At 57.1% G+C, this 60,948-nt stretch overlaps 1 protein-coding gene and 1 long non-coding RNA gene across 2 annotated transcripts in view; one reads left to right on the top strand and one right to left on the bottom strand.

Annotated features, from left to right (window-relative positions):
• The first annotated feature begins 15,136 nt into the window (after positions 1-15,136).
• Positions 15,137-36,304, top strand: COL6A1 (collagen type VI alpha 1 chain). The gene is made up of 35 exons (XM_074375396.1): positions 15,137-15,485; positions 16,064-16,193; positions 17,632-17,832; positions 18,411-18,570; positions 18,702-18,830; positions 18,935-18,955; positions 19,318-19,338; positions 19,413-19,457; positions 20,299-20,352; positions 20,888-20,932; positions 21,032-21,058; positions 21,240-21,266; positions 21,353-21,397; positions 21,685-21,738; positions 21,935-21,997; positions 22,724-22,786; positions 22,884-22,937; positions 23,032-23,067; positions 23,253-23,315; positions 24,677-24,739; positions 29,545-29,607; positions 30,272-30,334; positions 30,440-30,490; positions 30,622-30,657; positions 31,261-31,323; positions 31,561-31,626; positions 32,154-32,189; positions 32,589-32,625; positions 32,819-32,827; positions 33,092-33,225; positions 33,501-33,610; positions 33,790-33,973; positions 34,051-34,231; positions 34,782-34,811; positions 34,947-36,304. Exons 1-35 carry the CDS (start codon positions 15,389-15,391, stop codon positions 35,567-35,569), a joined length of 3,084 nt encoding a protein of 1,027 aa, XP_074231497.1. The 5' UTR covers positions 15,137-15,388; the 3' UTR covers positions 35,570-36,304.
• Positions 36,305-55,020: 18,716 nt separating this feature from the next.
• The window catches only part of LOC123611734 (uncharacterized), an 8,004-nt gene continuing 2,076 nt past the window's right edge, over positions 55,021-60,948 (bottom strand). Inside the window, exon 3 of the long non-coding RNA XR_006718814.2 lies at positions 55,021-56,105. This is a non-coding gene — a long non-coding RNA (uncharacterized LOC123611734). The remainder of the gene's footprint in view (positions 56,106-60,948) is intronic.

Here is a 60,948-nt window from a genome sequence, read left to right as displayed (position 1 = left end):
GTCTCGCTGCCTCCGGGAAAGGCCACGGTGCTCAGCCGCACTGCCCACGGCTCACCCCCCACCCCGCTCCCGTGCCCACACCCATGGGGCCCCAAGTTGCAGACACTGGGCCCCGAGCGGCCCCCAGACAGGCAGCCCCTCCCTGCTTCCCTGTGTCCTGGAGTGTCTGCTCCTTATTACATGTGGGGCTCCTCCTGCTACGTGAGGTGGGTGGGCGCTGTGTGGCATCCAGTGCTGACAGTGGCGCCTGCAGCTCCTGTCCTGGGCTCAGACCTGACCCGGGGGCCACCACGTTGGGTCAGGCTCGTGTCCCGTCTCCAAGATTTCCGCAGAGCGGGCACTCTGTCTGCTTCCTGGGGGAAGATGAGGACCCCAGACCCACGATCTCGGGGACAGGCAGGGCCAGGGAGCCCGGCTCGCGGGAGGGAAGCTGAGCGGGTGGCGGCGGTTCCCTGGCCTTCTCCTGAGGCTGGCGGGCAGTGCACCACGCGGGAGGAAACGTTTTCTGCCTCCGGTCTCCCCGAGGAAACCTGCCCTTGGCCGCAGGGCAGAGCCAGCTCCGAGCACAGAGGATGGCAGAGACCCGCAGGGCCCGCCGGGGTGCAGCCTGGCTCTGGTTCCCCGTTTGGGTGCCGGGCACCCCAGCCATGCCGTCCGGCTCAGTGCGTTTCTAGTCAGTTCACAGAGCTGAGACAAGGATTCAACCAGTCCTGCAGTCCCAGGCCCGTCTGTGTTCCTTTCTCACCAGCTTTCCCGGCTCCATTAGTTCCTATTTACACCCTAAGGACCCCTCGGGAGGAGGTCCAGCCAGATGTGAAATTGGGCCTGACTGTCTGAAAGTTTGGCAAAAACCCAGCCACCCCGTCTCAGCTGCACAAGCTCACAGTGGGGCGGGAGCCGACGGCAGGAGGGAGGCCCCTGCCCTTGGTCTCCTGGGTGTGCATCTGACCTTCAGTAAACACGCAGTGAGGACCCGGAGGGAAAGCGTCACAGAACAGATAACCCGGGGAGAGGGCGGCCTGGAGGCAGGGCAGGGCCGGGGGGCAGGACGGGCTTCAGAGTCCGCCTGAGCAGGTCTTCTGCCCTGCAGCCCTCTCCGGGCCAGCCGGGGCCAAGTCCTGTTTCCAAGCAGCCCGTTAACTGAGAACCCGGAGCTGCCTTTGCTTTCTGGTGGGAAAGCAGGGGAGTCTGCTGGGAGAACGCCTGGGTCGCGGTCAGAGCGACTGATGCTCCAGCCTGAGAGCCCTGCCCGCCGGGGAGGAGGGGCTGCCGGGGCCTCGGTGAAGGCACCAGCAGCGCAGCTGAAAAAACGCTTACAGCCGTGGCCTGGAGCTGTAAAGAGGTCAGCCCCGCCTGGGGTCCACCGGGAAGGCGGAGCACAGCGAGACACCTGCTTCCGACACAAAGACCCCAGGGAAGCACAGGAGCCTAAGGACAAAACTGCACGGGGAGGCGGGACTGGAGTGGGGCCGGCGTCGGGTTAGGGTCCTCTGCCGGCAAGTTGCTCACAGGGGACCACGGGCAGGCCTGGCTGTTAAGCACCATGTGTTCTCATGTTTGTAAGTGAGATTTCATTGTTTCTTTTCTATTGTCTAAACGTGTGTTTATTTTAGAAATCAGAAAACAGAGATGAGCACAAAGGAGAGAGGCTGAACTTCGCCCTCATGCAGAGACGCCCCGGGCTTTGCCTTCTTTCCTTTTAAAAATATGTGAACTGGGAGGGGGGCTCCCGGAATTGCAGTGGGAGGAGCTCAGAGGAAGCCTGCCCTCGAAGAGGCACCCGGGGCCTGTCAGGATGAGCAGGGGCGGCCTTTCACTTAAGATGCATTTATTCCACAAAACCTACAGGGGCTTAGCAAGACCGCAGCTGCAGCGTTTGGGGGGGGGGTGCACCCGCCCCGCTCTGGGTCGTGTAGAAGCCTTCCGGGGAGCTCGGCAGATCTGTGGCAATGCCCGTCTCCCGGGTCCTTGGGCGGAGGAGCCAGCATGGCCTCCAGGGCAGGGGCTGCCCGTCCCCCTACCCCATAGGTCCCACTGTACAGGGAGAATCCTGCCGGAGCAGCTGATGAAGTGAGGCCCTCCCCCAGCTTCCATTCCAAAGCCCAGAGGGTCTGCTACTCTGGACTTTATTTGGTCAGACTGGGAAGGGCCTGGGGGGCACAGCCAAAACCGAAGCGCACCCAGCTGGGGACAGCAGCTGGACACGGGGCCAAGCCAGGCGGGAGGCCCTGGTGAGTCATTGCCACTCCTGGTGGCCGTCGGGCTGTGCGCGAGCTTGGGGCTGTGCGCTTCCAGGGGCGAGCAGAGAGGTGGCTTCTGAGCGACGAGTCCCTGGCTGAACACGGGCCAACTGTGAACAGGGCCCCAAGTGTGACAGCAGCCTCCCAGCCACACGGACCCAGCAACCAAAGGCGGAGCTCTGCTGGCTGCTGGCTCGAGGGCTCGAAGCCAGGCTTAAAGAGGACAGCGGGGGGCGCAGACAGTGCCGCAGAGGGACAGGCTTCACTGACTCAGTCCGACCACGTCACTGAACAGACAAGGCGCTGGGCGGGGGGTGGAGTCAGTGTCCATGACCAAATGTCCAGTTTTCAACAAAAAATTATGATACGTGCACAGAAACAGAAAAATGTGGCCCACGGGGGACAGGAGGGCAGGCAGCAGAAACCCCCTGCCGGAGCCCCGGTGTGAACTTGGCGAAGTTTGACTGCAGTTGTTACAAAGCGGTTGAAAAGCAGGGTATTATATACATACGTTCAAAGAGCTGAAGGAAACCGTGTTGAAGCTTTGAACAGTGAATATGAAGAGAGACGTGATCAGAAAGAGCCAAACGGGGGAGGGTGCAGCCCAGCGGTTCAGCACGCGCTGAGCGCCTCCATTAAAAATAAATAAATGAACCGAATTACCCCCAAAATAAAAATTAATTAACTAATTAAACATCAATAAAAGAACCAAGGATGTTAGGCTCGGTGTGGTGATCACTGCAATACACACAAATATCAGACCACCACACGGCACACCTGAAGCCAACACAGCGCCGCATCAGTGAGGCCTCAGAGACCAAGAACCGCCAGGTGGAGAATCTGGGGCTGAAAGGCGTCATAACTGAACTGAAAGGCTGACCGGAGGGTGCCCCGCAGGTCTGCGCCGACAGAGGGAAGAGCAGTGCGCCTGAGGCCTGATCAGATGAGATCATTTACCTCGAAGAACTGAAAGAACGGAGGCGGGTGGACAGAGACTCAGGGAGACGTGGGCACAGGTCCACGCACCGCCCTGTGCGTGACGGGAGCACCAGAAGGACGGGGGAGAAGTGGGAGAAACAGTCAAGGAAAATGGCTGGAAACTTAACAAGTTTGATGGAAAACACTGCTCTGCGTGTCCAAGAAGCCTCACAGATCCAAACAGGATAAACACAGACAGACCCACACGCAGACACATCGTGGTCAAGGCGTCGAGGCCTGACAGTTCGGACTTCAGTATTTTTAAACAAGAAAATACTTTCATTGTAAAACTAACCTGAGGCAGTGGAGGGCGGGGCTGCGTGGAGGGTCAGGAGCCTGATCCTTCAGGCAGTGGTCTGTCCTCGGTGCCACCCTGGGGGACAGGGCCCGTCTGTCCCCAGACGGGGGCTAGAGTGCCGTAATGACAATGTAGGTAGACTTCAGAAACGAGGAGGCTGTCTGGGCGCAGCAGCCATGTTCTGCAGAGGCCGGGACGGGGCGGGAGCCCCGGGAGAGAGAGAGAATTTAGAAAACAGTAGGAGAAAAATGACTGTCACTTGCAAGGGACCCCCAGCAGTACTGACAGTTGACTTCCCATCAGAAACAGAGGCAGACAAATGACATGTTCAACGTACAGAGAGTAAAACCTGTCAACCAAGAATCATACCCAGAAAAACTATCATTCAGAAATGAAGGTGAAAAGGATACTTGCAGGTAAACAAAAACTGAGAAAGTCTGTTGCTGGCAGACCTGCTGCACAAGCGATGCTAAAGGGATGTCTCTGAGCTAAAGGCGCCTGACCCCACACAGTAACTCAGGTCCACACACACACAGCCCAAGAGCACCCGTGAGCTAACTGCTTAGGTAGTTGTCCAGACAGCATCGCTGCACATTTACTCTCCTTTTCCCCGACGGACTTGAAAAGCGCTTGCAGAAAACAAAGCCTATAACACTGTGTTCGTGAGCCTGTAGCACCTGTGACCATGTGACCCTCGACACTAAGGTCCCCAGGGAGAGCGGAGGGACTGACACTGTGCTGGAGATGGCGACCCCTCAGATCACAGGAAGAAAGGAAGAGAATTAAAAGTGATCAACAGATGGGTTAGCACAAAAGCTCAGTGAACATCTATCTGCTCCCCTCACGGTCCTCCGGAGGCCGCGGGCACCCCACCCCCCGCTCACCTGCTCTGCCCTGGAAACCGCACCCGGGCTTTGCGTCCATCCTGTTGTCGCGCACTCTGTTGCGTTTTACCCTCCCCACCACACACACACGTACTGCGGAATTTTGCACGTTTTAAACGCAGGTAAGTGGAGTCCTTCTGAATGCATTTTCTAGCATTTTCCAGTGACTGTGTGTGCGGCGGCTGACACTGTGGCCCAGGTGTTTTCATCACCAGACGGTGTTCCAGTCACTCGCCTGCTCTGCAGCTAGGAATCGGGGTTGTGTCCGATTCTTCTCGGTTTTTGCTGTTACGAAGTTCACTGATAGAAACGTCCCGGGGTCTCCACGCACAAGGTTTGTATTTCGTAGGAAACACTGGTATTTGGACAGCCTCCCCACAGCTAACGAAGACGGTCACGGCGGAGGCCACGCGGCCCTGCCTGGCTGCCCAGGGGAGGCCCTGCGGGGCGCACCTGCCGCAGGGAGCACCTGCCGTCGGGCGCTGCGTCTTGGCTGGGAGACTCCCGGGTGTGTGCCGGTGCAGTTGACTGGATCCTGGCAAGTCTCTTCCCAAAACCTCTGCCCCCATCAGCGGAGGGTAAGGGCTCTCTGGGATTAGGCGGTTCCTACGTGTCCTTCCCCTGTGGGTACAAATTCCTACTGTGGTTTTAGCTTGCAGTCCCCCGATTCCTGAATGGCTGGGCCTCCTCCCCAGGACGCCCGCTCCCGACTCCTGCTGGCTTCCCGCCGGCCCGTCTGCCGCTCTCATTACTGGCCGGGGTGGGGGGGGGTCTTCAGCTGCTTGGAGGCCGACCATTTGTGGGTGAGTGTGCTGTGATCACATCCCCAGTTTGTGGTTTGCTCTGGAAATTTTCAGTGTCTTTTGATGTTTAACGTCAACGAGTCAAATTTATCAATCTCTCCTTGACGGCTTGTGAACTCTGAGTCTTGCTGGAGAAATTCCTCTCTCACCCGGAGTTCGGGTCTGTGTTGTCGGTATTTCCTCCCCCACAGCTTTCCGACAGCACGTGTGCCTGCGTCCTGGCCCTGGCCCCGCGCCGGCTGTGCGGTGGGGCCTCCCGTGCGGACACCCTGGTTTTCACGGACACGCGCATGTGCTTCCGGACGCGATCTCGTTAGCAACCACGGACGGCCCGCCATCCCGGGCCCTGGAGGCCGGAGCCCCTGGCTTCGGTGCCCTTCGTCCTGGTGAGGTCCGCATGCATTACGAGGCAGGACGGTTAGCTTTGCCTTGACTCTTCAGACAGCTGTGGGGCTGAGTCTTCCTGTGCACAGTGAGTTTATCTCTTTTAGGTCTTCTGTAATCTCTCTTAGTCACACTTAAAATTTCCTTTATCTGATCCTCCACTGGTGCTGAATCTCTGGGTACTTGGTACACGGTGCTGCTGACTTAGAGGATGGTCTTACCGTCCTTTCTCTAGCTCCCTACACGGGGGCGTTTGTATCCTGTAGCTCCACCTAGTGCGGTGGTGGGGAGGCCCGGCCTCCTGGGGTGACGGGGCCAGGGCGCAGCCTGGCGGGCCCTCCCTGCAGCCTCTGGGCAGTTTCATTAGCATAATTCAAACTTGTCACAAGCGGGCTTTGAGGCACTTCTGTTCTCCAGCCCCGAGCAGCAACGTGGGAGGGAAGGCGAGGTCCGTGTGTGATGATGTCACAGAAGGCGTCTCCCGGGCTCCGCTCACTTTTCTCTGCGGACAAGCCTCCTCTGGCAGAAACACGGGCACAAGCCCCACGACCTGGGCTCCCAGGCCTGGACTGACAGCCTCCACCCAGATGCACGCGCGTGGATGGCAGGTGATGGGGCCACAAGACCAAGAAATACGCAACAGGGAAGTCCCCACCCTCCTTGGAGGGAATGGGAAGGGCGTCCAGACACCGTAGCCTGGACCACAGGTGGGCAGAGACCAGGGCGGACCTCCCCCGGCCTGCTGCGGGGCTCGCCGGGCTCCTGGCAGGGGCGGCCGGGGCCACAGCTGCCCTGAGCAGGCGAGTGGCTGTGGTCTTGCTGGTTCCTCGGAGGCCCTGCTCCCTCCGGACCTGCAAAGGTGGGGAGTCCTGTGGGGCTGGGCCCACATCTCCTGCGGGAGGAAATGACAGGATGAAGCCGCCAGGAGTGGCTCCCAGGCAAACACCACGAAGTCTGAGCAGGTTCCAGTCTTGAAAGCCCGTGGTCACTGCCCGGAGGGGCAGGTCTGGCCTCCACCTGCTGACCTGCCCCCTGCGGGGCTTGGACCCCAGGCAGGAGAAGACAAGCAGGTACCGCCCCCACCCCCACCCCCAGCCCTGCCTTGACCTGGAGGCCTTGCCAAGCTCCTGGAGAAGCGGGGTGAAGGAAGGGCCCCCCTGTGGCCACGACAGAAGCTCCCACCCTCCCCCTGGGCTGTGACTCTGGTCCTGGGCTGGCGGGGTCCCACCCAATGTCCTGGGTGCCTCCCGCCTTGGGGCTCGGGCACTGGATGAGACTGCGGTGTCCCTGCAGTCCAGGATCATGATGAGAGGTGACCAGGGGTGCCTGGCACGGCCAGTGCCGCTCAGGCCCAGGCCCAGGCCCAGGCTGGGAACTCCTGGCACAGGGGCTGGAGGCAGGGAGCAGGGCCTGGCCGACTGACCAGGGCTAGGGGCTGACCCACACGTCCTCTGTGTCCCCGGGCTGAACCTGCTGACCGCTGGCCTGGGCCACGTTACCACCGCCGCCGGTGGGGTGTGTCAGAAGGCCCCACTGCCTGAGGCCTGGGTGCACCTTCAGGGCAACACTGGCCCAACCATGCTGCATCTCTGGCAGGATCGGTGCGTGGGGGCAGTCGGGGGTCACACAAGTCTCCTGTCCCCAGTGGAACCCTGGACCTGCCTCCGTATGTCCGGGGCGTGGTTGGACCCAGGAATCCCTCTCTGTTCCAGGGCTGTCCCTCCCCCGGGCCGGACCGTCCTGCACGAGGGCCCTGACGAGCAGCAGAGGGCGCCCCAGGCCCTCCACACTCTCCCCATCCCTACCAGACCACCAGTACTGTCTCCCCAGTCACTTCCAGCTCAGAGATGTCAGGCGGGTGTGTGTGTGGGGGGGGGTGAGCCGCAGGCTGAGGCCCAAGCTGGGCTGACCCTCTCTGGGTGGAGCAGAACCAGGGGCGTCCTGCAAGCTTGACCCCTCCCACCCACTGCCCACCCTCTGTCCAGCTGCCCTTCTGTGTCCCCCAGAAGCTCGGCCTCAGTCTCCACACTGGGCTGGACGGCTCCAGGGAGCTGTGGGTCCCCAGGGATGGGGGCTGAGTCCTGGGGCTGGGGTCCTGGAACCCGCCTGCCATGCTCACTTGGAGACCCCCGTCCAAGTGCGGCTTCCTGAGCCCATGTCACCCCCTCTCAGCGCAGGGCTGGCCTGACCCCAGGCTAGAACCCCAGACAGGGCACCCGGCCCGACGGGAGGAGGGACTTCCTGTCCACGGCCTCCTGGGAGGGGTCCTGGGCCTGGAGGGAGTGAAGGGACCACAGACAGAAGCCTCCTCTGCTCTGAAACAGCTTCCGACCTGGGTGCTTGTTTCCACGGGTACGAGCCCCAGGTCCACGGACACCCCTCGGTCCTGGTCCTGAAGCCCCGGGTCTCGGCCTCCCTGTATCTTCCCTCACCTTTGGGAGGGGCCTCCCTCTTGGTCTCCCCCCCGGGGGTACCCCAGACCCACGCCCTCCTGCGGCCCAGGAGGGACAAACAACCAGGTGCCTCCCTGCCTCACGCAGGGCCCACGGGGCGTAGAGAGAAGTGCTTCTTCAGAATAATGTCAAACTGCCGGTTCCCGGAGACCCTCTTCCCTGGAGCAGCAGTGTTCTGTCCTCACACACACTCTCTCTGGGGCTTGACTGGACGGCTGGAGGCCAAGCAGGCCCCCGGCGAGCTCCCGAGAACCCCAGAAGTTCACCCCAGCGCACATCTGCCCCTCCCTGGCACCTCGTCCATGGTTGTGACACGAAAGTGGGGAAAACAGAAAGAACGTGGCTTCCAGGCTCAGGAGGGCGGGTCCACTTGGCCTCGCCAGGGACACCACTGCCACTGTCTCTCCTCCAGCTCCCACCCCCACGCACGTGTCTGGGTTCCTCTGGACAGTCTGACACACAGAGCTTCCGGAGCTGATGTGCTTGGACTGAAGTCACACGGCCAGGAGGGGACAGGGCAGGACCTGACCCAGTCCGACCATCCCTGCTTTCCTGGGCACTGGGTCTCAGGGTACACTGGGCAGGATGTCAGGAGCCTTCCAGAGCCATGGCATGGTCAGGTTGAGGGACAGAGGGTCTGAGTGGTCCCCTGCAGATGCCATGGTTCTGGAGACTATCAGGGAAGGAAGGCGCTGGGCCTGCTGAGATGAGGCCACTGCGACCTGGGACTGAGGCCGCTCGGAGCCTGGCCAGCGAGGAGAAGCACTTCCTCTTCTCTTGGAGTCCAGCAGCCTGGAGGGCTGTCCGCAGCAGGTCGGGGGCTGCTGGTCAGTGAGGGGCCCCGGCCCACCCTCTCCCTCTTCCCTGCCAACGGGCTTTGTTAAGCCCCTGAGTGGCTGGCGTGGACAGGCCTGTGGCCGAGCCTGTCATGTGTCCACCACCGTGGGGCTGACGCACGTCATCTCGGGGGCCTCGGCCCGACCCTAGTGCTCCCATCGGCCCCCAGTGCCCCTCGTGGAAGCTGGGGGAGATGGAGTACCCTGCAGGTACTGCCCAGAGCCCGCCAGCTTAGCGGGCAGCCCTGTGGGGCAGGTCCCAGCCCACGTCACCTCCTCTGGGGTAAGAGAGGTGGCTGCAGGGACCTGTGAGGGTGAGCAGGCAGGGGGTGCAGCCTCCAGACCGGGGGTCCCACACGACCCTCACAGCCCTCTGGAGCCTCGCCGCACCACCTGAGGGGCCCGGACCCACGGCCAGCGCCCACTGCGCCCCGCCTGGGGACCCCCCGGCCCCAAGGGTCCACGGGCAGGAAATGACTCTTGTTTGCAGGAATGCTCTGGTCACCTCCGTGGGCGGGCGGGGCCCCTGGGGGCCCTGCTGGGTGGGCTCTGGGGCCCCAGTGGTGGGCAGAGGGCCACCACTGCCTGGGAAGCCCCTTCCCCCAGGGTCCCAGCTGGGCCTCCCACGGCTCCCAGTTTCCTGTAAATCTGCACTGTCTCTGAGGAGGGCAGCCAAGCTTCTCCCAGCCCCGGACAGCCATTAAAGACATTTTACTGCCAGATGTTTTGCTTTTTCCATAGAACCAGAGGCCAGCGTGAGGTGGCAGGGAGAGATTAACCCCCACAGACCCACAGCCCAGCCCGGGGCACCCCAACCCGACCTATGCTCGGGGCCCTGGTGCCGGCCCTGCCCCTCCCCGCCCACTCGGAGAACAGAGGCACCTTCTCTTTACAAAGGCGGTGGTGGGGGGTGGGGGGCGTGGGGGGGCTCCCTCCCTAAGGACAAGATGCGTCCCCAGCCCAGGACCCCGGGGATTTTGTGAATCAGAAAGTCTGACCAGCCTCTGAGGGGGTGTGGGGAGCCCCCCCCAGACGCCAGCCTGGCCCCCACACGGTCACAAACGCAATGTATGTAGGGAGGTGGGGGCGGGGGCGCCGACCCTCAAGCCTCAGGGTCAATGGTTATCAGAGGGGCAGCAGCCGCCCAGACACCGGGGTCAGCTCACGCAGGGCCTCACAGGCAGCCTCGGCCAGAAGACTCCCCTCCCCCTCTCCCCTCCCCTCCCTCCTCTCCCCTCCCCCTCTCCCCTCCCCCCTCCCTCCTCTCCCCTCCCTCCCTCCTTCTTTTTTCAGTTTCTTTCACACTCTGGAGTTTGCAACCGCAGCCTCTATGTCCAAATCCAAACAGAGTAAGAGTCCCGGTTCTCCAGTAACAGGACAGAGCAAGTCAGGCCAGTGTGCGTGTGTCCAGGAGGCAGCCCAGACAGACTGCCGGGAGGGGTCTCCTGCTGTCCCTGGGGAGGGGGCGGCCCGGGGACAGCGTCTCAGCACAGTTTCACGGGAAGTAACACAGGCATGCGGGACCAGCTAACAGGGCAGCACGAAGAGGGCCACACACACGTGAGGCTGAGCCCCCACCCCGGCCCAGTCCCTCCAGTGACGCACCAGCCAGGAGCCCTGGGCGGTCTGCACAGAAGGACTCGGCTGCCGGGCCCGGGGCCCCCTCGCCAGGCCTGCACATCCAGCTGGGCTCACGGCAGCCTGGTGGACCTCAGACAGCTGTGTGGCCCTGTAACTTACTGAACAACCCCTATTGTTGAGTCGCTGGGGTGTTACCACATTTTTTCAATTAAAATACCATGCATTTTGGTGTAGTTTTTGCAGATCAGTCTGCAGGATGCACTTCTGGCCATGAACTTGCTCTAATCCACGCTCCCTGCCGCGTGCCCCGCCCGCCCCCGCCGGCAGCATTTAGCGGGGACTTTGCAGTGTTGCCAGTCTGAGGGCGGAGGGCCTCCATCTGAGGGCGGCCGGCACGTGTGCACTTCCGTGGGGATTGCCTTTCCCACCTGGCCTCTTCTTCTGTAGTTTTTTGCCTTCTTGTGGCCGACTGGTGCAAGGTGTTTGTCACTCAGGACCTGGGTCACCACCTGAGGGGCCCCACCTGCAGGACAGGGTGACTCAGATGTCCCACATGCCCAGCGCTGTGCCCCTGGGCAGCCAGCATGGCCATGACCACCTCTCAGCACCTAGGGGAGGCGCCCCCCCACCCCCGCACTGCATCCGACCACCAGCTGCTTCCCATCCGGCTGACTCATCTCAGTCAGCAAACAGAGGCTGGCAGACAGGGCCACCCGATGCTAAGTGCCCGGGGCCAGACCACTGGACCCCTCAGCCACACTGGTCAGGAGAGGGGCTCTCACGGGGACCAGGACAGGAGGGAGAGGCTGGTCCACACTGAGGGCAGGGACAGGAGCCCAGGACAGAGCCCACTGCCCGGGGCCTGGGCAGTCTGGCATCCCCACCCGCTCCGACGTCCGCATGGCCACACTGCCATGGAAACCACATGTGTAACTGTGGAAAACACTGTCCTCAGTGAATCATGTCCTAAGTTGGGAGGGAAGTTCCCCTGATGGCTGAGGCGTTCAGAAGAAATCAAAAAGGGTTTTGTTCAACAAACGCTAAGAGGGTTTGTATCTCCGGTGTTTGTGAATGAAGGCGGCTTTCCATCACCCACGCCCTGGGAAGGAGCGGGCCCTTCTGGAAGCACTGCCACCATCACTGCAGGGGCACGCCCTCTGACACACCCCATGTCCCCCGTCCGCTGGGCCCCTCTTGTCTAGAAAGTTCCATCAGGTGGAGTTTTCAGAGCCCACGGGGGACGACTCACCCTGGTGGGTCCGAGCTGCCCTGGGTGGGGCTGGGAGGTGATGGCCAGCGGCCAGCGGCCAGCGGCCTGGGTCTGTCTCCACCGGTCACTCATTGGCAGCGTGACTACCTCACGATGACCCGTTGTTTCCCCATCTGGACGATGGGGACAAGCTCTGCCCACCTGACCCCGATTCTGAGGAAGTGTGGGACTGGGAAACATAGGGAAAAGTGCTTTGTGCCCTGAAAAATCATGTTTGCAGTTATACGTGGACAGTTTTTCCCAGGAAGTGCCATTTCCAACCACAGAATCAGCACTCTGCAAGGCGGACTTTGCCCCCAAGGGCAGCACCATTCAAGCGGTCTGCCGACCACGGGCCTGGGGACACTCACTCCAGGACGGAGACTGAGGGCCACCCTCTCTGATTCCATCTATGCGGCCACTTCAAACCCAGGGTCCTCACCATAGCATGGCCTCTCCAGCAAAGGGGGCCACACCCTGGCCCTGGGCCTGCTCAGTGGGCAGGTGAACCGGTCAGGTGGGTCCAGGGAGGACCAGCTCCAACCACAGCTCCAGGCCCCTGGGTCAAAGCCAGGTCTGCTGGTTGGCTGTGCTGTGGACGGGGTGCCTGGGTGGTGGGCAGCATGGGGTCCCTCTGCCGGTGGAGAGGAGGGGACGAGGGGCACTCTGCCTGCGGGAGGAACACCCACCCTCACCTCTACAGGGGGACTGGTTCTACCCGGGAAGCAGAGGTGGGGAGGCTGGGCAGCTGCCCAGCTTGCAGCCTGCAGGGCACGTCTGGGCCCTCCACGTGCCCAGGCTAGGGGACGTCACCCAGCAGGGGCTTCACCTTCAAGTACCCTGGCCTGGAGACCCAAGCGGGAAGGGGGTCTGCTCTCACCTCCTCGCCCCTGCGACTACCCTCACCCCCCCAATAAAGGCCTCAGTCGTTACCCCTCTGTCTTTCCTGGATTGTCTTTGGGACCCTGACCCCTGGCTGGGGGGGACTGACAGTCCCCCCCAACAAGCCCAAACTGCAGGGGGTGACCCAGGCCGAGGAGCAGGTGGGGGGAACGCGCCTGGGCCTCCGTGCACAGCCGTGGCCCTGACTGTGGCCGGAGGAGCTGCAGGAGCACCCTCACCCCCGCCCCCGCCCAGGGCCCCACACTTGTTGCTGGAAGGGGGGGCGGAGCAGGGAGGGGGAGGAGAAAAGGAGTTTTTTAAAGCAGGATGGCCCTGCCGGCAGGCTGTGGCAAGGAGGTCTGCGGGGTGGAGGGGGCGCTGTTGCTCCGCGGAGGGGGAAGAGGGGGAGGGGAGACGGGGGAGGGAGGGCTGACTGTGCCCCGCCCCCCAGCAGGCCTCTCCTGGCTGCTCCCAGTGGACGAGGGCAGCTTCCCCTGAAATATTCTTTTCTTCTAACTTCCACGCACCTCTGGGTTTTTCAGCCCCCAGGCAGCGGCACAGGGTCCGTCTGGAGAAGTGCTCCTTTCCCTGCACTGCGTCTGGGGACACCTGGTGCCACAGGGGTCAAGAGGTGCAGGACGTGTGGGGGCTCCTGCCAGGGCCCCAGGCTCCTGAGCTCTGGGGAGTGGCCTGCGGGCCTCCTGCTACCACGGGGCACAGACACCCTGCAGGCCGTCCGTGAGCACCTGGGGCAGGTGACGTGCGCTTCCCTGAAACAGGCGCCCAGCACGGGCAGGGGGTACAGAGACAGGCGGGGGCCTCTCCCCATCACCAGCCCCTTCCTGCAGGGCCTGGGGCAGCCCTGGCTCCCGGGCTTCCTGGACCCCCAGCACATCTCCTCGCCCCACCTCCAGGGCCCTGACTCCTCCTTACCTGCCTGGCTCGTGTCACCTGGGGGTCGGGTCAAACCTGCAGTAGCCCTGCTACCTGGCCCCTGCCCCTGTCAAGATCCCGCACCCCCCCTGCCTGTCCCTGTGGACCTCCGCCCACCTCTCACCTCTCATCTCCCAGCCTCCGGGGCTGAGCATCTCCGTGCGGCCCCCACCCTGGCCCCCAGCACCTGGGCGTTGTGCGCCCCCCGGCACTCCCCCTCCTGGGGCCGGCGGTGCTATGGGGGAAGACCAGCTCCCCAGAGGCCGCTCTGGGACCTCAGAAGAGTGGCGCCCCCGTCCCCAGGAGTGGTCATGGGAAGAGGAAAAGGTCCATTCTCCCTCCCACGAGCAGAGGGGCCGCAGAGCCCCGCACCCCACTCACACCCCCACTGCGGCCACTGGCCCTGGGGGCAGCTGTGCCATCTGCCGGGCCCCGCAGCACTGCAGGCGTGGATGTGCTGCCTGGACTCTGGATGTGGGGATGTGGACGCTGTGCCCGAGGCCACCCCACCTCTCGGGACGACCTTGCCCCTATGCCGCAGCCCGGAAGGGTGGGTGTCCCTGTGCCCCGCTTCTCCCTGGGCACAGACGCCCAGCAGGGTTTGCAAACTGCCACACGGCAAGGATCTCCGCGGGGTGGGGTGGGGGCCAGCCAGCCAGAGGTCCGGGCACATCCATCCCCGTCTCTTCCCATTTCACAGACGAAGTGTCAGTCACCTCCCAGGGGCAGGAGCCCTGCAGCCGGCTGGCCCTTGCTGCTGGAGTCTCACGGTTCCTGGTTTCACACACATATTCTGATTTCTTCCCCAAAACCTGCAAGAACATTAGAGTTGCTGTCTTTGCAAGTCAAAGAGCTCAGGCTTGGAGAGGCCAGGTGAGCAGTGACAGCCTTGCCCCAGGCAGAGCCCCTTTGAATTGGAAGCTGGGGGCACTGCACCGAACCCCGAAGCAGCACCCACAGCCTGACTTACGTGGAACCAGCGGTGAGACCACCCCCGCCGTTAGCTCACAGAAGTGTCAAAACGCAGGGAAGAAACCCTAAAAGTCATCGAGGGGGCGATTCCTGAAGGGTTCCCAGAACTTTGTCATGGTTGTAGATTTTTGCATGTTTTAAACCATAAAACATTTCAGCTGATACTGAGCTTCGGCTCTTGAAAGATCTAGAACCTTCCCTGGGGCCAGGAGTCCACATTCTGAGCCCACCCCCACCCCGGGCCCCGGTCTGGGGTCCCCACACCCGTCCTCAGAACCTGGGCCTTCCCTCCTCTCTGTGTCTCTGTCTGTCTGTCTCTCTGTATTTGCACAAAACAAAGGTACGTGCAGTTATCTGCTGACTGTTTTCCCACAGTAAAAAATGAAACATCTTTCGTAAAAACGTATTTGACCAAACTGTGAAGAGAGAGTTACATGAAAACTTGGAAGTTAGACAGAGCGACGGATTTGAAACGACTTGTAGAACCTGGCTAGTGTGGGGACAGGGATGGATTCCCCACGGAGGTTAGAAACGACCACGCAGTGCCTCGGAGAAAGCCCTGGTGGGCCGCACGTCCTCCTCCAGACGTCTGAAACTCAGCCAGCACGGGAACTGCGAGCAAGCAGAAGTCCCCACAAGCCCGGGAAGTAAGTCAGTTAGCCCAGCGGCGTCCTGGGCTCAGAGCGGCTCCCGGAGGCTGAGTGACTCACCCGGGCTGGAGAGACCCCCGCCCTCTCCAGGGCCCACCCAGCTCCTCCTTCTCGCCCGCCCCTCCCCTCCTGGGCTGAAACTCCGGAGGCGCCGGAGAGCAGAGAGGACTTCTCCCTCCGGTCACCGGTCACTGCCAGCCCACCCTGCCCTGCCCCTGCTCCACGGTGACACGCAGGCCGGAGACATGAGGCTGCTCCGAGCTCTGCTCCCGCTGCTGCTGCAGGCCTCCTGGGCCACCGCACAGGACGACCCGGCGGCCGCCAGGGCCATCGCCTTCCAAGGTGAGCGGACTTGCGGGCTCTGCCGGGAGAGGCAGGCCCAGACCAGAGGCATCCAGGCACGATGGACGGTGGGACCTTGGCCCCTTCCCCAGCGTGAGAGCTGAGGTGGGGGCCCAGCTCCGGGGGCACCCCCAGTGAGGGCCCTGGGCTCGGGCTGCCCCGAGGCCGAGGCCGAGGGATGAGGGACGTGAGGCTGGGGAGTCAGGAGGGAGGATGAGGGGGTGAACCTCGTCCGGCCTCAGCCTCCAGCACTCCCCGCGGGCGGGTGCTGCCCGATCTCTGCCTCAGTCAGTTCCTTTTGCTTCCTGCCCGGTTCTTCTGAAGGTCGTGCCCCTGTAGTTTTAAATTCAACCTGGAAACAAGGTGGCCGGGTGGGCTCCCCGCCCCCCGGGAGGGATGGGGCTCTGACTCAAGCCGGCAGGATTCTCAGACTGCCGCCTCGTTTGTGTGCTGTGTGCTCCGCGCGGGGGGTGGCCGGGCCATGGCTTACCTGCCAGGAGATGGCTGGAGGGGGGCTCACCTGGGGCAGGTGAGTGCAGGGCGTGAGCTACAGGGCCCCTCCTCCCGTCCCCGCCCAGACTGCCCCGTGGACCTGTTCTTCGTGCTGGACACTTCCGAGAGTGTGGCCTTGAGGCTGAAGCCCTACGGGGCCCTGGTGGACAAAGTCAAGGCCTTCACCAAGCGCTTCATCGACAACCTGAATGACAGGTGGGACCTCGGCCTCCCCCTGCCTTTCTCTGAGCCTCTCCGTGGGGGGCCGCTGGGCCCGGGGGCGGCCGGCCTGGTGTCGCCCCTGCCATGGCCCAGAGGCAGAGCTGGGCCTTGATGTCCCCACCTGAGACAGGCGGCATTGGCCTGGCCACACAAGTCCCCCCTGCCCCAAGTCTGTGTGGTTCAGATGGGCCAGAAGGAGGCTGGATTTGAGATGGTGCAGGCCGGACAGCCGGGAGGTCTGAGGGGACAGCGCTGCCACATGGGGCTCCCAGCCCCCCAGCTGCCCACCTCACACAGTGAGTGAGTTTGGGGAGCTGGCTGGGGCCCTATGGCTCTGCCCAGTGCCTGGAGAGGGCATCCCCGCCAACTGCCTGGACGTGGACTGCTGCCTACATGGACGGTCAGAGCCTACTTGCTAGACTCAAGGCCCAGTGTCCCCTGTGTCTGGTGTCCTGGTCAAAGGGGCTGCCAGCCTGCTTCTGGGTTTGGAGGTGACACTCTCCATCCACTCACTCACTCGTTCATAGTGGGGAAGTCCCAGGCAGCTGGTGTGGCCGAGGACAGGTCACGACTGTGGAAGGGGGTCAGGGCTGTGGGGGAGGGGCTTGGGTCAGAGCCATGCTCCTCCCCTGTTCCCTCACCTGTGCAGGGCCCACCCGGTGTCCCACCCTGTCCCTGCTGACCTACTGACCCACTGACTGCTGACCCAGGCCCTGAGACTCCCACCCACTGGAAAGGGCCACAGGGACAGAGGGCGGGGTCTGCTCAGAGCAGGGCACTGTAAGGCCTGAAGCCCTAACCTCCCAAGATGCCCGGGGCCATGAGGCCAAGCAGGGAGGGCCCGGGTTGGGGAGGGACGCACCTCGAGGAGGGAATGTTGGGGCAGTCAGTGTGGCCCGGCGTCCCCTGGGCTCTGGCCCCGTGCCTCAGTCTCCCCACCTGTGAGCTGGGTGGGCTCCTCTTGCTGCTCATGCTGTTGGCTCCATGCAGGGGCCTCAGACACCCCTGCTGCTGGGCTGGCGGGCCCTGGCCACCCCCCCCCCAGGTGCACGGGGCAGAGAGAGGAGGCCGCTCAGATCCAGGGGCCCTCACCAGCAGGACTCCTCCTGCCCCGTCACCAGCCCCACTGCTGTCCATGCAGGGTCTGTCCCCAACCCCCGTGGCCCTGGAGCAGGGTCCCAACACACACACGCCTCGTCTGAGATCCTGAGGACCAGGGGACGTGGTGGTCACTGGCTGGCCAGGGCCTGGCCCTCCTGACCACCTGCAGCCCCCTCTGTGTGTGGCCCCGGGAGCCAGGACCCAGCGTCTCAGGGCCGTGCGGGAAGCCCAGCCCTGGGCGGGTCTCCACCGGTGCCCTCGGGCGGCCAGCTGGCAGGAGGGGAGGTGGCCTGGGGTGGGGGAGGCCCTGCTCACCCGCCCGCACTCGCAGGTACTACCGCTGTGACCGCAACCTGGTGTGGAACGCCGGCGCGCTGCACTACAGCGACGAGGTGGAGATCATCCAAGGGCTCACGCGCATGCCCAGCGGCCGCGACGCGCTCAAGAGCAGCGTGGACGCGGTCAAGTACTTCGGCAAGGGCACCTACACGGACTGCGCCATCAAGAAGGGGCTGGAGGAGCTGCTGGTGGGGTGAGCGCCTCGTCACCCGCCCCGCCGCCCACCCTGTTCCCGGCTGCCACCTGTGCCTTGCCTCCGTCCTCGCCCGTGGCTCCTGCCGAGGGGGTGGCTAGGCCCAGTCCCTCTGAGGCTGCTGCACCTTCCTGACCTCCTGGACAGCCAAACCCGCCAGGCCCCAGGGCCACTCGCTGCCAAGCCAGGCTCCAGCGCCCGAAAGCCCCAGGGACAGTCCAAGTGGCCGAGGGGGTCGTGCTGGTGACCACCGCCCAGGGCTGCCAAGGTCACTCTCTGACCCTCTCTCAAACTGTCCGCTGTCCCCTCAACCACTGAAGGCAGTGAGCCCACGAGGTTATTTTCTGCTTTAGTAGCTGTCTCTATGACCCACTCTATAGCCAGGTCCACACAGAGAAACAGGAAACTCCGCTTTGAGAAAAACCCTGGGTCGGCGTCTCCCTCGGGGTTTCCAGCCCCTGCCCATCACCGCCAGTCTTGGGGTCTTAGCTCCGTGGTTCCAAGCGGCCCTGAGCTGTTGGGTCAACAGCTGCCTGAGGGGCCCAGGCTGGGTGGTCTCACCTGCCCCACCTGTGCAGGGGCTCCCACCTGAAGGAGAACAAGTACCTGATCGTGGTGACCGATGGGCACCCCCTGGAGGGCTACAAGGAGCCGTGTGGGGGCCTGGAGGACGCTGTGAATGAGGCCAAGCACCTGGGCATCAAAGTCTTTTCCGTGGCCATCACACCTGACCACCTGGTAGGGCCCCACGCGGCCTGCAGTGGAGAAAGGGAGGGGCTCCCGGGGACCGGGGGGCGGGGAGCAGAGACGGGGTGGGGCCTGGCTCCCACCATCGCTGACCGCCCTCGTTCTGGTCACAACCGCACCAGGAGCCACGCCTGAGCATCATCGCCACGGACCACACGTACCGGCGCAACTTCACGGCGGCTGACTGGGGGCAGAGCCGCGACGCGGAGGAAGTCATCAGCCAGACCATCGACACCATCACAGACATGATTGTGAGCGTGGCCTGCCCGCCCCGCCCGCCCTGCCGGGTCCAGGACGCGGGAACTCCTGTGCCTGGGACTTGAAGTTAAACCGACTTTTCCCTTTCGATTTTCAGAAAAATAATGTGGAACAAGTGGTGAGAATCCCCCTCCCCCCCACCCGAGGGGTCTCTGGTGCCCTTCCCCCTCCCCCCCCTACCCGAGAGGTCTCTGGTGTCCTCCCCCTCCCGCCCCTCCTGCCCGGGGGGTCTCTGGTGCCCTTCCCCCCCCCCAAGAGGTCTCTGGTGCTCTTCCCCCTCCCCCCCCGCCCGAGGGGTCTCTGGTGCCCTTCCCCCTCCCCCCCCCCCCCCCCGCCCGAGAGGTCTCTGGTGTCCTCCCCCTCCCGCCCCTCCTGCCCGGGGGGTCTCTGGTGCCCGTTCCTCCGCCGAGCAGGCTGAGCGTGGGCGGCCATGTGGCCGTGCTGGGCTTTCTGACATGTCCCTCTGTCCCTTCTCCGCAGTGCTGCTCCTTCGAGTGCCAGGTGAGTGTGGCTCCCCACCTGCCCCAGGCCGCCTGGACGTTGTCTCGCACTGACTGTTCTCTTGTGTCTTGCAGCCCGCCAGAGGACCTCCTGGACCGCGAGGCGACTCTGGGTACGAGGTGAGTGGCTGTGGTCGCCCCACACCCGCACTTACCTCTGGGAGCTGGGGGAACCTGGGAGAAACGTCCCCGTAGCCTGGCGCCAGGTGTCAGGGACATGGCTGGACCCCAGGCAGCCGTCCTGAGCACCCACCGCACCCACCCACCCGCCTGCACCGAGCTCGGGAGAGAGTCTGGGTGCGGTAACCCCACGGCCCATGTGGTGGCCTCAGGCTGGTGTGGGGCGGGATCCACTGCACTGGCCTCCTCTCTGTGTTGGAGGGACTGGCCTTTCTGGAGTGAGTGTCCCCTAAGCTTTGCCACTGAAGGTGGCCCTCCTGTGCGACAGCATGAACGGCGGAGATTCTGGAGATCAGGCTTAGTTAACAACACACACAGCCAGGGAGCTTGCTCGTGCAAGTCAGATTTCTGGCTTCTCCTAAAAAAGTGTCAGGTCCAGGGGCTCTGGAGCCACGTGGCCACCAACCATGGGACTGAGTACTAGCCCCGCCCCTGGGGGCTTCTGTGCCCCATCCAGCCCACCTGCCTGTGCCTCCCCTGGAGCCCAAGGCGGCGGCAGGAATGGGCAGAGAAAAGAGATTCAGGGGCCAGCCCCGCTGGGGGGCAGTCTGGCCGGCGCCCACAGCCCCAGGTCTGGCGGGCTGTGTGGAAGGGGACACATGGACCTGACCAGGCCGACCCCAGGATGGGTGACAGGAAAGGTGTCTGAAAACCACATGAACTGAAGACTGGATGGAATATCTTTTCAAACCGTTTTCATGAACAAGTAGGGGGTGCCTTTCACTAGCCTTTTAGAAATAAATGGGACTTGTCCTCTGAACTTATCTGCTCTGTGTCGCAGGGAGAGCGCGGGAAGCCGGGTCTCCCAGGAGAGAAAGGAGAAGCCGGAGACCCCGTGAGTGCCGAGCGCCTGACGCGGGAGGGGAGGGGGCGCTGAGAAGCCCGAGGCTGGGGAACCCAGCTGCAGAACTGTCCAGAAGGAGGGCTGGTTTCTGAGCACCGTCGCAAGTGGCCTGACCCTCAGAGGACATGGCCCCCTAGGGTGGCGAGGACCAGAGGGCACAGGACACATCCCACCCAGGAAGACCCCCCCTCGGGCCCCCACAAGGCCCACCTGCTCTGAGGACAGGTTGTGGGGGTCAGCCAGCCAAGCCCCAGGGCCTCTGCTTCAGCCACCACCAGTCTTCTCGCATACCACCCCTCTCCTCCTGGGGGGCCTGGAACCCACCCCCGGAGTCCTGCTGGGGAGCCCCCAGGAGGGGTGGGGCCGTCACAGCAGGGCCCTCTCTCTCTCTTTCTCCCGGACACAGGTCAGTGGTCAGCTGGTCTGGTCTCTCCAGCTGACCAGGCCTGAGCAGGGTGGGGGGCGAAGGGGCTGGGTAGGGGCCGCCCTGATCCAGGTTGTCTAACGCATCCCTCCTCTGTTGCAGGGAAGGCCTGGGGACCTCGGACCCGTTGGCTACCAGGGCATGAAGGTGTGTCTCCCTCTCCTCCACTGCGGTGTGTCCAGGGCACTGGGGCCTCGGGCCTGGGACCCCCTAACAGCCCTGTTCTCTCCTCTGTTTGCCGCTTAGGGAGAAAAGGGGAGCCGAGGGGAGAAGGTGAGTGAGATGCCACTTTGGGACATGTCCCTCAGGGCATCGAGTGGCCCCTACCCCGGACAGGACGGTGCTGTTGTTCCCGGCGTGGCTGGGCCACGGCGAGCTGATGCGGGGCCCTCCTTGGGGAACTTGCCCTTGATGGGGAGGCCAGGCCCCTCACCCTCCCTTCCTGTCTCCGCAGGGCTCCAGGGGACCCAAGGGCTACAAGGTGAGTGTGGCCAGCGTGGGCAAGGCTGGTGGGGACACTGCCCATGGGGGTGCCGTCTGACCTTCTCTGGCTTTGGCACGTTGCAGGGCGAGAAGGGGAAGCGCGGCATCGACGGCGTGGATGGCATGAAGGTCACCCTTAGCGCACGGCGGGCTGGTGGTGGGGCACGCGGTTCAGGGAAGGGTTGGTGGGCAAAGCTGGCTGTCCCGGAGGAGGTGGGAGGGTAGGGGTCTCGTGTGCGGGCAGCGCTGAGGGAGCACAAAAGGCAGGAGGCCTTCCTGACGAGCCTCCAGTCCCAGTGGCCCTCATGCCCCCCGACCAAGCTCAGAGCTTCTTCCCCCGGGCAGGGCTTTCTCGGGAAGGGGACCAACGAGCCAGAGCTGGAAGGTCTGACCCCGACTCGCCTTCCTCCTTGCAGGGGGAGATGGGGTACCCCGGCCTGCCAGGCTGCAAGGGCTCGCCCGGATTCGACGTAAGTCACTTTCTCTCACCCACATGTTAAGACTGAATTCTCAGGAGTGAAAACAGCCCAACCCTCCTCCTGGCACGCCGAGAAGTCCCGCGGCCGAGCTGCTCGCAGACCGGCCGCCCCGGCTTCTCACTCGGTGCGCGGCCCAGTGCTGCGGCTCCAGCCTCCGGACCGACCCCTCCCTGCGTCCTCTCACCAGGGCATCCAAGGACCCCCGGGGCCCAAAGGCGATGCGGGTGCATTCGGACTGAAAGGAGCGAAGGTCAGCGACTCCAGCCAGGGGAGGGTGGGGCAGGCGGGGGCTTTACCACCTACTGAGCACTGAGCAGAAATTCCCCCGGAAGCAAGTTCTGGGCGTGGTCTGAGGGCCAGGCCGGCGGGCAGGCAGGCAGGCAGGCAGGGCTAGGGTGGGGACCTCGCCAAGGCGGGTGCTGGTACCATCGCACCTGCGGCGCTCGCCTGCCCGCGGCAGACGGAGGCCGCCCTCGGCCTCAGGTTGGCTCAGGACTGTCCACGCAGCCTGCCTTCCATGCCAGAGCCTACCTGCTAGCGTGAAGTCTGAACCCACGAGTAAGCAGGCTGGTGCTGACCCCGCAGGTGGGCGGAGAGGTGGGCATGAGGACCTCGTATCTGAGTTAGAGTCAGACCTTGCTGGCATTTTCCGGGGTTTTCTGCATCAGGAAATGCGAGAGAAGACGAATGTTTAACATGGACTCTGCCCCACACGTCCTACTGTGCCCGCAGTGGGTTTTCCCATGGGCCCAGGTCCACAGGGGCCAGGCACCAGGCTGTGGACACTGGGCTATCACTCACCAGGGCTGGGCTGTGATCGGGGATTTTGGGCACAGACATGGATGGTTGGGGAGGGTCCTCGAAGTCTGAGGCAGGGGCAGCGGCCTGCAGTCTGAGTGAGGAGGGCCAGTGTGGGGTCGCATCCCCCAGGGCGGGCAGTTGTGGCCTCCCGAAGCTGACCCTCTGATCTTTCCAGGGGGAGCCTGGAGCAGATGGGGACGCAGGGAGGCCGGGGAGCACAGGCCCCCCCGGAGATGAGGTGAGTGTGCACTCAGCCCCCGACACAGGGGTGTGGGCCCGGGCCCTGGGAGAGGCCGCCTGCCCAGGGCCGGACAGTCTACACCCTTCTCCTCCAGGGTGAGCCCGGAGAGCCTGGCCCCCCGGGAGAGAAAGGCGAAGCCGGCGACGAGGTAGGACCCCCGTGTGGCCTCCTGCTCCTGGCTCCTGGGACTGCAGCAGCGCTCCTGTCCCAAACTAATGCTTGTGTTCCTCCCTCAACCCCAGGGAAACCCAGGACCAGACGGCCCCCCTGGAGAGAGGGTGAGTTGGGGGTCCTGGGCTCTGGGCCTCACTAGTTAGAGGCTGGAGTGGCTGGGGTGTCCAGCCCTATCGTCCTGTCAGAGCTGTGGGGCCCTGGTCTCTGGAAGGATCTGGTGTGAGATGGAGAGTGTCCCACACTGCATCGTCTGGGCCGCAGCCTCACCTCTCCACTTCCCTCCGCACAGGGCGGCCCGGGGGAAAGGGGACCACGGGGGACCCCAGGCACGCGGGGCCCAAGAGGAGACCCGGTGAGTCACTGTTTCTAGAGCCGGGACCCCATCCCCAGGCCGAGGTCATGCCATCACACCACCAAGCCCCTCTGGCCCCTGGATTTGGGCAACCCACAACCCCAACCTCTATTTTTCCAAAAATAGCCCCCACCACCCCCCACCCCCCGCTTGTATGGGAAATGCAGCAGCCCCTCCCTCGGCCCCTGCCCAGGCCTCTGAGCTACGTGGCCCCAGCCACCTCGAGGCCCAGCACACACCGGGGCGCAGCCGCCTGAAGAGTCACACGGCGACGCTGGTCTGCGGGCGTGGCCCCCGTGTGAGCGTGTCCTCTGTGTGGCGGCAACGGCAGTGTGACCACCCTCGTGCTGTGGGTGCTGTGTCCGCCTCTGTGCCTTTTCACCAGCGGCATCGCTTAGCGTGTTTTCAGTCTGCCTGACTCCACCGCACATCAAGGTTCTTCAACCTGCACGTCCCCCTAGGAGCTCCCTCCACGTTTTGCAGACAGAGCCTGAGTCCTTCCTGGGGGTGGTCTTCCTGTTAAAACTTCAAAAGCGGGGACGTTGGGTGGCCCAGCGGCTGCTGACCCCTCACCTCGACGGCTGGGCCCAGCCTCACTGCCCGGGGCCACGCTGGGCTTTCCCTGCCCCGCGGGACCTAACGTGTGGGCGCAGACACAGACTGGCTGGATGGAGCGGGAGTGAGGGGGAGAGGCCTGACGTCCAGACCGCAGGTGCGGCCAGCCCTCCATCTGCCACTCCTCGTCCCAGAGCAGGACACCCTCCAGGCCATGCTGTCCATCTTGCGGTGACGCTTGGTCAGCCAGGGGCATGTCCTCCTCCAAACACAAGTCCGGGGCATCTCATGGGGAGAGGGAGCCTGGCCAAGACCAAGGTCAGCAGGAGAGAGACTCGTCTCTCTGACCCCTCCCCACTCCTTGGCTTTCCCAGAGCCCCGCAGACCCCGCACAGGGGTTGGGGGGGACATCAGAACAAGGACAACGTAGCTCTGACACCACTTCCAAGGCCTGCCCCGCGGGTCGAGAAACAGGACGGAAGGCCCTGGGGGAGCCTCCAGGAAGCGCCCGGCCATCCCCCTAGCCCTGGGCCCCCGAGGCCCATCAGTGAGCCTCGCTGGGGAGCAGGCAGAGCAGGGCTGCTGGCCCCTCGTGGTGGACTCTTGGAAACACGCGTCACTAGACAGACACACACGGCTGTGTATGTGGAAAACACGTGGGCATATGTGAGGACGAAGGGCGAGGCCAGCCCCAGCGGGTGGTGGTCCTTCCTGGCTCTGGGGGAGCTGCTGGGCCCCAGGCTTTGCCCGATGGCCGCCCAGGGCAGCCGCCTCCCCGCCTCCACCCAGCGGCTTTTCCTCCCTAGGGCGAAGCCGGACCCCAAGGTGACCAGGGTCGAGAAGGCCCCGTCGGCGTTCCAGGAGACCCGGTAGGAAGCCCAGCTGTCGGGGGCAGGGAGGGGTGTCCCTGTGAGAAGCGGTTCTGCTGGCACAGATCAGCTTGCGAATTTGGGAGGAGACCTTTCTCCGCCTCTGACCTGGTGCACTTCCTGCGGCGGGTGTAACCTGGAGACCTCGGTGTCTGGGGGGCAGCTGTGGAGGGGAGAAGGCAAGTGGCAGGTGCAGACTGGGGAGGTGGGCCCAGTGCTCGCAGGGGGACCCCTCTGTCTGGGGGCGGTGGCACCGGCAAGGATGCAGTGCTGAGTGAGCAAACCCCCAGGTGGCCCTCAGAGTGGGGAGGGGGGTGCCCTGGCATGTCTGGTGTGGGAGGAGGGCAGTGGGGGTGAGCCTTGAGGCTTGGGGGCAGATGGGGCAGGGCTGTCAGCAGCAGGGTAGGTGTTGGAGGACTGAGCCCAGACAGATGCACCCCACATTGGAGACAGGGCATGGGAACCCCCAGAAGACACCAAGCTGGCAGGGGGAGACTCTCATTCAGTGTTTTGAGCTCAGGTATGAGATCCCGGCTGGAGGTTGATTTGGGTGTGTCAGTGCATGGAATGTTCCAGAATTCCTGGATGTGACCTTCCGGAGGCTGTGCGGGGAGACAGGAGGGTGGAGGCCTGAGGAGGCAGTGGGCTGGGTGGGTGGAGGAGTCAGGGGACCCCCAGGGAGCTGTGAGCATCAGGAGGGCAGAAGGGGGAGACCTCCCTCCCCAGGGAGCACGGTGCTCTCAGCCATCTCCAGAGGCCTGGCCTGGGTGTCACGAGGGGATGGCGGGCGCGAGGACAGGCGCACGGGGAGGTGAGGCAGGGTGGCCGGGAGTCAGCACTGGGCAGAACAGGCCAAAGGGCCGAGTGTGAGTGTGGCCACTGGGGTTGTTGAAGTGACCACGGCCACGCTGGTGGGTGGTCTCGGCCAGGCTGGGGCTCTGGTGGCCAGCGCGACCTGGCAGAGATCCGCAAGGCCCACTGGAGCTCTGGCCGACCCTGGGGGAGCACTGGGGGTGGGGGGCACCACCCGGTACTGCCTTCCAGGGGGCCGCTGGCCATCCGAGGTGGAGAGGTGGGGACAGAGGATACAAAAGTGAACACGCAGCAAACTGAGCCATGCTCATGGTGAGGACGCCACGAACTGAGAGGCCCCCTGACCCCGCCCACCGCCCCCCGTTGGGGGAGGGCTGCCCTGTCCACGGGCCACTGAGGGCCCCGCGATTCTGGGCGCAGCCCAGGCCTGCGGTGGGGCCTCAAGATCTTGTTCTGCTCTGGCCTCTGGCTCCTCTTCCCGCGGGTGGGGGTCCTTGCCCTGGCTGTGCTGGGATGAGGGAGCCAGCAAGGACGCTGGATTCCCCCCAGCCTCCGTCCCTGCAACAGATCAGGTGTTGTGTCACCAGGACTGGGGGCTTCATCCTCTCCTCCTTCCTGCAGGGACCACCCCCATGCAGGAGAACACACGATGGGGGCGCGACAGGGGCCGGGGCTGGGTGGGAGGTGAAAACGGACCCCTCTCTCCTCCTGCACCTGTCCAGGGACCCCCTTCCCTCGGATGGTCCCATCACTAAGCCAGCCCCACCGGGTCCCCACCTGCACACCCACTGGTCCTATGATGGGGTTCGCTGGGTGGGGCCCTTACCGTGTGCTGGGGGTGAGGTGTGCTGCTTGACCGTGTGGGGAGGGTCCAGCTAGACCATGGGGAGTGGCCTTGGGCCAGGCCTGGGGACTTCCCAGGGGGCAGAAGAAGGGGACAGCGGTGCGTGGGGGTCCGGGAGCTCCAAGCAGGGGCTGTGAGACAGGATGACCCCGGGGGGCCTCGGGCTCAGCTGGGACGTGGATCATGGCTTCATGCCTTTGGCAGCTTTTTTTATGAAGGAAAATTTGGAGCTGGAGTTCTAACAAAAAAGGAACTCACAGAGTAGGAAAGGAACTGCCGCCACAGCAGGACAGAGCTGTCAGTTCTCCTGCGGAGCAGCGGCCACGCACTCGGGGCCTTCCCGGCGCGGTATAACGGGGTGGGCATGGAACTTCTCATGACGCAACTAAGGGCCAGCTCCGTGGAGAACTTCCTGGCACGTGATCCCAGGTTGGAATCTCCGGGCGCCGCCTGCCCGAGGCCCCGCCGTCCCTGGGGCCTGTGGCCGCGTGCGGGCAGGGGGCGCGTCTCGGGCCCGGGGCTGCTGGGCCTCCGTCTCGGCAGTGAGGCGGATGCCGCCTCTTATGTAGACTAAGGCTGGAATGTCCTCGGGCCCCCGGACCACAGCTCCCGGGGGACAGCTGCTTCTCCGGGTTTTGTTTCCTGAGAGAGAAATGGTTAAAACCAGTACCTCCAGCAGGAGGAAGACCAGCAGAATTCTCCTGTCCCCCCACAACACAGGCGTCCATTTTCAGTTTTCTCTAATGTTTGGTTTCTTCTAGAACCCTTCTAGAAAGAGCACGGTGTGCGTGAGGGGCCAGGTGGGAGGGCTGCCGTCCACCAACAGCATCGTTGGCAACGCTCTGTCCCCCTGATTAACCTTGGGGGCCTGGCCAGGCCAGCCCCCGCCCACGCTTCTTCAGTTCCAAGACGTTCCGCTGGGTGAGCGTACTGAGGTGCCCACCTAGGCCCCCTTCACGTGAAGGGAGACTGTCTCCAGTATTTTGCTTTACAGAAAAATATCAGCAACCATCGGCCTTTCTGTCAGTTCATCTGTCCATCTGTCCATTCATCCTTCCAGCTGTAACCATCCAGCCCTCTGCCACCCACCTGCATGCCGTCATCTACCTGTCACCCATCCATTCGCTCCTCTGTCTGTCCATCCACCCAGCCAGTCACCTGTGCCCACCCATCACTCATCTCTCTGTCATCTACTGTCAGCTGGTGCCCATCCGTCCATCCTCAGTGTACATATGTGTCTACCCTTCTGTCCATCCGCCCTTCTGTCCATCTGTCCATCCTGAAGTACTTCCAAGGCCACATCCAGAACACAAATTCTTAGTAGCAAAATTTCTTGACCCCAGTGGTGTGTGTGCACAGGTTGACATTTGCCCGACCGTTCTACTGTCTACATGCCTGGCCCCACGTGCGTGCCCCCCAGGCTGTCACACAGAGGAGGCACCCGCACCTTTGCCAACAGGAGCTGCGATCAGACTCCAGGCGTGCGTCTTTGCTCCTCTCTCTGTTTGACCACTTGTGGGAAGGCCGGCGTGGCCCCTCCGCCTGGCTGTTCACGCAGCCGTCCGTGTCCCACCAGAGCCTGTGTTTCCCACGTTGATGTGTGTGGGGCTCCAGTCGTGGGGCAGACACTCTGTTGTGTGTCATCGGCGTCCCGTCTTGTCTGTGGTGCCTTGTGGATGAGGGGAGCGTCCTGCTCGTTCACAAGGATGTACGAACGCGCTCACCCCCTTCGTGTGCTTCTGGCTTACGTCACTGATGTGTCTGGAGTATGGAGCGTAGGCCTGCCCTGGCTGGACTGTTTCAGTGAGTGGCCACCCATTGTCCCAGCGTGGGACTGCAGCCCTTCCCAGGATTAAAATGCATTTCCATCATATTTAACCCCCTCTTCTCTGTCCCCTGGGATCGCTGTTGCAAGCCCTTACTTTCCTGTTTCCGCACTGTTGTGGCCTCGGGCTGGGCTGGCCCTGCTGCCAGGGCACTTCCGGGGCCACCCTTCTTGGCAGGGCGGGCGGGTCCTCCCCCTCCTCCTCCCAGATGGGCCCGAGGAGCGCGTGACGGCTCCTGCCGGTGCTGGGGACAGGCGCCGGACTGGTCTTTCCCTGCGGCCCCAACTCTAACGGAATAAAACACTGGGTTCCGGCAGCACCTCCTGGGTTTGTTTCCAGTTTTCAGAGCAATGAATAGTCACTGTAGACTGTGGGGAGAGAGGGAAGCCCCAGCCCAGGCTGCAGGGACGCTGGGCACGGCTGGGCGGCTGCCTCCCCTGGGGGGAGGCCCCGTGTCCCCCAGCCCGTGACCAGCTGCAGATGGTCCCCTCCTGACTTGTGGCTGAGATGGCACTTGGTCGCTGGGACGTCCGACTCCGTGGCCTTGGGGGCTCCAGCTTCTGGGCTTCGCCCTGCCCTCTCGACCCAGTCGTGGTCCCCACTCCCCCACCGACTGCAGACCTGGCAGGTGGTCGGCTCTGCCCTGGGGTCCACGTGGCCCGTTCTGGAAAACGTGCTTCCCCAGATGTCCTGTCACACGCCCCACCTGCCAGGCCTCTCCTGTCCCTGTCCCCAACCGTGGTGGGTCCTCCCGAGACCTTGAGGGCCCCAGCGCCCCCAGACAAGCCCATCCTCCCTCCTGCACCCCTTTTCCTGTCCTGAGGCAGGTCTCAGGGCCCCAGGCTTACCCCGTGGGCCTGCGTCCCTGCGGTGGCGGGGGCTGCTGGTGCCAGTGGCCGGCGGGCAGAGTGTGATGCTGGTGCTGTCCGAGGCGGGCCTAGACTCCGGCCTGGCTGTGGTGGGGCAGCAGTGCTGCAGCAGCCCCCTTGGCTGGATGACAGGGAGCGGTACATGTTTGTGGGGAGGCCGCAGGAAAGGCCTCATCAGGAAGCGCCGCCTGTCGACAGGGCCCCACGGACAGGCCTCTGGGTCCAGGGTCCTGGCTGAGGGGGCCTGGGGGGCGCCCAGAGGGGCCAGGCAGGCCGGCAGCCCCGACAGTGACAGGTGCTTGCCACCCTTCCCCTGGCCTGGCTAGGGACGTCTCAGAGGCTCAGGGGACCAAGACCCTGGGTCCAGACAGGAAGGCCAGCGAGGGTGGCTCTGGGACCAGGAGGGCTGCTGCGGGCACAGAGGGCCCAACGGGTGTGTCTGTCTCTCCGCAGGGCGAGGCTGGCCCCGCTGGACCGAAAGGGTACCGAGGGGACGAGGGGCCCCCAGGGCCCGAGGTGAGTGGCGCTCCCGGCCGCCCCCAGGAGGGGCCCAGCCCGGCCCCAGGCCCCAGGCCCTGCCAGCACTTCCCTAGGAGAGTCCCCGGGCTCCTCACACGTCTCAGCATCACCTCATTCGTGGTATAGGTGACTTTCAGGAAATTTGGCAAGTGCACAAAAGTGTAAGAGAGAGAGAGAGACCCGAGCCCCACCGCCCCGAGACCAGCAACGCGAGCGCTTTGGCTCGTTTCTTCCCAGTTTCTTCTCTCTCGTTGCGTATCATGCCCTACAGATTTGACTTGGCAAAGTTTTCAGGTTTCTTTCCATAATGAGCTAAAATGTCAACAACACGTCAAGACGTCACCGAGGCGCTGGCGCGGCCATGCCGTGTCGTGCCCGCCTCTCCCTCCACCCGCTCTGGTCGGGCTCGGGTCTGAACTCCCTGCGCTGAGCCCTGGGTCTCTGTCCCGGTCCAGCTACCCTGGGTCCCCCCCGGGGGCTCACCAGGCAGGTGCGGCCTCTCAGACCCTAAGGGTGCGCGGCCCGCAGGGTCGTCGGTTCAAGCCCCTCCTCTGATCACTGCTGTGCTGCGCCATCCGCCCTCCCGCCTCCTCCCGGACGCCTGGTGCCCCGAGCCTGTGCGGCTCACCGCCTGGCGTCCGCTTCATTTTCTCCTTCTCAGGGTCTCAGAGGAGTCCCCGGGCCTGCAGGCCCCCCCGGAGACCCTGGGCTGATGGGCGAAAGGGTGAGTGACACAGGGCATAGCCCTGGTGGGGCTGCCGGGGCCCCGAGTCTGGAGCGTCCCGGCTGGGCGACTCCCACAGTGACCGGCTGCTATCTGCTTTCCCAGGGTGAAGACGGCCCCCCCGGAAACGGCACCGAGGGCTTCCCCGGCTTCCCGGTGAGTGACCCCTGTCCTGCCCCACCACCCCTCAGGCCAGCTGGGCACACATGGCACCGATGGTGGGACTGTCCCTCGGGGGTGCCCCTGCCTGCGTCGGGGCTGGTGTGACTGTCCCGCCTTCCCTGCAGGGCTATCCGGGCAGCAGGGGCCCTCCCGGGACAAACGTGAGTACACGCCCCGCGTCAGCTACTGGGGGTGCACGGGGCACGCACGCACACGCGTGCACTCACGTGTGCAGATGCACACACAGGTGCAGACACACACGTCTCCATCTCTGCGTGCCTCACGTGGCCCTGGGGTGCCCCTGGTAACTGACATGCCCCCCAGAGTGCCTGGGAGCAAAGAGGCTCCCAGAGTCTCCACCCCATCTCCCCTCAGGCTCAGGTGTCCTCTGTCCTGCTCTCGGCCTCAGAGTCTCCCCAGGAAACATGTACCGGGGGTGGGAGAAAGGCAGACAGTGTCTCCTTCCTGTCTCTCTCTCTCCTGTGAAAAATTCTGCTTCTTAGGAAGGAAACGCAATGCATGTAAACTGTACCATTGTAAAGAGAATTTAAATCAGTAAAATTTACAAAGGAGCCTGTCAGCCAGGACGCCTGGGGTGGGCCAGAGCTGCCCCGCTGCCGGAAGATGTCGGCCCAAGCCGCAGAGGTGTGGTGGGGGCTCCACCGCCCCCAGAGGCTGGCCCTCCCCAGGAGCCCGGGGCCGCAGGGCCACCCCAGACCCTGGGACGGGGTCCCGCTAACCGCCTGCTCCCCTGTCACCTGCAGGGCACTAAAGGCTACCCCGGCCTCAAGGGGGATGAGGGAGAAGCTGGGGACCCCGGAGAGGACGTGAGTGCAGAGCCCACCCGCAGGCTGTGAAATCCTGAGTCAGCCTTGGCCTCGAGGGCCATGGAGGGAGCTGGCTCTGTGTGTGGGTGGAGCACAGGGAGGGAGGTGGCTCTGTGGGTAAGCGGAGCACGGGGAGGGAGGTGGCTCTGTGGGTGGGCGGGCGGCACATCAGGACAGACAGCACGTGGTCTGGCCATATGTGGTGGTGCCTGGTGACACCGTGCTGTGTCCTTCCAGAACAACGACATTTCTCCTCGAGGTGCCAAAGGAGCGAAGGGGTACCGAGGCCCCGAAGGCCCCCAGGTGAGTCGGCGTGGCTGTGGGGCAGCGGCCTGACCCTGAGTCTGCAGAGGGCTGGGGTGGGCGGGAATTTGGGAGCGAGGCTCGGGGGAAGGGCTAGGGAGGCTGGGGTTTGGCAGATAGGACTGGGGGAACGTGCAGTTTCAGGGAGCTGGGGGCTGAGCAGGGGGCAGAGAAGAGATGTGATGGGTGCAGCAGAGCCCGGGGAGGGTGCCTGGGTGAGGCTGGACACCCTGCCCATAGAGGTGGCACCGTTAGACCATCGGTGTGGTGACTCCCCGGCGGTGACCGTGGGTGAGCTGCAGACAGGGCCCGGCCAGCGTGCCCACTGACCGCCAGAAAAGGCGCGTTGGACGGTCGTCGCCGAGCACGTTAGCAGCAGCTCCCCTAGGCGCTAACGTGCAGTCAGCTGCACCTCGTGTTCGGGGGCCATAAACGGAGGTGGGTTGGCCTGGGGGCTCCCATCAGACCCGCAGCTCGGGAATCAAGGGGAGGGCCCTCACAACCTTCCCCTGTTCTTTCTTTGACAGGGACCCGCAGGGCACACTGGACCACCGGGGCCGGATGTAAGTGGGTGTCCGTGAACGTCCGTGGGAGCCAACCGCTCTGGCCAAGGATACTGTGGGGGTGGGGAGCCGTGACAGTAGCACGTGATGGCCACGGGGGAACATCTGGTGGCCACATAGGAGGACACGTGATGGTCATGTGGTGGCCATGTGGGGGGTATGTGATGGTCATCTGATGGCTATGTGGAGGGCACGTGGTGGCCACATGTCAAGGTCAGGGACTGCCTCAGGTGGCAGAGCAGGGCACACCCTGGGAAATGAGACCCCCCCTCTCCTCTGGTGTGGTCCCAGGGGATGGGGACCCCGAGGGCTGGCCTCACCCTCAGAGCCCAGGGCAGCCCTGGTGGGGTGACCAAGAGGGCCAGTTTAGCTTCATGCAAGTGTCTCTCCTCCACCCAGGAATGCGAGATATTGGACATCATCATGAAAATGTGCTGTGAGTATTTCCACCTTTGTGTAACTGTCCAAATTAGAAAGAATGGCGGTCCTGCCACCGGCGCTGGTGGGGGGAGGGGAGCCGGCAGGAGGCTGGGCGTGCGCCCCGCCATAAGGAAGTCTGGGGCGGGGACGGCGGGGAGCCGGAGGGTGCAGTCTGACCGCCTGGTAATTGCCTTTCTCCTCTTCCCCAGCTTGCTGTGGTGAGTGTCGCTCTGTGTCCCATTCCGGGTCTTGTGCCTGGAGCTTTTGAGCAGCCCCCCCTGTGGGTGGGGAGTCAGGCCCCTTGTCTCCACTCTCACGGCCAGGGGGCTGGTCTGGCCTGTCCTCTCCCCAGTCACTTACACCAGGGAGGGGGGACAGGAGCTTCCCCCACGGCCCTGGGCCCTCCAGCCTCCCCACCTCTGGGCTGCCCTGCTGGAGGGGTCCTGGGAGAGGCCCGGGGCTGACTGCCCCACCGTCCGCAGAGTGCAAGTGCGGGCCCATCGACATCCTCTTCGTGCTGGACAGCTCCGAGAGCATTGGCCTGCAGAACTTTGAGATCGCCAAGGACTTCATCGTCAAGGTTATTGACCGGCTGAGCCGGGACGAGCTGGTCAAGGTGAGGAGGCCACCCTGGGCCTTGCTCGGGGCCGGTGGTTCCTGGGGCGGCCGGGGTCTGTCCTGACACCGGAGTGCTGAGGGCCGTGGGAGACACAACACTTTGTTTCTTGAAAGCCAAGCCTCCAACCCACCAGAGCATGAGTCACCCTGGGGGCCTGGGGGCTGGTCCGGCCTGAGACAGGTGGTGGGTGGGGGGGCGACCCAGGGAGGGGCCCAGGCACTTCGGGAGCCCCTGGGGGGACACTCCTGATCTCAGCTACTGTTCCTGTGCAGTTTGAGCCCGGGCAGTCCCACGCAGGCGTGGTGCAGTACAGCCACAACCAGATGCAGGAGCACGTGGACCTGAGGGACCCCAACATCAAGAATGCCCAGGACCTCAAGGAGTGAGTGTGGCCGCTTGGCCCCATTCTGACCCTAACCCTGACCCCTGCCCTGAGCCCATCTCAGCCCACACCCACTTCTTACCTGGGCCTCTATGCTGACCCCAGCCCTGCCCAGCCCTGACCCCAGCCCTGGCCTTGTCCCGGCCCCGGCCCCGGCCCTGACAGCTGTGGCCCCACAGAGCCATCAAGCAACTGCAGTGGATGGGCGGCGGCACGTTCACGGGCGAGGCCCTGCAGTACACCCGGAGCCGGCTGCTGCCACCCACCCAGAATAACCGGATCGCCCTGGTCATCACCGACGGCCGCTCAGACACCCAGAGGGACACTACCCCCCTCAGCGTGCTCTGCGGCCCTGACATTCAGGTGGGGCTGCCTCCATGCCTGGACCCGGGGGGATCCGTCCCCACGTGGGGCCACACCAACGCTGCACCTCTCCGCAGGTGGTCTCCGTGGGCATCAAGGACCTGTTTGGCTTGGCAGCCGGCTCTGACCAGCTGAATGTCATTTCCTGCCAAGGCCTGGTGTCCCAGGGACGGCCGGGCATCTCGCTGGTCAAGGAGAACTACGCGGAGCTGCTGGACGACAACTTCCTGAAGAACATCACCACCCAGATCTGCATAGGTGGGCAGTTCGAGGGCCCCCCCGGCCAAGACTCAGGTCTTCGCTCAGCCCACATGACCTCTGGCTTCTGAGCCAGACCACCCCTAACAGCCAGCAGTGTGTCTGCCTCCCCCACCAGCTGCTTCATCTCGTGCTCAAGGATGTGGTGGCCTGGTGTCCACACGGTGCTCCCCAGGGTGTGGGCTGTGCCAGGGTCCGTGTGTGTGTGGTCGTGGTCAGCATCGCCAGGGACAGTGTGGCACGGAGTCTGAGCTGCAGACCATCCTTCCTCCTCTCTGAGCCTTGGCTTCCTCGTTCTTGGGAGGGGCCAACGCTCTGGCCCGCCTCTCACTGGGCAGGTGCCTGGGGGACCCTTCCACCCCTCCACAGTCACTCCTGCATAAGGGACAGCCCTCCTGGTGGGAGGAGGGGACATGTGGGGCTGGCCGTTCAGGAGCACCACCACCGGAGCCTCCCACAGAGCAGCCCGGCGTCCTTCCGCTGAGCTTCCAGGTAGAACAGCAGTTCCTGTGACGGCTGGGCTCAGGCTGTGGGGTTTTCTCTTTTACAGACAAGAAATGCCCAGATTACACCTGCCCAAGTGAGTACCGGGGGGTGGACAGGCTGCTCGTGGCGGGCCCGGGGTGAGGAGGGTCCGGAGGCCAGAAGGGTGGGTGGGGCCGGGCCCCCAAGGCCATGTGTGTGCTCATGACCCCCCACCCGCCCCCCCCCGTAGTCACGTTCACCTCCCCGGCCGACATCACCATCCTGCTGGACGGCTCGGCCAGCGTGGGCAGCCACAACTTCGATACCACCAAGCGCTTCACCAAGCGGCTGGCTGAGCGCTTCCTGACGGCGGGCCGGACGGACCCGGACCAGGACGTGCGCGTGGCGGTGGTGCAGTACAGCGGCACCGGGCAGCAGCGGCCGGAGCGCACGGCGCTGCAGTTCCTGCAGAACTACACCGTGCTGGCCAGCGCCGTGGATGCCATGGACTTCTTCAATGACGCCACTGACGTCACCGACGCCCTCGGCTACGTGACCCGCTTCTACCGTGAGGCCTCCTCCCCCAGCGCCAAGAAGAAGCTGCTGCTCTTCTCAGACGGCAACTCGCAGGGCGCCACGGCGGCTGCCATCGAGAAGGCCGTGCAGGAGGCCCAGCGGGCAGGCATCGAGATCTTCGTGGTGGTGGTGGGCCGCCAGGTGAACGAGCCCCACATCCGCGTCCTGGTCACCGGCAAGACGGCAGAGTACGACGTGGCCTTTGGCGAGCGCCACCTGTTCCGCGTGCCCAGCTACCAGGCCCTGCTGCGGGGCGTCTTCTACCAGACGGTGTCCAGGAAGGTGGCGCTCGGCTAGCAGCCTCCCCACCCCTGAAACAGAAAGTGAAAATGTGACCTGAATTTTCCTGACCCATCCAATTAGCTAAGTTTTTTAAAAAAGAAAAGCCTGAAAAGCTGCCCTATGCTTTGCGCCCCCCACCCCCACCCGCCCCGGCTTCTGCCGGCCCCTCCCGCTGCGCACCGGCACCGTCCGCCTCGCCCCTGGCTGTCAGCGTCCCCTAATCCCTGGTCAGAACCTGAACCCTGGTTCTCTTTCCTTTCTGGGCTCAGCTGTCCCCACCTCCATCCCCTGCCCCTGGGCTGCTTTCCCGCTGACCCTGCAGAATCCTTCACTAAGCTCTCCACTTACACCAGTCAGTCCAGCAGCGAGCCCGCATGTGTGCAGAGACAAGCGTGCCCACTCGCGAGGTCCGGTCACTCACGCCCGCCTTGGTGCCTTGGTTCCAGCAGCCTTGGGCCGAGAGCCAGGGTGGCAGGACGTTGGCCCGCAGACACTGCGACCCCCGCCCGTGCCCTCACAAAGCCCAGAGCAAAGGTGCTACCCCGCCGCCCAGGGCGCAGAGGCCTGGCCTCTAGCCAGAGTGATGCGTTTTGTTGAAAACAGGGCAAGGCTCTCCCTCCTCAAGGGGCGCCTGGCTCTGCGTCTCGCTGAGGACCCTCTTAACACGTTAATTATACTTTTACTCCTTCCTGTGTTTTTTCTCAATTGTGTCCATGTCGGCGACTTTTCCAAATAAAGGTTTTCACTGTCCTCCCTGTGGTTGTCTTTCCCAGGAGTTAAAACCCCCAGCGTGTTCGCACCCGAGGGAGAGCTCCAAGGTGGTTAGGGCCACCCCAGGGGCCTGCCTTGGCCAGACCCCACCCATGACACCCCTCCTCTGGGTCTGGGGGAAGTGTCGGAAAGTAAAGACTCTGTCTGTTCCTGCGGAGGCTCTGGGAGGGGCTCTGACACCCTGGGCTGCAAGAATCAGAAGCAGATTCGGTCATGGGGGGGACAGGGGGACGAGCCGGCCAGATCCAATAAGGTAAATCCTCATTAATCACCAAAAGGGCCAGCATTCTGATTTCTGGAGGGGTCGGGATCTGGGGGCCCCATGGGAGACTCAGTTCAGGGCAGTGAGACTGTCAGCCCCAGTCTCAGGAGGGCGGGGGTGGGGCAGGGGAGGCAGACAGGGAGGGCTGGGCTGCACTTGGGCTGCAGATGAAGAGGCCAGTGTGCGGGCAGGACACCCATTGCCCGTTTAAGGAGCCGGGAGAAGAGATTCTAGCCGAGAGGGAGCCTGGCAGGTGTCCCTTGGGTGGGGCCACTTGATGCCCCACAAAACGTGGCTGTGAGAGCCAAGTGTCTGGCGGTGGGGGCAGCATGGCGCCCGGATCCTCTCTGACTCTGAGGAGAGCAACACCCCATGTAGAACTGGGGGTCAGGCACAGGTCCCCCGGGGTCTGCCATGGTGGACATCACACTTGGCCTCCACAGGAACCCCGCAGCCGCTGTGGGCAAGCGTCCACTGCTCCACTGTCACCGGAAGGACAGCCTGCAGGTCACCCGCTCCGCCTGACCACCCGCCAGTGCGACCTTGACCCAGTCACCTGCCCCTACACCTCGGTGTCCTCAACTGCAAACTGGGCTCGGAACATGGAAGCACCGTCTGAGAGGCTGTGGGCCCGGTCCCCTCACAGGACAGGCATCACACACCTATATCTGGGCCAAGGCAGCTCGAGGGCCCTGGACGGTCCATGGCGGGGAAGCACAGGACTGGCAGGAGAGGGCAGCTTGGGGGAGGAGGGGGCGCCAGGCCTGCGAGTCTCTGCAGGACGCCCCTCCTCCCCGCACTCGGGCTCCTTCCTGGCTGCCCAGGTCTGCACCCGGTCGGGGGCTGCAGTGTGGGCCTGCGGGTGCTCCCGGCCCGCAGGCCTCCTCGCCGCGCCTGAGGGTGGTCACCCCAGGGATCTCTCCTTGAAGGAAAGTGAGAAATCAGAGGTTTCCCCTTTAAGAAGAGTCGGTACCTTTAATCCCTGAATCTCTGGCTGGGATCAGCTGGGGTCCTGGGATCCGGCTCCTGGCTGTCCTTCTCCCCGCACCCCCCCCCACCCGCCTCCCAACATCCACAGGATACAGACAGGGTCCTGCTTCAGTCCACGGAACTCGGCTTTTAAAAATACGAAGCTATGAGGGAAACCTCAGGCCCCACCAGGTCTGCATCCTTTCCAAGTTTGTAAAAGCAGCGTTTAGGACCACTGCGTGAAGTCCGGCAAACAAGTCAAAGCCAGTTACCCCGTTACTGTAAGTGGGCTGGGACCCCCTCTCCTTTCTGGGCCAGGAACAGCCGCGGCCTCTTGGCTCTGACACCGGCTCCCCCTCTCCGTGCAGCTGGAGCTACGTGGCACAGGGTGGGTGAGGGTGCACAGCACTGTCAGGGGGCCTGCCACCCCCACCCCATTCACCCCGACTAGGAGCCGTGGGGGCAGTGCCTGGCATCCCTCTTGGCCCTGCTACTCCTAAAGCCTCTGGCCGCAATTCCTTCCTCTTCTCCAGGAAGTGTGGTCCTGGAAAGGAGGGGGGCCTTTGGGGCCCGAGGGGTGTTCTGAGGGCCCCTGCCGGCTCCCACTCATCCCCCAACCAGTCTGATCCATCGGCCAGTGTGGGACAGACAGGGCGTGTGCAGCCCATCTCTGGGACCTTTCTCCCAACCCAGCCCCACATCCGTCCAAGTGCGGGGCTCAGAGGCTCCAGAGGTTTGGTCAGAGCCCTGCCTCCTTTGCTTCACACATGCGGCTGGGGCCCGGGGCGGAGGTGCTCCCCAAAGTCGGCGCCCACCACTCAGGCCCCTGCTGCGCCTGCGTGGACAGAGGAGGACTATGGCTTCACCCTCCTTGGTTTGCACTCGGTTTCTCTGTCGTCCTCTCGCTCTCAGACCCTGGGTGCGGCGTCCTGGTGCACGCTCTGCCTTCCGAGGCCTCCCGTCCCCTCGCCCCCGATGGTCCTGGTCTTTCAGGGAGAAACCCGCCACACTCATGTTGACCACTGTAGCCAGTCTGGTGTTTATCGTTTTTTGTGCTGAGAAGACGCAGGAAGGAACAACTGTTCACCTGTGATTTCTGAGGGTGCCCGGGAGGCTGCAGCTCGCCGGTTGAGACCTGCGGGCCAGTGTCCTCCGGTCCGGTGTCCCCGACTGCAGGTCCCTGACAATGCCTTCCTGAGGCAGGATTTTAAGTTCAGTGGCTCCTCTGTCTTTCAGCTGCTGGGATGATGACACTGAGACTGAGACCCCCTCCTCCAGCTGAGGCCCGAAGGCTCCTCAGGAGGGCGTGAGGCTCGGAGTCCTTGCAGCGCTGGTGGCCGTGTGGCACGGCACGATCGCTTTAGGGCCCCTGCAGGTCCCTGAAGTCACATGCGCGTTTCCCATGCAACCCACCACTCCCCTCCTGAGCCCCTGTGTCCAGCCATAGCCCCCAAAGAGCATGTCCTCCCGCCCCAGGAGACAGGACATCAGGGCGAGGTCCACCCGCGCCCGAGCGCCACTCGAAACACCAAGGAGCAGGCGCGTCTCCCACGCGTCGTGCTGAGTGCGAGAAGCCAGACTCGGAAGGGGGGCACGCGGGGACCTGTCTGCGGAAGCTTGAGGTGGGGGCACGGCAGGCAGCCGGCGCCTCTGTGGGCGGGAAGGGCACGGGGAACTTTCCGGATAATGGAAGTGTTGTCTGTGTTGACAGCGTGCGGACTACGTAGGGGCGTGTTTGTCACAGTTCTTAGAACTGTACACGCACAGACGCTTTGCCTTGAGAAAGAGAAGTCGGAGTTTCTGCCACCAGCTTCCCGTCTGCCCCAGCTCGGGAACCCTCCTCTCCTGTTCCCTGTGGCCGTGAGCCCCTCACCCAGCAAGTGTCCACCCCCCTGGGGGCCCACAGCACCCCCTGGCGGGCAGAACACAGTATGCACTCATTCACGCCGACCTCTCCCCTCCAAGTGAGCAGGATGGGACGTCACCCCGGGGCTCTGCACGGTCACTGGGGACCCAAAGCGGTGGACTCTGAAATTCCCGAGGGTGAGTCAGACCTGATTGACGCCCCTGAGATCCCTCCAGCTCGGTCTTCCTATGGACTGCCCGTGGAGGGGCAGCCAGCTACAAATCGGGGACCCCAGCCCCGCAGCAGCAAGCTTGCGAAACCCATCAACAGCTAGCAGCCTGGAAGAGGCCCCAAGCCCGGGACGAGACGGGCGGACAGCCCGGTGACCGGGACGAGACGGGCAGACAGCCCGCATCCAGCCTCTGGGCCCCGGGCAGGACCCGCTGAGCGGCGCCCGAACCGCCGGCCGTGGGACCGAGAGAGGGCCCGTCTGTGCTGTCGGAGCTGTGGAGCTGGTGGCGATCTGCTGTGCAGTTGTGCTCATCGGCACACACTGCGCCCTGAGTCACGGAGCTTGTAACCTCCAGCCATAGTTTAACAGACATCCCTCCTGGGATCCCCGCCCTCCCGGGATCAGGCCCATTGCGCGGTGGGGACAGGAGGCGGGGGGCCCCTCTCCCTCCATCCCGGGTCACACACGGGGCCATCCTCCTTCTGAAAGTCTCCGTCAAGGCCCCTGAGACCGCCGCCCCTCCTGCGCAGCCCGGCCACCTCGCCCCCGAGCAGGGCCGCCGGGGTTTTTGGGGCTGGCGGCCAACCCACCTCCATCCCTGGTCTCCACCTCCCTTTGCTGTTCAGATCCTCTCTAACTGGGGGTCATTCCGGGTTATCTGGGGGGCCAGGGTCACCACAAGGGTCACCAAGCCTGCGGGGATTTGTTGCAGCCTTTGCGAGACACACACGTCTCCTGGAAACATAGTTCCTCTTTCAGCCTCCACCTTGCAGCCCTGGTCGGACGCTCTGAGCATTCTTTTCCAGCTGAGCCCGAGAGAGTCTATCAGACGGGCCAAAACAGCACCCGGGTCACCGGACGATCAGTTGGCATATTTATAACTTGAGTTTGCTTCCCAAATCCTGACCACGGACCATACGGCTGTGGCTGCTAACTACTTTGGATTCTTCACAAAATACTCATCAGGGCTCCCAGCCCCAGGACGGGCGGGGAGGGGGCCCTGAGCCCCACCGGGCCGCAGGGTCTCCCATGTCCAGGGTAAGCGCCTTCTTGACACGGGCCTCATGGGGCCCATGGCCCATCTGCGTGGGGGCCGCGGTTTATGTTTCCCTCAGAGACACGGTGCCAGTTGCCTGTTGAGACTCGGGGGGCTTCCGGTCTGCGTCTGAGAACCCTAGAGGGGTAACAGGCGTGTCAAAGTGGACCTGGCTGAGCAGCAGCCCTCCACCGCCCGGCCAGGCTCCGGGCTAGCACCACAGGTGGCCAGCCTGACCCCCACCCACAACCCCTGTCCCTGCCTGGACCCCGAGGGTGGACCCTCTCTGGCCCAGAGGAGCGCGGGGCCGTCCGGGAGTCACCTCACGTGGCTTCCAGAGCAGCTGCTTCCTGAAGACCGTCTGGGGTCCGTGGGAGGTGAACTCCGACCCGACTAACAAAAAGGAAAAGCTCCTGAGGAAAACAGGCCCTCATAATAGTTTTCTAGTTTTTTGAGGAAATGCTTTTTTGGGAGAAGCAACGATGCTCAAAATAAAGGGTCAAGAGACTGTCACCCACCTGACACCAGCCCCGCAAACCGCACGCCTCCCGCCTCAAGGACCCGCTCAGCTGCGCCCGCCCCGGCCCTTGTCTAACGCGGGGCCTCCTTGTCCTCTTTAAATTGATGACAAGTTGACGTTATGAGGGAGGGATCCCAGCTCAGATGAACAAAAACGGAGTCAGGAGACCTTTGAGGATCTGATGTCAGCCTGTCCCTGCCCCACTGAGCCCTTGAACTTTCTCTGAATTGCACCAGGTCCAAGGACACCCCGGCAGTGTTCAGAACAGCACCTGCCAGCTGCAACCGTGTGGTCTCAGGGTCTCCCCTTCCGACTGTGCACCTGATTCAGACCCCACCATGCCTGCTTAGCAAGCACCCTCCCGTTTTGCCAGCTCCGACTGTAACCCCTGATGAGCAGCTCCTGGAACCAGCAGGAACCTTGCGGTTTTGGCCCTTAGAAGCCTCTCCAGTTTGTAATTCAGGGCAACACGATCCAAGTGCTTCCCGCATCTGTTTCCCAGGCTGCAGTCCTAACAGACCCCAAACAATCATCTTTTTATTTCAACCAGGTCTCCGTTACCGAAATTTTGGTTAGCAAAACCATCATCGTGATTTTCCTTAAGGAAACATTTCAAACGTGGACGAGCGGAGAGGCCAGTGCAGTGGCCGTCCCGTACTGCTCTCCGGGTGACCGTTACCGTCTGCCACGCTGGCTTTAGTGACTTTACGGTTGAAATATTTTAGAGTGAGTTACAGACGGGACAATGTTTCACACATAAATACTTCAGTGCCCATCTCTAACAAGATAAGAGTTGCTTTCTGCATAAGCATAAAGCCATTACTGAATCAAGCTCAAAATAGAACACCAAGCTAAAAACAGCCCCTACACATCACCCGAAGTCCAGGCCTTATTCAAATACCCAGTTTTCCGGAATCTTCTTTTACGAGCTTTTCCCCCCTAAGCTCTGACTGAAGTTTAAGGCGTCCTTCTAGTCCTTTCTGTCCCGTGTCACACTAAGAAGGGGTGGTAAAGTTAGTGTTCTAAAATTACTTGAAATGATTTTTTCCTTTGTGGAATTACATTATTAATAAGATGTAGTTAGGTCCACTTTTTCTCAGTTTGTTTACAACATCAGGAACTTTTTCTCGGTAATTTAATTGTTTGAATATGTGAAATATTGACCTGGTTCAAAAGTCAAAGGTCGAAGAGTACCCTGGAGAGGCCATGCTCGCAGCCCGTCCCCTAACCTGACTCCCATCCAACCCTGCAGGCTCCTATGTTTATCGGCTTCTAATTAGATCTTTCAGTGCTTCGTTTCGTGATGCCATTTCTGTTCAACAGAGAGCGTGCTGAATTCACAGACCTGCACTCCAGTTTTCACTTCGCCGTACAGGCTGGAGATTACTTCACATTGGTCTCCACCCCCTGTGGCAGTTGGGTTTTCTGTCTTGTGGCTCTGCCTCGGTTCTGAGCAGCACCTCACAGTTAGACATTCTGGTGATTTCCGACCCTGAAGCTGCAAAGAAGAGCCTGGGGCATGTGTCATTTCTGCCCTTGCACGTGTGTGTCTTGAGGACAGATCAAGGCAAACACATCCGTCTCTGCTGGATCCAGCCAGTTCCCTCCATGAGCTGCACCTCTCCCCACAGCCTTGCCAATAAATTTACCTGTCAAACCTCTGGGGTTTTGTCAACCTGATGGCTGAGAAGCAGTACTTGAGAAGCCCATTTGCTTTTCTCTCAAATGACGCTGAGCACTTACTCATATCTTGGGCCCCCTTGACGTCATTTCTTCTGCCAAAAGAAGCATTCATGGCTCTTTCCCATTATTCCTCGGTCTTGACTTTTTTCTTCTCCATTTCTGGAAACTCTCTTCCTAGTAAGTCGATTAGCCCTTAGTAACAACTTTAAGTGTTTGTTCTCAACTTGTCATTGGTCTCTTGCCTTTGCTTTTTTTTTTTTTTTTTTTTGTCGGGGGGGGTTAGGGATATATCTTAATATAATTGAATTTGTATCATTTCCTCTATTGATACTGAATTTAGAACAATATGTAGAAAGGATTTCCCCATACCCAAGTTCTAGAGCAATCCCATGTTTTCTTCTAGTACTTCTATGGTTTCATGCTTTGTATTTACGTTTCTGATCTGTTTGGAGTTTGTCCCATAGTGTACACTGTGACAAGGATCCAGTTTTCTTTTTCCAGGTGGCTATCCAAATCACCCAACACCATTTGTTAAAAAGTCTGTCTTTCCCCAACTTGAGATGCTGCCTTTATTACCCTTAAACTCCATATATGTATGTGGGTCAATTTCTGAATCTTCTAGTCTGTTCCACTGATTAGTCTATTTATGCACCAGTACCACACTTTCAATTATGGACACCCTAGAGTTTTTTTGACCTCTGTAGGGACTGCCCGACCCCTCCCCCACTGCTAATCTTTTCCAGCATTTTCCTGATGCTTCTTGTTTACTTTTTCATATGAGCTTTAGAGTCATTTTTTCTAGGCCCTGGAAGAGAGGAAGGACCCTTTGGTATTTTTAGTTATAAATTAACTTAAGGTGACTTGGCATCTTCATGATAGTGAGTGTTCCTGTCCAGAGACATGGTTTATATTTTCATTTGTTTGTCTGCTTCAGTATTTTTCAAAGTAAAGCTTGGTTCATATAAGGTTTACATATTTATTGTTAATCTTTATTTTTACTGTCGTTTGGTCATCGTTTCTATGAGGACTACTGATTTATCTATATTAATGTTATATCCTGCGACATTAATGAATTCTCTTCTTGTTTTCATAGTTTCTCAGCCTTGATTTTACCAGAGCTACAATCTGCAATGGAGAATGGAGGTCATTTCCCCTTCCTTTCCAATTGCTATGCGTGTGTGTGTGTGTGTGTGTGTGTGTGTGTGTGTGTGTGTGTGTGTGAGAGAGAGACCGCATCTGATGATGTTCCGATAGGATACTAAATAGTAGGAGTGATGGTAGTGGGTAAGTCATGCTTCTGACTTTGGTGGGAACACCTCAGTGCACCCTATTAAGAAAATATTTTTTTCTGTTTATCCATAAAAGATTAGGAAATAAATTTTTTGCACATAAGGAAACAATCACATAATTTTCTACTTAGCCTGGTGATTCGGGGATGGGCAGTGGAGAGGAGCAGTTCTACTTTTTCTGTGTGAATTTGTCAGCTTAGACATTTTGTTTACTCACTCAGTTCTGGTAAGTCATAGGGAATTATCTTTCTGTCCAGGTTTTTAAGTGCTTTGGCCTAGAGTTATAAGTTGTCTCCTAAGATTTGTGTCATTTTCTCTATGTTGATGGTTATTCCTCCTCTTTTCAGTGTTTTTGTCATGTGTATTTATGACTTTACTTTTTCTCTGGATTAAGTTAGCTAGTGACTTATCCATTTCGGTCGTTTGGTCATTTCCAGTGAACTAGGTTTTTATTTGTTAATTCTACTGTTTTTCTGTTTTCCATTTCAGTTTCTGACTTTGCCTTATTAACTTTCAATTTACTTAGTTGTTCTTACTTTAAATTCTTGAGTTAGACGTTTCATTTATTTTTCTTTCATTTTTCTTATTATGATTATAAGGCTATACATTTGTCTTTGGGTACTTTCTGAGTCGCACTCCCTAGATTCTGGTATGTTTTCACTATCATCATTTCCGAGCATCTCTGAAATTGGTTTGCATTCACCCTTTGACACAAGAGTTTTTAAACAAAGTTTTAAAACATACAGGCAAACAGACATTTAAATTTTCTGTTTTGAAAACTAAAAAAAGACTTACCATATGATCCAGCAATCCCACTTCTAGGCATATATCCAGAGGGAACTCTAATTCAAAAAGATACATGCATCCCAATGTTCATAGCAGCACTATTTACGATAGTCCAGACATGGAAGCAACCTAAGTGTCCACAGAAAGATGACTGGATAAACAAGTTTGGTATATACATATACAATGGAATACTACTCAGCCATAAAAAGTATAAAATAATGCTAGTTACAGCAACATGGATGGACCTGGAGCTCGTCATTCTAAGTGAGGTTAACCAGAAAGAGACAGAAAAATATCATATGATATCACTCATATGTGGTGTCTAAAAAAAGAAGACACTAATGAACTCATCTACAAAACAGAAACAGACTTGCAGACACAGTAAACAATCTTATGGTTATTGAGGGAAAGGGGGTGGGAAGGGATAAATTTGGGAGTCTGAGATTGCAAATACTAGCATCTATATAAAAAAAGATTAAAAGCAAATTTCTTCTGTATAGCACAGGGAACTATATTCAATATCTTGTAATAACCTTTAATGAAAAAGAATATGAAAATGAACATATGTATGTATAGGTATGGCTGGGACACTGTGCTGTATACCAGAAATTGACACATTGTAACGGACCATATATACGTCAATAAAAAAATTAATTAATTAAATAAAAATAAAATTTCTGTTTTGATTTCTAGCTTTATCATGCTATTTCCATTACTTCTGTCTGGGATTGAGACTTTTCTTGTGGCCTAACATGTGGTCAGTTTTCGTGGCTGTCCTGTGTGTGCTGGGAAAGACAAGGTGCACCTCGCCGGTCGGAGCACGATCTCAGCAGCTTCCATCAGGCCTGCCTGCAACGCCGCACTGTCGGGACGCCACGTGCTTACTCACGTTTGTCCCGTTCACCTGTCTGGGGCTGAAAGAGGTGGATTTCTTTCTGTTTCTCTGACTCTCTCCTGCAGCTTCTGCTTTGTGATGATTGTTGCCGTGTCATTTGCTGTACAAGTGGCCGCGGCTCTGACGCCATCATCCTGAAGAGGAGCCACACTCTGGTTCTTCCTCCTCTTATCTGATTGCCTCCAAGCCCCAAATCTATCCTGTACCAATCCAGATCATTACCCTGTATTCTTTTACTTAAATCAAATTTACTGAAAGACATTTACATGCAATAAAATGAACCCACTTTAAGAGTACAGTTAGATAAGTTCTGACAAACATACACTCCTGTAGAGCACCCCCACAAGCAAGAGCACTGGAGCACCCCAAGCCCAGGCACCCCTGCACCCCAGGCAGACACTGATTTCTTTCTGATGCTCTAAATTAGACTCGTCTATTTAGAGGGGCACATGGTGGGGCCACATATACGTGCTCTTCTGTGTCTGGCTACTGTCACTCCACGCCACAGTGTTCTCGGGGCCCATCCGTGCTGTCACATGTGCAGGACCTCCTGCTGCTGAGCGGAGTCTGTTTCCCCGTCCTGCTCTGATGATCCTCGACGCACCAGCGGTGGCTGTTTCCAGGTTTGGGCTCTTACGAATGAAACTGCTACCAGCTTTTCTGCACGGGTCTCAGTTTAGACCAGTGTTTTCATTTTTCCTGGATAAACACCTAAGAGAGGAATTGCTGGATGGTGTGGATGTTAGCTGTTTCACTCTTTAACTATTTTCTGCAGTGTCCGCACCATCCCGTATTTCTATCAGAAACGCGCGCATCTCAGCAGCTGCGTCTTTGCCGGCACTTAACAATGCCGGCCTCGCTACCTTTAGCCGCTCTGGTGGGGCTGTGGTGGCTCCTTGTGGTGCCTTAATTTTCTTTCCCCGATGACCAAAGATGCTGAACACTTTCCATGCACTTATTGGTTGGTCATTCCATTGTGAACGCCTAGTGCAATCTTTTGCCCACTTTCATTTCGTATAGTTTTGTAGTTCTGCGTATGTAGTCGTGCACGAGTTCTTTTAATAGTCTGAACATAAGTCCTCTGTTAGACACTACTTTGCAAATATTTCCTTCCACTCCATGACTTGCCTAGTCATCATTTTCTCAATGCTGTCTTTTGATAAGCAGATTTCAAATTTTTATAATATAATACCCAATTTTTATCTTATGATTATTGTTTTTGTCTTAAAAAAATAAGACTTGCCTAACCTAAGTCATGAGGACCCTCTTCTGTCACTTACAGTTTCAGCATTTACCCTGAGGCCTTTGATCCACCTCAGATTACTCCATGTGTGTACGACGTGTGCGTGTCTGTGTAGAGGGTCTGGGAGAAGAAGGAGCCACAGGTGGGGTGGGGGTCAATCCACAAACCTGCGTATCAACTCCAGACCCTTGTCTGACCCCTGAACTGCATATGCTCCGGGGAGACTGCGAAAGACCCAAAATGCAGAAGCTAAAAGAGGGAAAGAAAGCAAAGATTTAAGCTGGTGGGGAAAGAAAACTCTTATCAACTAATGGTGCAGGAAAAACCAAACATCCATATATTAAAAAAAAACCATAAAACTTATAGACATCATGGGCTTCCTGATATGCTACAGTAAAAAGGTCAAAAAGCCACCTCTGCTGGACTCCCGCCTCAAGCATAATGATACAGATTCGTAACTGCAGTCAAGAGGAAACATCCAACCACCCCAACTGAGAGGTGTTCTGCAGAATAACTGGGCTACATATTCAGAGATGTCACAGTCACAAAACACTGAGAAGTGTTACAAAACTGCTTCATATTACAGAAGACTAAAGACGTGACAGCTAAATGCAACATGTGTCGCACGCTGGGGGAGGAACAGCACAAGGGACGTTATTGAGACAGTCATCAGAATTTGAACATGGTCTGTGGATTAGATGATGGTTTTGTATCAACGTTAAATTTCCTACTTGTGATCATTGCACTGCGGTTAAGTAAGAGGATGTTTTGTTCTCAGGAAACACACACTGAAGCACTTAAGCATAGAAATAATACCAACGACGCTCAGTAATGAAGTCAACTGTTTAGAAGGGTTAATAAGCAACTTTCGCAAAGGTACCAGCGGTCACACAGCTCAAATGTTTTTAACAAAGTTTCTATTTGGAATAGATCTACTAATACCACTTAATTATGCAAGGAAAATAGGGCATGTAAAGGAAAATTCAAAAAAACACATAACTAATATATATTTAGTGTGTATTTCTATAGCAGTTCAATTTCTATTGTTTTCCCAATATCCAGAGTAACCCAAAATATTCCAAGTGAAGGCGATAACCACAGAGCCAGTCTCATACAAGCTAAGGACTAAGTTTCTCTTGGGAAGAAAAAAAGTCAGATGTTGCAAAACCGCCCCCTAAAAGTTTGCAAAAATGGAGTGCTCCTGATAGTGCACAGCCATGACTGCTTCTTCGCACATTCATTGGCTGGGAACATCTGCATATGAGTTCCGACGTGCACATACACTTTCTTCCCTCTTGGGTAAATTCCTAGGAGTGGAATGACTGGGTCATATAATATATACAGTTAACTTTTTAAGAAACAGACACACTGTTTCCAAAGGGACTGAAACATTTTATGCTCCCACCAGCAGTGTATGAGAGTTCCAGTTGCTTCACGGCTTCATCAGCATTTGTTATGATCAGTCTTTTAAGCCACAGCCTTTCTATTGTGTAGCAGGGTCTCATTCTGGTATTTCCCAGTGATTAATGGTGCTGAGGTGCTTTCGTGTGCTTATTTGTTACACGTATATCTTCTTTAGCGACGTGTCTCTTCAAATCATTTGCCTATTTTTTCTAATTGGGTTGTTAGTTTTCTTACCATTGAGTTCTGAGGGTTCTTTACATATGCTGGTCCTTTCTCAGATGTATGATTTACAATTATTTTGTCCCAGTATGTATTGGCTTGCCTTTTTATTCCAATAACAATGTTTTTCAAAGAGCAGATGTTTTTTATTTCAATGAAGTCTATTTAATCTTTTTTTTAATGGATCATGCTTTTGGTATCATATGTAAAAACTGCTTAACCCAATATTTAAAAAATAAGCTTTATAGTTTTATGCTTCAAATAATCTGTTTTGAGTTAATATTTGTATATGGTGCAGGATATTGATCAAAGTTCATTTTATTTTGCATGTGGTTATGCAATTGTTCCAGCACCAACTGTTGAAAAGACTATCCTTTCTTCACTGAGTTACATTTGTACCTTTGTAAAAATTAGTTGTCAATATGTGTGGGGGCCTATTTCTGGACTCTGTTCTGTTTCACGATCTGTTTGTTTGTCTCATGTCAATACTACACAGCCTTGATTACCATGGCTTTATAAGGTTTGAAATCAGCGCTGGTCCCCAGGGTTCTTTTTCAAAGCCATTGTGGTTATTCTGGATCCTTTGCATTTTCATCTGAATTTTAAAATTAGCTTGTCCATTTCTACAAAATAGCTGTTGAAATTTTGAATCAATAGATTAATCTGAGGATAATTAACACCACAATAATACCATGAACACAGTATATCTCTCCATTTATTGTTTTTTTTTAAATCAAGAAAAGATTACTGAATTTTGTCCATTTTTTTCTGCATCTTTTAGTTTGTTGTGGTGAATTACATTAATTTTCAAAAGTTAAGCCAAACTTGTAATGTTTCATGTATTTAAATTTTAAAAAACATTTTGAGATAACTGTAGATCCACATGCAGTTGTAAGAAACAACAGAAAAAGATCTCGCGTATCCTTTCCCCCGTTTTCCCCAATGGTTACATCTTGCAAAACTACAGTGCAATGACACAACTAGGATATTAATACTGACAATCATAATACAGAACAGGTCCATCGCCACAAGGATGTCCCTTCCCATCTCCCCTCTACAGTTAACTATTGGCTATCACTAACTTGGTCTTCATTTCTTTAATTTCGTCATTGCAAAAGTGTTATACAATGAATCACATAGTATGTGATCTTTGGGGGTTTTGTTTGGTTTGGGTTTGGGGGCTTTTTTGCTTGTTTTTCTTAAATTTTTTTCTTTCAGTTTTATTGAGATAGAGTTGACATACATCACTGTATGAGTTTAGGGTGAACAGCATGATAATTTGACTTACATACATCATGAAATGATGATCACAAGTTTAGTGAATATCCGTCATCTCACACAGATATACAATCTAAGAAATAGAAAACATTTTTGTGTGTATGTGATGAGAACTCTTAGGATTTACTCTCTTAAGAACTTTCATATGTAGCATACAGCAGTAGTAATTATATTTAACATTTTGTACATTACATTCCTAGTATTCATTTACCTTATAACTAGAAGTTTGTTCCATTTGACAGCCTTCATCCAGTTCCCCCTCCTTCAACCCCCTACCTCTGGTAACCACAAACCTCATCTCTTTTTCTTTAAGTTTGTTTGCACGTGTTTTTGAAGTATAATTGACCCAACACAATATGTTACACAACATAGTGATTTTTTCCTACACATTTCAAAATGATTTCCGTGATGTCTAATTATGATATGTCACCACGCAAAGGTATTACAACATAATTGACTCTAATCCCCACACTGTACTTCCATGTTTGCGATTCATTTATTTTACAACTGGAAGTTTGTACCTCAATCTCCCTTACCTATTTCTTTCCTCCTCCCATCCCCATCTCCTCTGGCAACCACCTGTTTGTACCTATAACTCTTGTTTTGTTATGTTTTTTCACTTGTTTGGTTTTTTTAGATTCCACAGATAAGTGAAATCATACAGTATTCGTCTTTCTCTTTGTCCTGTAGTTGTTGAGACTTGCCTTTCTATACTGTCAAGTCCATGCTCAACATCTTTTTCTTGTAGCTTTTTCTTTCATCTCTTGAATGAGTTTTATTTTATTTAACAGAGTTCATGGGGGCTCACACCCAGGGTGACTTTATACTGAGGGCTAACTCCTTGCTGCGTCTGGACTTGCACAACTACTTGGCGTGGCACAGCACAGCATTTCTGGGACGCCTGTCGACCTTTCAGTGCTTCAGTTTCCTCATCCCATCCTTGGCTAGGAAATTTCATTTTTCATCCCTCTTGTTAACCATCATATCACTACAAACTTTTTTTTTTTTTTAATTGTAATTGTCAGCCACTTTTGTAACTGAAAGTACCCATAGGATTTTTTTACTTCTTGGGTAGTTCTCTTACGAAACATGATTTTCCATAGTAGATTTCCTTCAGCCTTTCTCAATTGGATTTCCTGAGAAAATTAAGTCATAATACCCTAAGACACCCATTGAAGATAACAAATCAACTTGCTTCCTCTGCATCTGGAATACTACCAGTCACGAGTCATCCGGGGAGAACTGAGAGGAGTCAGTCTTTTCTGTGTCCTGCGGTCCAGCTGTGGTGCTGCTGAGAGAGGCTTCAGCATGCTGGCTTGGCATGTATAGTCCTTGCTCATGTCCTCCATGCTCAGTTCTTGCTAACCCTTTTCTTTTCTCTTGTATGTTCAGGTGACCTCTTCATGCTCCCCCTCCCTCATATAGGACCCTCTGAGGGATGGGCCCTCTCAAAGTGCAGAAAAAACCAGCCCATGCCTTGCTGGGCCCAGGCCTGGATTCTAGCTTCTGTTCAATGTCCAGTGCGGGAATCCACTACACTCTGCCCAGAACACAGCTGGCCAGGGCAGAGGACCCTACGGTGTAGGGGGTGAGCTCAGGGGACAGCAAAGGGGACTTCAGAAGATTAGGCACGTCTTAGTGTTGAATCCTTGCCTCTACCCCTCCATGGAGCACTTGGTATAGTCTCTACTGCTCATTCAAAGCTTGTGATGGGTACCAAAAAGTCAGAAGTCCTGTACCCAGTGGATGGAGGGTAGGACTTGGGACAGTGTTCAGACCCGTGTGCTGGGGCGGAGATCAGGAGACTGAAAGTTCCCAAGAATTAGCAGAAATCTCCAGTGGAGCGCTTTGGATTTTCATTCAGCTGGGACCAAGCCAACTGCATCTGGATATTTGTAGAATTCAAACTTAAACTAGCTAGCCTCCAGACTTTAGCCCTTTACTGTTGTGCCAGAAGCAGTAAGTTTGACACTTAAGTTACGAGCACAGGCTCAGGAGCCAACCACTTAGACTCAGATATTGGCCATGAGTGCCTCCGTTTTCTCACCTCTACTTGAAAGCAGTAATAGCAGCCATGGCAGACTGCTGTCCTCAAGGGGACAGCGACCTCTGTAAAGCACCTAGACAGTGCCTGGGTGCGGCAAGAGTGATGGGAAGCGTTTACATCTGTAAATCTGATAAAAGTGCTTATCCCGTGGCTGTGAGATGAAGCGACAAGGGGATTATAACCACACCTTGCACTCCACAAGTACTCAACATGTACCAGCCACTGCCATCCACCAACCTGCCTTTCCCAAGGCCATTCCAAGGTCAGATCCCCACTGCTTTTGCCTTAGTGTTGTTTTTCTGCATATTTGTTCATCTTTCACCAGCTGGATCTAATGAGATTTCCCTTCAGGCTTGCGTTTGATTTCCACCTCTCCCATATGGTCCCCAAATGTGGCAGGAGAGGCTGTCAGAGCGGCTGTGATCGTGCTGTTCTGACTTCCCTCCCCGGCAGAGCACATGTGGGATGGCTGGGCTGAGGACGGCGAGGCCTGAACTGCTCCAGGAGACAGGGCACCGTGTAGTAAAGAAGTTCCAGGTACACAACCGACTCTCCATGTATCATCAGCCACACCCCACTGACTGGGCGACCACGTGCACCCGAAGCACAGGTTTGACAGAGAACTGGAGCAGCCCCTGGACTCCATGGGCGGCCCTCTCCTCCAGGTGCGCAGAGCAGTGTCAGTGGCTTCAAGGCGCACGATGGCCGAGGGGCTCTTAAACCTGCGGCGCCAGGCCCAGCCCAGCCCAAGTGATTCCAGTCCTTGGGCGGGAGCGCAGGCCGGCCAGCTCTGGCAAGCGCCCAGGTGATGTTGAAGAGCAGCCTCCGACTTGGAGGGAAGGGGCCCTCTGCATTCCTCACATGCTCTGCAAGCTACAGAAACCAAACAAAGCACGCTGTCCAAACACCAGCCGGAGGGAGCCGGGAGCCGCTCCCGCGCCCCGAGCGTTCCTGCAGCGGGGGACGCGCTCCCCGCCGCGTTTCTGCGGAACTCGGGCTGGACCCGCGGCTGCAGCGTTCACTCCGCCACGCTGCGGGCCGGTTTCCCAGACAGAAGCCCGCGGGGCCGCAGCGCGTCAGACGGCAGCCGCAGGCCCGGGGCCCATCCCGCTCTTCCGCCTCCACCCCGGCTGGCGCCGCCGGGACCCGGGGCCGGGCTGGTGGGTTCGGCTCCTGCGGCTCCCAGGACCCCACCCCCGTCGCCGGGTCCCGACCCCGCACAGGACCCCACGCAGGCCCCCTGCGCACACCGGCTGAGCCGCGCCACGCCGGAAGGCCCTTCCCAGAAGCCCCCAGGCCTCGTCCTCACGCCTTATTGGCCAGAGAGGCACCACGTGTGCGTCTCTAAGCCAATCAGCCCCGACTTCCGGGGCGTCTGCCGAGCGCCGAAGCCGCGGGGACCTGAGGGTTCTGCGCGGCCGAGACCCCAGGCCGAGGCCACTCCCGGCCGCAGAGTGGGCGTCTGAGCAGGGCGGGCCCTCGGAAGGAGTGGGGCTGGACGGGAAGCCGCCGGCCTCGGGCCGCGAGTCTGTGGCGGGAAGCGCTCCGCTTCCGGGAGGCTCGTGCAGCGGCTGACCTCACAGTGTGCGGCCGGGCCCTGGCGGTGCGCGGTCCGCCGGGTGGGTGGCCCCGCAGCTCCCCGAGTGGGCGGGCCTGAGCGCGCGCACTGGACGCACGAGAACTGCACGGCCAGGACCGAGGCCTGCACTGAGGCGGCCTCGTCCCAGAGCCTCCCGACGGCGCGGCGTGGCCGGCGCCTGTGGCCCGCCCGCGGTCGCGCCCGCGCGGGCCCGCGCCTTCCCCCGCACCGGGGGTGCAGCCGGGGTGAAGTCACCGTCGCGCCTTGTGCCAGTTGCTGAGGGCTCTCGCTGGACTCCGTTCTCAGTGCTCTGACACAGCCCCTTATGAAAGGATTCCTGTTCCTGCCCGTGATTAGCAGATGAGGAAAGTGAGTCATGGGGAGGTTAAAGTTACAAACTGACGTGGCTAAACGGTTGAGGACCCAAGACTTGAATCCAGGATGGCTGAATTCAGGGCTCTTCACCGCAGTCTAGAGTGGGTTTCAAAATGGCTTCGGGGCTGGCTGTGTCACTCATTGATGGTCATCTCAAGTCCTTGGATGGACTCAAATCTCTCTCAGTATCAGGAACTTTAAAAAGGAAAGAGTCCCTCCAAGTCTAAAGGTAGGAGTCTCTCCTGACAGGAGCAGAGGAAAGGAATCCCCGAGACAGGTTTCTAACTTCCGTCCTAGCAGCATGGCTCGGGAGGTGTGGCCGGAGGCCTGCATGGCGGGACCTGAAGTCTGCAGGAGGACTTCTCGGCTGAATGGCTCCCTCTGGTTGGTTTCTGCTTTGCTGCAGCGACAGGTAGCAAAGCTGTCTTCTTAAAACGCCTTGTTTAAAAGAACAACCAGGAAGGGAAGACCAGGAAACCATGCCATTCATGCTGATGTCAGAGGAAATGGGGACCCCAGGAAAGAGCGTTTCAGGAAAGAAAAGATGAAAACACAGCTTGAGAAGTCTGGGCTCATCAGGGGAAAGGCTCCATGTTTCCATGATGTTTTGGTTCAGGGTGGCGGTGTCCCATAAGACAAGGCAGCATAATGCTGGACAGGTGGTTTGTGGACAGGATTGCTCCCTTGAGCTTTCTATCACAGTGCTGAGTGCCCTGAGACCAGAAATACTTGCATGTGGGCTCTAACGTGTGGGTCAAGGGTATGCAATGCCACACTGTTTTCAAAAATTAAAACTGGAAAGAAAGGTAATATCCATCAAAAAAAAAATGGCTAAATATGTTCTGGAAAATTCATACTGGAGAGTATCAGGCAGCCATTAAAAAGAGAAGTGCAAGTTAAAATTTGACGAGGCTCTGCTTCCCCAAACATTCAATGAATAGCAGAAATGTAAAAATATTTGTAATACCAAATGTTGATCAGGATTTAAAACAACTGGAACTTTCATACACTGCTGTAATGTAAAATGGTTCCATCATTTGGGAAAACTGGCACTTTCTGCCAAAGCTATGTATGCACCTCCCTACAATACAAGTCTACCCGAGGTAAAGTTAAAAAAAATAAGATATATGCCTACCCCTCCAAAAAAAACCCCACATATAAGAACATTCATATTGGCTTTGTTTATAACAAAACAAAAACTGGAAGCAATAGTCCATCAACTGGATAATGCATAAATTATGGTATAATTCACTGATGGAATATTACATAGCAATAAAAATACAACCATTAAAAAAAATACAACCTTGACAATATAGAAGAATCTCACAGACATTATTTGAGGAAAAGAGGTCAGACACAATACAGTACATACCAAATGCTTTCAATTATATAAAGCTTAAGAACAGGCAAAACCAATCTATCATGCTAGAAATCAAAATAATGATTATCTTTGTTGGGGGAGGTTTGACTGGGAAGAGTCACAGTGGAATCATCCTATATCTTGATCTGAGTGGTGGTCACAAACTGTAAATGTGTGTAAAATTCATTGGGGTAAACTTGAGATTTGGGCACTTTGCTCTGTGCAAATTATTCCTCATTAAAAAGGAAGGCAAGAGAAAGAGATTGTTTTTATTGTGTGTGTGCGTGTGCTTTTACTGTTTTACCAAGTTAAATACAATGAAAAGTCATTACTTTTGAAATAAAAGTAGAAGTGTTTAAAACTCTAAAATTTGAGGAAACCTGTTTGTGTCCACAAGGTAATTTATCTATGACATATTGTTGCCTGGAAAAGCAGGTAGGAAAACCAAGCACAGGAGATCCCTGATTCAGAGCAGGACGAGGAAGACCTCCATTCCCATGGGAACAACAAGAAGAATCAAGACAAAATCAACAATGCATTTTTATATAAGAATAAGAAGGGAGGAGGAGAGAAGGAAGCCTTGAGAACTGGATTCCAGAAGGAGACAATCACGACTGAGCAGAGACATGACAGCTCCCCGCTTCCACACTGCGGTCTGGATAGAGCCGGCCTTCCATGGGTGAAGAACCTTCATGGTGACAGAGGGCTGTCATCTGGAGTTTGAGTGGTAGTGTGGGCTGATGGGACAAACTGGAGCCTAGAAGTGAAGGATAGAGGACCCAATCTGAGCAGTTCTCCTCCCCGCCTCCAAGTTTTGCCATGAAAGTGACATTGGAGGAGGGGTTGCTAAGCGTAGAGAAATCACAAAGTCCTATGCTTGCTTTTGGTCACTAGAGTTGAAACTACAAGCAGCTCTTCCCAGCCCAGAGGCAACAAGATCTAAAAGACTATAGCTGAGGATTTGAGGTTGGGCTAATCACAGGTTAACTCAACCTGAGGAAAGGTGCAACTTCTCTGGCTCAACCAGACACTAGGAAAAAGCGGAGTGACTAGCTCTATACCTTCACTGCACCAGAGGAAATAGATGGCAATCTCTAAGGAACAAACAGCAGAACAAAAATATTTCACTCTTTACTGGTCTCTTCTACACAATGTGCAGAGTACAACAAAAACAATTATAAAACCTGCAAAAAGGGGGAAAATGTGACCTGTACTTAAGAGAAAAGACATTCCTTATGAGAGACCGTCATTGGCTCAGTTACTAGCATAAGAATAAACTAAAGCAATTATTTCAAATATGAGTGAACAGACGGTATATTTCAAGAAATGAATGGAAACACGAAAAAAAAAAAGAGGAAAAATAGACAAAAAAGTATCAATGGATGGGCTTAGATTGGATACTGCAGAAAGGTTCAGGGAACTTGAAAAAAGTTCAATGGAAATTATCCAAACTGGAGAAGAGAGAGAAAAAAATTTTAGAAACATGACCAAAACATCTGTGAGATGCGGGACCCATATCAAGTAGTCTAATGTGAAGTAGTCTGAGATGCAAGCATTTTGGAGTCCAAGAATGAGAAGAGAGATGGTGGGAAAACTGTTTGAAGAATCACTGGCTGAAATATTCCAATCTAATGAAAAGCCACAAACTGCTGAAAGACAAATACAAAGAGAAAATCTAAAAAGCTATCAGGGAAAGAATATGCATTACATAGAACATTACATAGAACAATGATTGGTTTTTTTAATGGCTGATTTCATTGGAAACATTTGGAAGCAGGAGGCAATGGGGCAACATGTTTAAAGTGCTGAGAGAAAAAAAAAAATCTTCAACCTAGAATTCTGTACCAGCAAAATTATCCTTCAAAAAGGAAGGCAAAGTAGAGATTTTCAGGTAAACAAAAGCCTAAAAACCAGCTCTATAGCAATTGAGCCTCCACTACAAGAAATGCTAAAGCCATATTTGGAGACTGAAGGGACAGATACTGAATATAGACTGGACCTACAGCAAGCACTCAACTATGGCACTGCTGACATATGGGGCCAAATAGTTCTCTGCTGTGGGGGCTGTCTTGTGCGTCATCCCAGGCCTCTACCCACGAGATGCCAGGAGGCCCCGCCCCCAGTTGTGACAACCGGAAATGTCTCTGTGGGAATGAAGTCTGCAGAAGAAAAGGAAGATGTTACAAAGGGTAATAACGGACTTCATGTTCCCCCTCCCCAATCCATGTGGTGAAATTCTGATTCCCAGCGTGGCGGTGTTGGGCGGTGGGGCCTTCAGGTGGCACCCTCACAAGTGGGTTTAGTGTCCTCCCAGCAGAGCTGCCTGTCCCTTCTTCCATGGGAGCCGCAGTGAGAAGTCAGCCTTCCGCAGCCCAGAAGAGCCCTCCGCAGGACGACCCTGCCGGCACCCTGATCCTGGACTTCCAGCCTCCAGAATGTGAGAAGCAAATTCTGCTCCTTATAGCCACCTACTGATAATCCCAAACTGATTAAGACAGTAACTATGTAGGTTAGTGTAGAATAATGTTTTTCTGGGTTTTTAGTTTTCGAAATTCAATTGAGTTAAAAGCAATGGTAACAATAGTGAGATTTGTAATACATCTGGAAGTGAATACAAGATAAAAATAGCACAAGGATCAGAAGAGAATAAATAGAAATACCCTGTTGCAGCTGCAAGGTTTTTAGATTGTGGTAAAATGATAAATACTGATTCAAGATAGACAGATGAAATAAGCATATGTGAGATTTAGAAAAGAACCACTGAAGATAGAATAGAATCTATCTATAGAATAGAATCTAACCATAGAATCTGATAGAGGAGGAAAAGTGGAACACAAAAATATACCAGAACAGTTTTTTTTAAAGGCAGTAAAAAAGGAAGAAAAATAAATAACTAACAACAAACAGCAAGGTGGTCACAAGGAAAGCCTGTCAACAATTGAAGCAAATGAAAACGGCCACATCCTCCAGCTAGAAGGCAGAGCTGGTCAAACCAAGATTTTTAAAATAAAGGCCAATTACACTTGTTTTGTACAAGATATCATAGAAATATAAATAGGTTCAAATTTAAATAATGAAAAAGCTATACCATGAAAACATTCATCATGAGAAAGCTGGAGTAGCCATGTTCATAAAACCCAAAACGGCTCTTAAGACGGGAAGTGGTGGTGGTGGCAAAGAAGAACATTACATAATGATAAAAGCATTATTTCATCAAGGAAACATAACAAATCTAAATATGTTTGCACCTGAGAAGAGATAAATCCACTGTTGTTATTGGAGATTTAACTCTCTTAGACAGAAAAATATTAGGATATATAAAGCCTGAACAACTATCAATTAAATTAACCTAATTGACAATGATAAAACACTAAGCCCAATGTTTGAAAAATACACCTCATTGAACGTGCTCCAAGATAGGCAACATATTGAGCCATAAAATGTCAGTAAAATAATAGCATTGAGATAATACAGAATATGGAATCGGTTAGAAATCAGTGACAGAAATCCATGTGACTGAGTGGCTTTCACACGCTAGAGGCATAGTTCACAGCAGAGGAGATGACTCTGTATTGGGAATATCACTTGAAGGGTCTTTGGTTGAGGAAGCTGAGCCCCTTCCCCACCCCACGACTCCCAGGGCCTGTTTGGAAGGAAATATGCAACCGGGAAAGAGCGACATTTCTGCATAAGAAATAAAAAGTTAATATACCGGTAAATCCCTAGCATACAGTACACGTCTGATTAACGCATGGATCAAAAAGGAAACCACAAGGAAAATTAGAGAATATTTTACCTGATTAATAATTTTTCTTTTAAAGACAATTTTAGAGCAAAATTGAGAGGAAGGTACAGAGAAATCCCATATACCCTTTGCACACACGTGCACAGCCTCCCTTCTAATCAACATGCCCACCTGATGGGACAGTTGCCACCACTGATGAGCCTGCAGTGACACCTCATTATCGTCCAAAGTCTGCAGTTTACGTCAGGGTCACATTGGTGTTGTGCGTTATGTGGGTCTGGACCAAGACATGAGACACATGTCCACCATTATAACATCATACTGTTGTCATGAGTGTGATAACACTCATTTCATGTATCATTTTCACTGCCCTAAAAATTCTCTGCTCTATCATTTCATCCCTCAGAGGTAATTTTTTTTAAACAGCATATTATGCCACCAAAACTACAAGAAATGAAAGAAAACTAGATAATTGGGCTTCATTAATATTTAAAACTTCTTTTCTTCAAAAGATACTGTCAGGATAGCTAAATTGCAACTCACAAAATGAGAGGAAGTATTTGCAAATCATATATCTAAGTGACTAAAATCCAGAATATATGAAGAACTCTTACAACGTGAAAATACTGCTCAACATCGTTAGCCATCAGGGAAATCACATCAAAACCACAATGAGATCCCATTCTCATACCCACTAGCATGGCTACACTCAAACGACAGGCAATAGCAAGTGTCAACAAGGATGCAGAGAAATTGGAACACTCATGCACTGTGATGGAATGTGAAGTGATGCAGCCACTTTGCAAACAGTTTGGCAGCCCTTCAGAATGTTAGACACACAGCTATTATGTGATCCAGTGTTTCCACACCTAGGCATATACCCAAGAGAATGGAAAACATATGTCCACACAAAAGTTGTGCATGAATATTTGTAACAGCATGATGCATAAAAGCTAAAATATGGAAACAGTCCAAATGCTCATCAGTCAAAAAAAGATGGAATATTACTCAGCCATAAAAAGGAATGAAATGCTGATTTACCCTACAACATGGATGAGCTATGGAGACATTGTGCAGAGTGAACAAAACCAGTCACAAAAGACTGTATGATTCCAAATATGTGAAATGTCCAGAACGGGGAAATCTGCATGGAGAGTAGATTAGTGCTTGCCAGGGACCTGGAGGCTGTGGACAGAGAGTGACTGCTCCAGGTATGGGGTTTCCTTTCAAGGTGGTAATAATGTTGTAATTTTGGATAATGGTGGTGGTGCAAACTTTGTGAATATACTAAAACCCACTGAATGAAATGCTTTTAAAAGGTGGATTTTATGATGTATGAATTACATCTTAATAAAGCTGTTACTAAAATATAGTGGACTATTTTAACAACCTTATTCCAGTGATGAAATCTTGAAAGACAGTCTTCACCAAAACTGACCCAAGAACAAATAGAAGTGGAAGTCAAACATCCCAGCAAAGGAAAGTGTAAGCCCAGAGGGTCCCACTGGAAGAGCAGATCAAACACTTAAGGAACAAATAATACTTACTGTCTACAAACCCTTTCAGAAAAAAAAAAAAAAAAAAAAGCATGGAATGATTCTCAAATCATTTGATGAAGCCAAAGTAACCCCAATACCAAACCCTTACAAAACTAAAGAAATACTACAGGCCAGTATCCTACGTGAGCATAAATGAAAAGCAATGTTAGCAAGTCGAACAGCAATACACAGAGAATGATATTCCGTTATGACCAAGTGAGGTTTACTCCAGGAATACAATTCAAAAACCAATAAATGTAATTCACCACTTCAACAGGTTAAAGGACAAAATTCACAAAATCATCCGGATAAATGCA

Source organism: Camelus bactrianus, chromosome 1 (genome assembly GCF_048773025.1).
Source record: "Camelus bactrianus isolate YW-2024 breed Bactrian camel chromosome 1, ASM4877302v1, whole genome shotgun sequence".
Classification (NCBI taxonomy): Eukaryota; Metazoa; Chordata; class Mammalia; order Artiodactyla; family Camelidae; genus Camelus; species Camelus bactrianus.
The sequence above is the reverse complement of the archived record's forward strand: the minus strand, read 5'-3'. Positions and strand labels throughout refer to the sequence as shown.

What these genes read in the sequence shown, in the direction of transcription:
- COL6A1 (XM_074375396.1), top strand. Translation starts at nt 15,389, where the DNA reads ATGAGGCTGCTCCGAGCTCTGCTCCCGCTGCTGCTGCAGGCCTCCTGG. An exon ending in ACACCATCACAGACATGATT is followed by an intron (nt 18,831 to 18,934) that starts GTGAGCGTGGCC and finishes TTCGATTTTCAG; the next exon opens with AAAAATAATGTGGAACAAGT. An exon ending in CAGGCCCCCCCGGAGATGAG is followed by an intron (nt 22,787 to 22,883) that starts GTGAGTGTGCAC and finishes CTTCTCCTCCAG; the next exon opens with GGTGAGCCCGGAGAGCCTGG.